The sequence below is a fragment of the Leiobunum rupestre genome, chromosome 1 (genome assembly GCF_980474605.1).
Source record: "Leiobunum rupestre chromosome 1, qqLeiRupe1.1.hap1, whole genome shotgun sequence".
Classification (NCBI taxonomy): Eukaryota; Metazoa; Arthropoda; class Arachnida; order Opiliones; family Sclerosomatidae; genus Leiobunum; species Leiobunum rupestre.
In genome coordinates, this window is record NC_143384.1 from 93,001,967 (window position 1) to 93,074,055 (window position 72,089).

A 72,089-nucleotide genomic window follows, 5' to 3' on the forward strand; every position below is an offset into this window, starting at 1 on the left:
ATTCCAAATTATTTACGCTTAGTCCCTTTTTGGATAAATTGGCTTAAGGCGTGTAGGAGGTAGATAAGAAGAAAGCGAACACCCAATTATCCTTTCAAAATCAAGCAGATTCGCAAGATTATTGACCATTAAAGCCCACGAAGAGATACATCATAGTGGAGTAAATGATACAATAACCCATTTAAGGGAACGTTATTAGATTTTGTCCGTTAGACAGTTAACAAAGAAAATTATTCAGAGTTGCTTAAAATGTAAAAGATTAGCGTCTAAGGCCGGAGAAATGATCACAACGCCCCTACCCCACGAAAGAATAGAAGAGTCAATGCCCTTTTTAATTGTTGGTATAGATTTCGCGGGACCAATTTACCTAAAAACCAAAGAAAAAAACCTGCTGATCAAGGCATACATTTGTTTGTATACTTGCGCAACCACACGCGCCATCCATCTAGAACTAGTCTCGTCCCTGTCCACGGATGAATTTATTTTGGCTATCCGTAGAATAATCGTTAGACGAGGGAAAACTTTTAAAAGAGCGGATTTAGATTTACAGTCCATATACAAATGTATAAACAATGAAAGAGTAGAGGAACTTTTTGGAAGTAAAGGTATTAAGTGGAAATACATTGTTGAACGCGCGGCATGGGTTGGGGGGTTCTGGGAAAGACTAGTGAGATTGACCAAAACTATCCTGAAGAAAATATTAGGAAAATCAAACTTAAATTATTCTGAAATGACAACCGCGTTAGCAGAAACTGAAGCGATTATCAATTCCCGCCCGATAACGTACGTCTACAACGAGGCCAAAGAAACAATACCGCTTTCACCCGCGCATTTCCTCATTGGAAAAAGAATAAACGCCTTGCCGCCCTCTAATTTCAAATGCGAGCCAAATGCAATCAAAACGCGCCAAGAAGCCACCAAAAGATGGAAATACAGACAATCACTCATGGACAAATTTTGGAAACGGTGGCAAACGGAGTATTTGTTCTGCGCACCATAGTCAATGCGTGAACAAAGAAATCGAATTTAAAATAGGAGACGTTTTCCTCATACGTGAAGACAAACTGCCCAAACACACTTCGAAAATCGGATTAATAATAGATCCGATTTTTGGTCGCGATAAAAGGATTCCGGCATATAAAGTAACAAGTTCCCTTTTCCCATGGGATAATTTCCGTGCCACCCTTTTTCCCATAGTTGAACCACCGCAGTATGGCACCCTACCCCTTTCCCCATGCGATAATTTCCATGGTATCATTTTCCTCAAAGTAGAACCACCCCAGTAAGGCCCTTCCTCCCAATTTTCCCCATGTGATAATTACCGGGGTACCCCCTCCGCCTTTCCCCATGCGATAATTTCCATGGTATCATTTTCCCCAAAGTAGAACCACCCCAGTAAGGCCCTAACCTCCTTTTTTTCCATGTGATAATTACCGGGGTACTTCCAGTAAGGCCCTTCCTCTCAATTTTCCCCATGTGATAATTACCGGGATACCCCCTTCCCCTTTCCCCATGCGATAATTTCCATGGTATCATTTCCCCCAAAGTAGAACCACCCCAGTAAGGCCCTTCCTCCCAATTTGCCCCATTTGATAAAAACCGGGATACCCCCTTCCCCTTTCCCCATGCGATAATTTCCATGGCATAATTTTCCCCAAAGTAGAATCACCCCAGTAAGGCCCTAACCTCCTTTTTTCCATGTGATAATTAAAGGGGTACTTCCAGTAAGGCCCTTCCTCCCAATTTTCCCCATGTTATAATTACCGGGATACCCCTTCCCCTTTCCCCATGAGATAATTTCCATGGTATCATTTTCCCCAAAGTAGAACCACCCCAGTAAGGCCCTAACCTCCTTTTTTTCATGTGATAATTACCGGGGTACTTCCAGTAAGGCCCTTCCTCCCAATTTTCCCCATGTGATAATTACCGGATACCCCCTTACCCTTTCCCCATGCGATAATTTCCATGGTATCATTTCCCCCAAAGTAGAACCACCCCAGTAAGGCCCTTCCTCCCAATTTTCCCCATTTGATAATAACCGGGATACCCCCTTCCCCTTTCCCCATGCGATAATTTCCATGGTATCATTTTCCCCAAAGTAGAACCACCCCAGTAAGGCCCTAACCTCCTTTTTTTCATGTGATAATTACCGGGGACTTCCAGTAAGGCCCTTCATCCCAATTTTCCCCATGTTATAATTACCGGGATACCCCCTTCCCCTTTCCCCATGCGATAATTTCCATGGTATCATTTTCCCCAAAGTAGAACCACCCCAGTAAGGACCTTCCTCCTTTTTTCCATGTGATAATTACCGGGGTACTTCCAGTAAGGCCCTTCCTCCTTTTTTCCATGTGATAATTACCGGGGTACTTCCAGTAAGGCCCTTCCTCCCAATTTCCCCCATGTGATAATTACCCTGGTACCCACCTTCCCCTTTTTCCCATGTGTTTAATACCGTGGTACCCCTTCTCCGCTTTTCCCATGTGATAATTACCGGGGTAAACCTTCTCCACTTTTCCCATGTGATAATTACCATGGTACCCCCTCTCCGCTTTTTCCATGTGATAATTACCGTGGTACCACCTCTCCGCTTTTCCCATGTGATAACTACCGTGGCACCCTCTCCCCCTTTTCTCTATGCGAAAATTTCCGTGGTACCCATTTCCCAAAAAAATAACTCAACTCTGTACCCCTTTAAACCACCTGTATCCAATGGCTGATGCATAAAGGCCACGAGACTAACGTACGCCGAGAGCGCCACGGGACTTTCGAATTGGAACGACACCGAAACCCCCCCTCCCACCTCTCCGTTTCCGAAACTACCCCATACGATCCCCCCCTCCGAAATTCGCGGCGGAAACAAAGATAAAATTTCGGGTGTATTGCGTGTTGGGACAAACACGGCCCAACTCTCAGGGGTGACAGATTTTGAGAAAATAGATAGTCGAACCACCTCAGTAACGAAGCGTAGGCAGTCTCGGTTTCCCTCTGTGCCGCGGGTCAATTTTCCTCGCCGCCCCGCCTTTGGCTTCGTAACAGACTAAGCCATCATTCCTGAAAGCTCGGACGACGACGACGACCAACGTACCAAGCGCTCCTTATAATAGAGATATTAATAAATTATTTTTCGCAGCTCCACCTACCGTGCCGTCGCTTTTCCACAACAAACACACAAACAAACAACAACACTTAACGACAATCCGTCCATAGCAATAGTCCCACTTCGATATATATATATCTCGATGTGGAACTAAAAACGTCAAACGGGACGATAGTGCATAGACCAGTGAAACTACTGTTTAATCTAGAAATTCATTTTCGCGGGAATCGGAAAGACAAGATTTGACATCACATTTTCTGGACAAAGATTCCACCTTGAAAGGGCTTATTTGTCTACTTAGACGTATCATTAACTTATGGTATTGTATATATTTCTTGTTATTTTTGTGTAAAAACCCCACTCCTCGAGATTCGAGGAAACTGTATTGTGTAGAAAAGAAGAGTCGGAAAACACAGCGGGAGTAAAGAGTCGTGGTACCACTTCGACGTTGCTACCTTTCAAGATACTTCGAAACGACGGTTGGGATTATGGGTCACCTTACCACGAATTCCCTCCCGTTCAATTTTTTTGTGTATAAAGTCTAGATTTCTAGCGAAATACGTCAGATAGCGTTTAGAACTTGTAGGGGACACACTAAAAGTCCCAACCTTAAAATAGTGTGTATTCTTGTGACGTATTTGTCTAAGCCACTCCTTATACGAATGACGTTTGATGACGATGAACGACCGAATTTTTTATCGCGAATTGTGCCGGTGGCCATTTTGTCTAACACAATTTTGGAAGTTTAGCTGTGTTTCTAAGCCTTGGCAGATAACTGGTGAAAATGTCTAAATGTGAAATACAAGGTTGTGGTAATAGAAATATTGTTCGCATTTACCTAATTTTATCACTCCCAGAAATGCCTTCGGCATATCCAGCACAAAATTTATCCTTCTCGTTATTTAAATTCATTTTAACATTAATAGCACCACGATTAGCGACTAGGAGATATCACAGACAATATGGCCGCCCGACGTTTTTTAAAACCGTTCCGATCCGAGATGGTGGTTTGGTCTTTACGCGGGAAATTCGAAATTGGGACTAGTGAATACACACTATAGGGCTGAAAGAAACCAGCCATCATTTTTTGCTTCAAATAAAATCATACCTTTTGTAAATATAGAAAGTCGTAATCATTTTAGTATAGTACGAAAGCGTAGTCATAGTATGGTGTGTGAGATCTTTAAAGTTCCCAATAAAACTTTAAAACTATATAGTCAGTCTATAGCGAGCTAGACATAAAAGCTCTCCGCGGTCTGGTAGGATCCCGCTAATTAAAATTCTACAAATATATAAACCCTTAGCCCCTAGTTGATATCAATCGAATAGCGCTCCTAACAATTTTCCCTTTTAAGAATGTATTAAATACTAATATTTATATTTATTTTATAGCATATTCGAAGACGAGAGAAGCTTATAAAAACACAAGAAAGATATGGTGGACGAGCTAAAGAAAAATACAATAGATTTTAGGATCATAAATTTCAAAATGAGCAAAACGCTTGAAGAACGAAAAAGCAAAATTCAAGATGGCGCCTCTGTAGAATCAATTATAAATGAATATCCCGCCCTTAAAAATATTCAGCAGGTTAATTTACTCATTTTAATCACGGCTTCGCACATTTTTATAACCATAAACATATAAGTATTTTGTGTACGCAATTTTGTAACCATGGTTAACTTAATATTTGTTCAAAAATCAAGAGACTGAAACTTCATGGTTTCCCATCTACTTTTATTAAAGCGCTCCTTTTCAACCGTACAAATAACACTGGCTTCGAAACGTACCGTCTGCTTAATTAAATTTGATTTCAAACCATGAAGTACAATCTCTTGAATTTAAAGTATAAATATTGTTACTTCACAAAATACGAGACGTTTCGAGGCGTTCATTCTTATAGTTAAGAATATTCCTAAAGTATTAATTCGTATATATTTATTTCTAAATGCAGTTCAATCTGGAATTTGAAAGACTTTACCACAAAAACCCGGAAATAGAGTTTCAAAATGGCCGGGGTCTTGCGACTACAATAACCAGGTCGAATGACCCCGCTAAAAGCGTCAATTAACTCCGCTAACTGGGTCGTTAAACACTGCAAAGGGAGTTTCCCCGCCTATAGAATCGTTTTAAACCGTTGACGTGCTCTTGTAACGCCGATAACGTGGTCGTTTGACTCCGATAAAGTGGTGGTTTGATTCCGATAAAGTGGTCGTTTGACTCCGATAAAGTGGTCGTTTGACTCCGATAATGGGGCCTTGTGTCTCCGATAATGGGGTCGTTAGACACCGGATTGGGATTTTTTTACCCCGCCTACAGAATGTATTGAAACCGATAAAGGTGTCATTAGACACTGTAAATGGAGTTTTTACTCAGCCTATAGAATTGTTTTAAACCGATCGGGGAATCTTTTTAAGCCGTTAAGGAAGTCTTTGGACACCGTATACGGAGTCTATCGATACCATAACCGCTATAACTGCTTCTATAATGAGGCCGTTTGACCCCGTAAATGGAGTCATTTGACACCATAAATAGACTTGTTTTAGACCGCTAACAGGTTTGTTTTAAGCCGATAACTTGGTAATTTGACTCCGATTATGTGGTCTTGTGATTCCGATTATGGCGTTGATTGACTCCGCTAACGGGGTCGTTTTATACTGATACCATAAACCCATGCCATAAACGGATCCATATTATACCGCTAAAGGGATTTTTTAAAACCACTAGAGAAGTAAAATATCGCAAACGAAGTAAACCCACTCCGTTAACGGAGTTATAAAAGTAGCTATAAGGGTGTAAAAACGGAATCAAATAAACATAAAATGCCTTGTCTAAAACACAAAATACACCTTTTTGATAGTATATCTACTCCTTTTGTCTACCTTTAAAGTGACGATATTTGGGACAAGAAAAAACCCCCTTAAAGAAGTACTTTAACTGCCTTTTTTTTAAGAGTGTGTAAAACCATAGATTTAGTTGGATTAAAACTCATGTAATTGGAAGACACCCAAAAGTCGAGTGCGTCAATATCACTTTGTAGCGCTTAATTTTACTCCGAGAGATATCACCATAGAATAACTCTTCATTGATAAGATATACAGGGTGTTACCCAAAAAACTATACAAGGCCAATAAAATTTGTTTAAGCTAGGAATTTGAAATTATCGGGACACATAAAACTTGCAGGAGGTCACTTGAAAACGGAAATTTCCTTGACCTTGAACCATGTCTTCAAGGTCATTTAAAATGCATCTCGAGAACCATTAGAGATATAAAATTGTCAAGTGACCTCCTGCACGTTCTATGTCTCCTAAAAGTTTGAATTTTTTTTATTTTATCCATAGACAAACAAACGCACCCAAAATAGCGGCTAGGGACCAAGCAAAGGAGTGCTAGTACTTTATAGTACTTTTAATTTTGACGGCAATTTATTTGAAGATTTACCAAAATTTATTAGCATTGATCTGGAATAATTGGAATTTACAACGATATACATTAATAATGGCAATGGCCAAGCTGATTAGTAGTAGAGAAACTAGCGTTGCGATTTATGATCCTCTAAAATTTATCATGTATTTTCGTTCAATAGTTGGACAACGTATTTGTACACGTATTTGTAAGCATCTACAGCCACTATGAAATCGATATGTGAATAATCTTCGGCTTCAACGATGAAATCCCGCACCAGAACTCCCGGTCTCAGCTGTTGACGCAAAAAGTCAATATCTCGTTCATTCGCCAAGGCGTCGCCCTTACTGCTGTAGAAGGCCAAAGGCGCCGTTATTTTCCCAATCTCGTACTCCGGAGGTTCAGACTGTAAAATAGACGACGTTAAAAGAAAAATTTCCAATAACGATTTCGTAACTAGTAGCCTGTTCCGTTTGACTTTATTTTGAATTTACTATTAAAAGAATACGCGCTTGTCCCAGCCGTAGCCGCTGCCACAAAAAAACCATTTAGACAATTAATTTAAGAAACCCCAATTTGATTCATCAGTGAAGTTGTTGGATAATGTAAAACTGTGTACATGAATTCACTTAACTCGAGACAAGGCCTAAAACTGGCTTTAGTCCCATTCGACCGAAGGCGGTTTTTGAGCTGTCCCATTCGACCGAATTCCGCCGAAACGTGCGGTTTTTATGTGTCCCATTCGACCGAACGCTACTATATAAATTGGCTTTTGCTATGTTTTCAATTTAGTTACTGAAGTCGTTTGCAATGGAGCGGATAGCTAATAAAGGAGGGTATTAATACATCAATAATAATTATCTTCACCTAGTCAAGAAAAGTAACTGAACCAAAACTGAAATAGTAAACTTAACCAACTCTAACCTAACCTAACCTAACCTAACCTAGGATGATAAAATACGCGAAAAAGTAGATTAGTCCATAATTAAAAGGGATAATATAGCTAAATCCTACACAAATTTGAAGAAAATTAAAAACTTACTAATAACTCGTACCGATAGGTCTTCGAGCAACGCGAAACTGGGATCAAATAGATCTTCGAGTAATAAACTAAAGTAAAAATAAATAAAATAGCCAGAAATTCCAACGGTAGACCGGTTTCGTTCGATAGGTGGTTTCTTCTAACTTAACTTATCGTATATACTATTCTCCACCACACTCCCCCCTTTTCGGCTTTCCGTTGCTATACGCAACGCGTTTTGAAATTTTTAATGTTTAGGCTTAGTTTTTCTTTTTGATTTGATAGTCGCCAGCCAGATTTCCCGCACGGTACTGATCAGTTCCAAATAGAACGAAACCGGTCTACCGTTGGAATTTCTGGCTATTTTATTTATTTTTACTTTAGTTTATTACTCGAAGATCTATTTGATCCCAGTTTCGCGTTGCTCGAAGACCTATCGGTACGAGTTATTAGTAAGTTTTTAATTTTCTTCAAATTTGTTTAGGATTTAGCTATATTTTCCCTTTTAATTATGGACTAATCTACTTTTTCGCGTATTTTCTCATCCTTCTCACAGTCCATAGGTGGTTTCTTCTAACCTAACCTAACCTAACCTAAACATGGATCTTCGATAGTAAATACCTTATAAACAAAATACCAAATCACCCCGCCAATTGGGCTAAATTTTAAAATTATTTCGGTCGAATGGGATTCGGTCGAATGGGATTTCGGTCGAATGGGAATAAACGTAAAACTGCCGTTCTCTGTTTTCTAACAAGGAGACGACCCGAGGTGGTTCTCACCGATTTTCTTCAAAGTTGGGGAATTGTTAGACCTAGATGTAACATGAAACCCGTTAAAGGGAAACGCTACGCTGGGCGCCCGTTTCGCCATGGCCACCAAAAATTTTTTTGACAACATAAAATAAAAAAATCTACGTAAAATAACATGCGAAAACGACAAATTCTAAGGGTCCACCCTGTTCAAAACTTCAATAAATAAAATAAAAATATTTAAAAAAAATAAAATAAACTAGTAAATTTTACAATTTTTGATTACTTTGGATAAATAAATACCATTTTGGGTGAACTCGAGCTAATTTGAATAAATACGTCGAAATTTTAGGTATAATACAAAATATTTGTAAAACTTATGCCGTGATAACTGCCATTTATTTTCTAAGATAAATCTTAAAATTTCTACATTACATTATCTCAACGATTTCGATAGAAAAATGACGCCATTTTATAATATACATCATGGTGCAATAAGTTAGGTAATTTTAATCCGATTAACCTGAGATTTTATACGTTACATTATCTGCCTGAATGAATTCGTACTATAGAGTTTCATAGAAATCGGACACCATTTTGCAAAATGGCGGATATCAAAAAAACTCATCGTGCGATAAGTTCCGTAAATATCCGTCGATTAATCAGAAAAGTTTCTACGTTGCATTATCTGCCCGAGTTAATTAGACCTTTGGGTTTTCCAATAATAATCCGACGCCATTTTGAAATATGGTGGGTATAAATGAAACTAATAATGCGATAACTGCCGAAATAATTTGTCGATTTACGTGAAATTTTCTACATTACATTATCTGACCGAATAAATAAGCCCCTTACACTGTGATAGAAATCCGACGCCATTTTCCAAAATGGCAGATATCATAATGTGATAACTGCCGAAATTATTTGTCCAATTACTTGAAATTTTCTACTTTACATTATCTGTTAAAGATAATAAATCCTAATAATTTTAATAAAATTCGAGGCCATGTTGCAAAATGGCGGATGTCAAAATATCTCACGGTCATATAAATTCCGTAATTATTCGACGATAAATCTGAAATTTTCTGTTTCATTAAATGATCGAAAAAATAAGTATTTTCTCTTTTGAAAGAATTCCGAAGCCATTTTGCAAAATGGCGCTTTTCCGAGAAGTTCCGTAATTATTCGTCAACTATTCTGAAATTTTCTACGTTTCTTTTTCTGACCGAGTAAATCAGTCCTATTTCTTTTGAAAGAAATACGCCGTTTTACAAAATAACGCACATCAATGTATCTCTTGGTGCGATAAATTCCGTATTGTTATTGTTATAAAAAAATTGAAGGAAATTTCATATAAAATGGATAAAATTTAATACATATCGGTAAAATCATATAATATTGGGTAAGTTCTTTTATATCATTAGATTAATTGAAATAATTATGGTTGAATTCATCATTTAGGCATAATTTGGGTAAATTTAAATATTATTAAATTAGTTCAATTGGCATTGTAGACATTGATATAGGCCTAAATTGGGAGAAATTCAAATGATATTTTGTGTATTTGAATAATATTGAGTAAATTCAAATACTTTTAGGCAAATTCAAACAATTTTGTTTACATTCGATGACTCGATCAATTTTGAGTAAATTCCAATAATATTTGGTTAATTGAAATTTTATATTATATAAAATGGGTAAATAGAAATAATATTTAACAAATCACAAAAGTTTGATCTCGGGACAGTAACTTTGAATGAGTATAGAAACAAAAATAAAAGTAAGTTGATAATTGGAGCTATAACATGTTTGCTATTAATCCGGATAATACTGGGTACCCCAGCTAGTATTACTAGAAAATATTAACAATATTATTTAAATTAGCCCACTTTTATTTCAATTAACCAAATATTATTGAACTTAACTCAAAAATGTTCCAATGTAAACAAAATTATTTGAATTTGCCTAATATTATTTAAAACACCAAATATAGTTTGAATTTCTCCCAATTTATATGAATGTCGTCAATTTAATTTGAACTAATTTAATGTTATTTCAATTTACCCAAATTATATGAATTTACCTAAATGTGTTCCTTTCCTAATTTAATGTGAAATTAACCTTAATTATTTCAGTTAACCCAATGATATAGGAACTTAACCAATATTATTTGAATTTGCCGATATGTACCCATTTTAAATATATTTTCCGATAATTGTCTAATAACAATACGAAATTTATCGCACCAAGAGATACATTGTTATACGCTATTTTGCAAACGACAGATTTCAAATTAATGGACAAATAATTTCGGCAATTATCACATTATGATATCTGCCATTTTGGAAAATGGCGTCAGATTTCTATCACAGTGTAAGGGGCTTATTTATTCGGTCAGATAATGTAATGTAGAAAATTTCACGTAAATTCTTTCAAAATAGAAAATACAAAATTTTTCGATCATTTAATGAAACAGAAAATTTCAGATTTATCGTCGAATAATTACGGAATTTATATGACCGTGAGATATTTTGACATCCGCCATTTTGCAACATGGCCTCGAATTTTATTAAAATTATTAGGATTTATTATCTTTAACAGATAATGTAAAGTAGAAAATTTCAAGTAATTGGACAAATAATTTCGGCAGTTATCACATTATGATATCTGCCATTTTGGAAAATGGCGTCAGATTTCTATCACAGTGTAAGGGGCTTATTTATTCGGTCAGATAATGTAATGTAGAAAATTTCACGTAAATCGACAAATTAATTCGGCAGTTATCGCATTATTAGTTTCATTTATACCCACCATATTTCAAAATGGCGTCGGATTATTATTGGAAAACCCAAAGGTCTAATTAACTCGGGCAGATAATGAAACGTAGAAAATTTTCTGATTAATCGACGAATATTTACGGAACTTATCGCACGATGAAATTTTTTGATATCCGCCATTTTGCAAAATGGTGTCGGATTTCTATGAAACTCTATAGTACGTATTCATTCGGGCAGATAATGTAACGTATAAAATCTCAGGTTAATCGGATTAAAATTACCTAACTTATTGCACCATGATGTATATTATAAAATGGCGTCATTTTTCTATCGAAATCGTTGAGATAATGTAATGTAGAAATTTTAAGATTTATCTTAGAAAATAAATGGCAGTTATCACGGCATAAGTTTTACAAATATTTTGTATTATACCTAAAATTTCGACGTAAATATTTATTCAAATTAGCTCGAGTTCACCCAAAATGGTTTTTATCCCCCCCCCCCCTATTTGTCCAAAGTAATCAAAAATTGTAAAATTTACTATTTTTTTTAGTTTTTTTTTAAATATTTTTATTTTATTTATTGAAGTTTTGAACAGGGTGGACCCTTAGAATTTGTCGTTTTCGCGTGTTATTTTACGTAGACCTTTTCTTATTTTATGTTGCCGTTATTTTACCAATCTCGTACTCCGGAGGTTCAGACTGTAAAATAGACGACGCCATAAGAAAAATTTCAAATGACGATTTCGTAACTAGTAGTCTGTTCCGTTTGACTTTATTTCGAATTGACTATTAAAAGAATACGCGCTTGTCCCAGCCGTAGCCACTGCTACAGGCAATAATGGCTGACATAGACTCAGCCAAAAAACCATTTAGACAATTAATTAAAGAAACTCCGATTGGTTTCATCGCTGAAGTTGTTGGATAATGTAAAACTGTGTACATGAATTTCGTGTAGTTGATCACTAATTCGGCTATCTGACCACTTAACTCGAGACAAGGCCTAAAACGGCCGTTCCCTGTCTTCTCATAGAACCGTTGGCGAGAGCCGCTAGGAACAGTCGTCTATTCCCGTCAGCTGACTAGCATTTAAATGACACATCACTCCACCCATCGCTTTTAAAAAAGGGCCCGTAGGGTAATGATACAGTTTCACTGTAACACACAATTTCATAGTGTGACCAAACGTACCAGCGGCTCTAAAATCATCTCAAGCAATCCAAAATAACTTTTTCCAGCAGAAGACAATCGATACATTAAACCTAACTTAGCCTTAACCTAACTCAACGTCACCCAAACCTATATCTTCACCCAAGCTAAACCTTAACCGAATCTTAGACCCGATAAAGCAATCGCTTTCAAAATGAACCTCGGAAGCGTTGCTACGTTCAGTCGGCTCTTTGATAATGATATTTATTTACCATTCCGTATTTCACTAAGTTGTCCTCTCTGCCAAAATCGTACCTTTGAAACCTATCTGCGGAAATAATCTAAAAAGCCAAAACGTTAGATATTAAATTAACAAACATAAATAGCATACTATACAATATCAAACGGGGCTCAATTAATCGCTTGGACAAGTTTTGATCCAATTCTGATGCAGTGTATATGCCATTTGAATACAGTATTAAATAAAAGTAAGATCTGAAATAGTGTAAACGAAGGGATAAATTCCGGTTTACTAACAACTAGGAATAGCGTGAAATACATTGTAAAAATAGTTAATGTAAAGGCGCAACCGGTTGAGCTATTAATAAAATTACAACTAAGTAGGCGTTGGCATTGATAAAGTAGAAGGGTGGATATATTAAAGAAAGCAAAGCGATGTCTTCGTTTTCCAATTTTTAAGTTTCGAACAATTTGTATCTGATTCGCACGTTAAGCTTTGTAACGCAAATGGTTTACAGAAACAAGCTATTAAAAAAGATTCTAGTGAAGTTAATTAGAATCTAAATTATTAAGATTAAGTGTAAGATTTACTATTGAAATTCCACTAATTTGATCAAATTTTGATCCAATTTCGATAATTTTGTTGAAATTATATGAAACAAGCCAAAGTAAAGCAATATTCTTAATTCCATAAAATCTTCATTTTTTTAAGTTACCTGCAAAATTTTGGGATTTGTAAATTAGTTCTGGTTTTTCAAGAGCCCCAAGAATTAACAAAAAAGGTTACAACAAAAATAAAGAAATAGTGGGAGGATTACGTGGTTTCTTTTAACCAATAGCAATAATTTTAATCATCACGAATTTTAAGCTTATTTTTTAATATATTTTAAGAGATTGTTTTAGGGTTTTAATGCGAATTGTTGTAGGTTAAAATGTCGGTAAAGTTTTGATTATATTTTGATGCTACAAGGACAAAAGATGAAAACTCTAATAAAAAGTTAAGAAGAACAAAAGTACGTTTATTGAAGCCTAGGATTATAATTGCTTTATTTTAATACTGAGCAACGTCAGGTTGGATTCAAAAATCATTAAAATTTGAGTGTTAATTAAGATTTAATTACATAAAGTTCGTAATTCAGTAATAATAATTAATAATAATAATTATAAATAACATTATTTATTATTATGAAATAAACGTAACCCACTATTGTACAATAATTTTTTTTATTTAAAAATACTACAGCCGTTTCGGCGCCAAAACTAGCGCCGTCGTCAGGCAATGTTACAATAATGACCTCGAGTCTGTTGAGGGCAACAGCACGATAAAATACAGTGTAAATGAAACTGTGTAAATTTACACTGTATTTTATCGTGCTGTTGCCCTCAACAGACTCGAGGTCATTATTGTAACATTGCCTGACGACGGCGCTAGTTTTGGCGCTGAAACGGCTGTAGTATTTTTAAATAAATAAAAACAATTATTGTACAATAGTGGGTTACGTTTATTTCATAGTATATTATGTACAAGAGGGTCCATTCTCACATATAACATTATTTATTATAATAATTTTTAATAATAAATAATAAATAAAAAAAGTATATTTATAATTAAAAATAATGTAAGAAAATTGGTATAGGTTTTCTTTGATGTGTACGTTTTATCCAATCTTGATTTATTGGATCGAAAACTTTTTTATCCTTTCTGGATATAACAAGATTATATGATCCAAAATTATATGATTACTTCTGGATATGACTGGATCGAGGGGTAAGTCACTCTCGGATGACCTGTACACTGAGTTCGCGTACTTAGTACTGTTAAAGGTAGGGATTTTAAAGAGTTCACGAACTTTTATTAGCACAGTCAGAGGTACGACAGTGTACACCGAGTTCGCCGAGTGACCAACCCCTCGGACTAGATCCAATGTTGATCACGGTTATTTGAACCAAAATTATTGATCCTTTCTGGATATGATTTAATCGAATTTTGATCCAGATTATTTGATCCAAAAACATTTTATCTTTTCTGGATATGGTTTGATCGAATCTTGATCCAATGTCCAAAATGTGATCATGTGTTTTTCGTAAGAGTCAAGGATTCGTTTTTCACAGTTGGCGACTGTTCATTTAGAAATCGAAACAATCACCATCGATTACAAGCGTATACGTTCCAGAAATGCTACATATGTTCTCTCAAACGTTCGCAGCCTGCCTAACAAAATCCACAATTTTTTAACTCACAATTTCAGAGCAGTATGATGTTTCTGGTCCCACTGAGACGTGACTGGACATATCTGTACTGGACTCGGAAATAATACCCTCAAGACGACGTTACCTTTCGTAAAGATCGTATTACACGTGGAGGAGGAGTCCTTCACGCTACTCCGTATAGCCCTTTCCGGTTGAGGATAGTGTTGCCATAGAGGCGATTTTTTTAACTGAGTGACCTTCTGGGATTGTTACGCGAGATGTGTTTTCATTAATGGAGACTTCAACTTAAATATTGACCGCTCAAACCTGTGTCCTGGTATCGCGATACTGTGTTTCGCCTAATTCTTGAGTAAACGTTGACTTATCCGACGAGCAGGAATACATTTCTTGACATGGGTTAAACTATAAATGGCCAGCGCTTCCTCACTGAAATTCACACTGGAGACCACTTAACTGGTTGTGATCAGCTTCCGTAGCAGGTACCCACAATTTGCCACGGCGTTTATAGCGAGGGGCGAACTCGGTGTGAAGAACATATCTGCCTCTGGACCGTACTGTATAAAACCGGATGCATAGTTCGCCAGTGAATTTTAAGCACGCACGAATGCATCGTTTCAAAAAGCAAGTTCGCTCACGAGCAACAAAGCGTATGTGAATTAAGGAATTTTTGTATTTTTGCGTCGCGTTGCTCGCTTCGCGTCTCATGGGTGCAGCTGGCTTAAGAAGTCATCTCTTCCATCGGGAAAGTTATTCTAGGTGATCACATGAGCCTTACGCACTCTACGTTCCATTCGAAATTAAATAGTTGCATGACATTGAAAAACGATTTTCTTCAGAAGTGCTCGCGCCTGGAAAAAATTTCCACACCGTACTTAATTCCGCAACTTCGCTTTTTGGTTTTGGAGTTTTGGTTTTCTAATTGACTTAATTCTAATTGTTAGTTTAATTTATTGAAATTGGTTTTTGGATTTTACTCGTTTAATTTTTTTTATTTATTTAATTATTTTAATGTTCTGTGTATATTTTATTGATATTCTTTAATAGCCTAATATTTTCACTTTAGAAATAAGCCTGAAGGGAATTTAACTTCTAAAGTTTACTTGTCTACTTGATACACATAGATGAAGAAATTTTTATTCGTAAAATGGCAAATACCTGTCCATAATGGACGATGCTGTAAGACGATGTGCCCTCGACTGCGTGACTCGCGTATACAGGAAGCCTAGTCTGAAACAATAAAGCTTTAGTACAATGTAGGTCTGCAATAAAACTTGTCTTTCCTTCTCTGTTTCTCAAAGGAACGCGAAAAAAGATGAGTTATTTCGTTTCACAGATAAGCGCGAAAATAGAGGAGTGCCGATGTCGTTTCTCAAATGAACGCGAAACAAGGGGAGTGCCAATTTAGTTTATCAAATGAACACGAACAGATAAGAGAGCCAATTTCGTTTCTTAAATGGGCGCGAAAAGACATAAGTGCTGACTTTGTTTCTTAAATAAACGTAAATGCCAAACGAAAGGGCCGATTTAGTTTTTCATTTCTTTAATAGGTACGAAAGGAAACTAGTACCGATTTTTTTCTCACATGGGCGCTATATGAGAGGAGTGCTGGATTCGTTTATCAAATGGGCGCGAAAAGAGACGGGCGCATATTAAGTTTTTCAAATGGCCGTGAAAAAAAGATAAGCGCTTATTTAGTTTTTCAAATAGGGGCGAAAAGAGACGAGAGCATATTCCGTTTCTCAAATGAACGCGAAAAGAGAGGAGCGAATATCTCGTTTTCCAAATCGGCTTGAAATGAGAGGAGCGCTTATTTCGTTTCTCAAAGTGGCTTAAATAGGCTTGAAAAGAGAGGAGCGGATACTTCGTTTCTCAAATGGGCTTGAAAAGAGAGGAGCGCCGATTTCGTTTATAAGATGGCTTGCGAAAAGGCAGGAGCATATATTTATTTCCTCTAGTACTGTTCTTACCCGATTCAAATGTTCGGATTCGAAACCATCAAGGATTCCGACGACGATTAGGCAAAGTACATCAGTCGCCCCATTACCGCATACTACGTCGGTAAGTAAATTAGTCAAAGCATTGGTGGACGGAAAATAGCCTTTGGTTCCAGTTAAGACGGTCAGAACCTGTCCGATATTTGAGATTTTCCAATTAATTTATTAAAACTAATGATGTCTGAGGTATAGAGGTGTGAAAAATCATTTTTAGGGGATCGAATTGAATATCAAATAGTCGTTGCCATGGCAAGGCGAGAACCAAACGAGGAGCAGATCAATTTGTTACAGGATGTCCTAAGAAACATGATTAAACAATTTATCATAATTTAACCATTTTTAATCTTTATACAGCCAAAGCTACCGATTGAATTTTAATCTAATCTAATCATGATTTATTCATATGAGGGTGTCTTATTTATCATTAGATTGAGCTGCCCCTGGCAAACAAATCGAGTATTTAAAATGTTGAATAGTTTCGTCAAATATTTTTAAGGTAAAATTAGGGCCAGTTAACTGATCAAATTCAAAAATTATATTTTGAATAATAAATTAGTTGATTGTGCAGGCTCAATAATCTAGCCCATAAGAGGCCTGACTGAGCAGAATTGCGCGTCATTATTCATATTTCTGATGGTCTTGAAACTCAACAAGAAAAAACTTGAAATTACCGTAATGAGGTCCGCAAATTGGTACAGCTGAACGATCGGAGCTGTGGCGTGTGTTAATTTAGCAACTGGAGACATACACGCCGCCATTTTGATCTAAAACGTCAAATAATTAGTACGTCGCAAATGTCATTTCTGACACCAACTGGAGAGCGCTTAATAAAGAAATGAACTAAAATGTGAACTCATAGAACAGAGACGTTCAGCAAAGCGTTGTAGAAGCTTGAATGTCAACGTTCTATTCGCTTTACAATGGTCATGTTGTCATAACTCTAAGACAACGTCATATTCAGGACATGCTAGTGAACGTTAAACGAGATCACTGGAGTTTCATTTCTAGTTTTTTTTAATTTAATAATATTGGTTTTTATAAATTAATAATAATACTAATAACACCAATTTTTATAGATAAAATACACTTTTCGCTAGTACTGAAAATAGTTTTGAGAACTTAACATTCAAAATAAAATGAGCTATAACGTATTAAAGCAAATATCAAAAAGGTAAAACTATCCTTGAGCTAGGACCTAAATTAAAATATGGAATATATAATAATCTATAAATATGAATATGATTTAATCAAATAATATACAATATTATATTTCCCTGCTGCTTGGTTTGCGCTTGTTGCAGCCTACTTCCACGGGCTAGTAGGCCACCATTTGAAGCTCTCTGACGATCTTTTGACTCATCGTAGAAAAATGGGAAGAAACACGCATACTTCTCAACTCACCCCCTTCAACTCCTTAAAATTTTTGCATAACCTATTGAAACTCCCTGTATACTTAGGTTTCATAGACAAAAATGTGAACTTACTTTGTCATTGTAATTGATCGGTGTGGTAGTCGACAGAAGGGCAAACAAGCTGGTTGTTCCCATGGAATGACCGACGTAGTACAATTGCTGTTGACCAGTAGTGGACAAGACAAAATCGATCATGGCGGGTAAATCCATCAGACCCATTTCGTCCCAGCTTATGGATTTATATAATTAAAATTAGGAATGAGCTAATAATTAAGTTACTACGTGTATTAAAAACCGTTTTGAGGAATACCTGAATTCCCAAAATTTTGGGTCATTGGTTTTCAGCGAGACGTGCCCGAGAGAGTAAATTGTCCCTCTGAAATTGCCCAAAAAGACATCGTATCCTTCATCTGATAGATCAAGAGCTGCGAAGATTAAAATAATGGTATTGCTAGAAATATTGGGAATATTCCCCTTCTTATATTAAGCCAATTACGGTGGGGGCCTATAAATATGGTGGACCCCAATACACTGTATTGGCTGAGGGGAAAATGTGATAAATTATCATCGGTAATTTAAGAGCATCAGAACGAATGGTTAGCAGAGTTCCGAGAGTAAGACAACCAATTTAACAATAGCAATGCATTAAAATGGTCCTGTTACAAAGAATTTATACAAGTTTATAGAGAATAGTAAAAAGGCGTTTTACATTAATTAATATTTTGTCCAAATAAATTATTGAAGGAGTAATTTTTTAGGAAAATGATTTTACCATAACCGACACTGTTTTCTCCTTTTTACTTTTGAGACTTTTACGCGCTTAGAAAGTCGCGCACTCAGAGAACAGATGGCTGGATGCCTCTTAACATCGAAACCAAATCAGTATCCGTATTACTCTATTACCGTCAGTATAAAGATACCTAAATTCTGGAAGGCGAAGTAGTTCAAAACAAAGTTTGAGGAGGACTGGAACAATCCGGGGAGCAGGAGCACCGGTGGTTTATTTCGTTTCGGGATTCGAAACAGTCCCAGAATGTAGCCGTCGCTCGTGTTCACTTTATGCTCTTCCACGGGGTAGCCGAGATCCGTAATCAGTTGACTCTAGCGTGGAAAAGCGTTCAATGGATTAAAAGGAACATCTTAGCCGTGAAATGCTCGCCTATTTGTCCAAGATAAGGGACAGTTTTAATTCGCAGTTACAGGAACGATTACTCTCACCGTGTTTTTGGTTAAATCCGGGTCAAAGAAATTGGTCTTCAAATTGGGATTGAGGGTTAACACATTCTTTACAACGACGTCGGTTGAGCCAACAACAAATTTTAAAATATTCGGAACAGTATCAACGTTACTCGAGACGGGACCATATATCTCTTTTTGAAGAAGGAAAAGCGACAGCAGACAACCATTGGACACTTTTGTATTAGCCATTTCGGAAAAACTAGGACCCACTTCACACTAAATCAATGACTAAATTACAGTGAATCAGCTAACGGCCCATTTTTTTTGTTTTTGGGACAAGCGTATTTAGGCGCTCAATGTAGAAGACCTTTTCACAATTGGCGGTTGATGGACGTATACCATAAATTACGAAACCTGTGCATTTCAACCTCAGCCTACTTCGATGAATCGTAAATACATGCCACATGACAGAATTAGATTAGGAGAAGTTACTACAGAGCCTGAAATTCTGGAAACGCAAATGATTTACAAAAGCGTGGGGGGTAAGTTACTTTCTCGTTGATAATTCCACCCCCCTCAAAAGGAGAGAATATTCTCGATACCGCCATCTAACGTGAGCTAACGAAATGAGAATATCGTCTACTATATCGTACGTTTTACAAGGCTTAGATATTAAGTGTTTTTAGGCATGGAAGGGTAGCACTGGGATGGCACCTATTTACCTACGCTACTAATATATTTAAAAAAGATGTAAGTTTTTTGTTCAGTCAAGAACTGCGTTATTTTAAATGTATGCTTCATTATTATCTACATTTTTGATTTCTCTTTAATGCCAAAGTTGGTAATTTTCAAAATTGGAAATTTTCAAAATTGGAAATTTTCAAAATTGGAAATTTGAAAATTGGAAATTTTTGATAAACATTAAAAGTTGTGGGCTCGATTCCTGCTCGAGGCAATATGTTAAATTTTAGTCACAGAAGTATTCCTTGGTTGAAAAAAGAATCTTCTATAAATGGGTAAATGTATATTTATTTTCATTGTGTCGGAAAAACCGTTTTTCCGACGCAATGAAAATAAATATACATTTATCTCATAAATATTGTCAGGACTAACGAAAGGGACAGACAGCCAGGTCCATCACAATAAGGAGAAGAAAACAAGAAGCTCGGCTTCCCGCGGCCACAACGAAGCGGTCCCGCGTTCCCCCTATCATTTCCGGTCAATGGGTATAAAAGATCGCGCTCGCGTCAGAAGGGGAGAGTTTTTCTTCGGAGTTCTTAAAATTGTTAGTGGGAACATTAAAGCTGAAAAGCTAAGCCTACTAAGGACAAAACGACCTGGGAAGCATTTAGCTGAAAAGCTAGCCCTGGGGAGTTGTCACTTACATAGTTTAAAAAACAACAACTCTTTTCGTATCATATCACTGGTATTTCTTACGCTGACAACTGGTGGAGGCGCCGGGCAACTGATCGTACCGCCACGTTACTAGCCTATGAGCTACGTTCCTCGACCGTCCTCATACTCGCCCGCTTCATCGTCGGCCACCGAAGTCTACAGCGTCGCGAATTCACCGACATTATCCATCATACCAGATCTTTATACTAACGAACCCCGTCAATCCCGCCGAACGCTCAACTTAGCGCCAGAATTCGACGGGTTAGTTCCGCCAACTCGAAAACCAAAAATCAAGACGCCAACCGCTGCTGTCCCAACCATGGCCCCTGCTAACGAAATTGCCAACGCGGTTGCGGCCGCACTCCGTGCCGTAAACTTCTCGCATGACACGCCGAAATTTGATCCGGATACACAGGACGTAAACGACTACATCACCCTCTTCGAGCAGAGAACCGCGGGAAAAATGGATGTCGACCGCATTTACTTACTCTCGTCAGCTTTTCACGGTAAAGCACTTTTATACTACTCAGGTTCGAATTACTACAGCCAAATCACATACTACTTGGGACCAATGGAAAAGAGAACTGAATTCGAACGCTCCTCACAGGTTATCTTCAACGAGCTGCTGGCTCATCAACAACTCCCTGGAACTGATCCCGTCAAATATTATAGAGACACTATGACCCTGTGTTCTCTAGCCAACCCGGCCATGACGGATTCTGAAAAAATTAATTTTCTAATCCGAGGCCTCCTGCCCGAAATTCGAGAAAAACTGATTCTGATGTGCCCCACAACGCCCTAGGACTTTTTGAACAAATTACGGCTCATCACTCCGTCTGCTCCGACTTACTCACCACCTACCTCTAGTACCACCGAGGGAAAAATCTTGGAGCTACTGACCGTGCTCGCAGCAAGAAACCCTGTTTCCCCACCACAGACGGTTGCCCCGCCATTATATCAGAACACTGCCGATGGCGGAGTCGACTCACTCCGCCGGGATATCAAGGACCATCGCTTTGAGATGGAGAATTTCCGGACGGCATCCCGCCGTCTGGACCCCAGTCTCATCGCAGTATCCTGTTACAAATGTGGTCGTAAGGATCACTACGCTTCTTATTGCCGCGAGACTGCTCAATCACAGGATGACCGCTACAGCTCCAGCGACCGTACGAATTCACCGTACAGAGGAAGACCGTCGTACAGCCAACCAACGGCCTATAACTCTCGCAATAGAAGTCCATCACCATTCGCCCAGAATCGTTCCTCATTCAACTGGCGCCGCGGGCGAAGTCCGTCTCCTCACCCGAACGCCCACACCCAATCCAGGTCGGGAAACGACAATCGACGGTGGTAGACAGAGGAACTCCTCCGTCCCAACCTTCTTATCCCCTCCTCCTAAGTCCATCTCATAAATTGGTCTCATTGCCTGCCATCATCCTCAACCAATCAGTCAACCTCATCCTTGACTCGGGCAGCACGAAAAATATCATCAACCACGAGCTCGTTAAATCTCTTCACCTGCCAATTCATTCCGCCGGTACGATTCACTTACGGGTCACCGACGGGTGTCTCATTTCACCTACCGGAGCTATTACCATGGTGCTACAGATCGGCCAGGACAGTTACAGCATCGACGCTCTTATCATTGATAACTTCGAGTACGAGCTTCTGCTCGGTCTGGAGTTTTGCAACGATCACGAGGTTGAGCTCTGTTTCAAAACCCGTTCAATCTCCATTGGAGATAATTGCTTTCCACTTCCGGTTTCGCTCTTTGACCACTCGCATCTCGTGCGGAACACCTCTGACGTCACGATCCCAGCATCATCAGAAATCGCCTTAGATGTATCTCCCTCTCAAATTTCCGGTTCCCTTATGGTTGAACCGTTGTCCACAACAACACAACGTTTTGGCATACTGGTATGCAAAACAGTCACCACATTTCATAACGGCCACGCATTCATCAGAGTAGCTAATCCACACGATTGACCAGTTATCCTACCAAGAGGCGCCACACTTGCACGTGCCCACGACGTCACAGACATCAACTTCCTCGACACACAAGCCCATCACCCAACCCCACATCTTCCCACCGACCTGGACATTAGAGGGCAGCTCTCGACCGCCCAACGAGGACAATTACAAAGCCTGTTGTCCCGCCATGCAGACGTTTTTTTCCCGATATGAAGGTGATCTTGGGCGAACCTCGCTAATCAAACATCAAATTGATACCAGCGACTCGGCCCCGGTACGCTCACATCCATACCGGAAGTCACTCAGGGAACGGGGAGCTCCCAAGGCCAAAGTCGACAAGCTATTGGCGCAGGGGACCATTCAAGAATCATGCAGTCCTTGGGCTGCACCCGTTATCCTCATTAAAAAACGTGACGGCACCTGGCGGTTTTGTGTTGATTGGGGCAAACTGAACGCCGTGACTAAAAAAGATGTTCATCCCCTACCCCGAATCGATGACACCTTGGATCGCCTAGCAGGATCCACACTTTTCACAACGTTGGATTTAGCCTCTTGCTACTTCCAGGTGGAGTTGGAAGAATCCGCTAGGGAGAAGACCGCATTTGTGACCCCCGATGGTCATTACGAATTCACCGTAATGGGCATGGGCCTCTGCAACGCACCAGCTACTTTTCAACGGCTAATGTATCGTACTCTGATGGGCCATTTGATGTGGAAGATCACCATGGCATACCTAGATGACATTGTCATATTTTCCCACTCGTTCAATTCGCACCTCCACCACATTGACCAAGTCTTAACTTGTCTCCGCACGCCCAAACTAAAAATCAAGCCGAGCAAATGTTAATTTGCCAAACCACGCATTCGTTATCTGGGACACGTCGTTGACGGCCAAGGCATTTCACCAGATCCTCGTAACCTGGAAGCCGTAGCTAAATTCACCCCTCCGAAGACGGTCAAACAGGTGCAACGGTTCCTGGGTTTGGCCGGTTACTACCGCCGGTTTATCCACAACTTCGCTGGTGTCGCCAAACCGTTGACTACATTTATCTCATAAATATAACCGTGAACTTTGTTTATTTTTGGACAGTGGTAATGCAGCGCTCACCCGATAAGAAATCAATGTACATTTGACCTGTTTTTACGTTTCATCGAAGTAGGCATATGTTGAAATGCCCAGATTTCAAATTTTATGGTAAACGTCCATCAACTACCAGTTGTGAATGCCAAAATACGCTATTCCCAAAAACAAAACAATTGTGCCTTAAGCTGATTCACGGCAATTTAGTCAGTTATTTAATGTGTAGTAATTTTCTAAATTATCAATTTTCTAAATGGTCAATTTTCTAAATGGTCAATTTTTTAAAATTTCAATTTTCTAAAATGTCAATTTTCTAAATTGTCAATTTTATAAATTGTCAATTTTATAAATTGTCAATTTTCTAAATTGTCAATTTTCTAAATTGTCAATTTTCTAAATTGTCAATTTTCTAAATTGTCAATTTTCTAAATTGTCAATTTTATAAATTGTCAATTTTATAAATGATATCATCAAGAAATAAATTAAGCAATAAGGGAGAGAGGATCGATCCCTGGGGCACGCCCGAGGTTAGCAAGCTAGGGAGTGAGTCAATTCCATGGACCCTAGTTACGCACGAACGACCAGAGAGGTAACATGACAACCAATCGTGATTCTTACCTCTAATTGCAATTCTATATAATTCCCCAAGAAGTATTCTATGAGACACTGAGTCAAAAGCTTTCCTCAAGTCGAGTCACTGTTATCTAAGAAAGTAATGATTTTATGGTAGACCGAGCGCAAGGCATTGGTAGTACCCATAGATCTACGGAAGACAAACTGGAAATCCGATTTGTGAAATTACTTTTATGAGGACGGTATATAACGGAAATATAGTAATCAAGATCGGTTAATTTTATGGAACAGGATTCGATGTCTTCATTGAAGAGATTTAGCTTATGGTCTATTCTTAAAGAATGTTTATAATAAAAACCGACTCCACCGCCCTTTCGTTCTCCAATTCCGCAGAATACGTAGTTGGGTAAATGATAGTATAGATTACTTCTAAACCATGTTTCGGTTAGAGCAAAAGTAGAGTAACACCCAAAAGTGTGTCAGCTGTATCTTCGCGCCTATTATAATTTCTAGTGAGACCTAGTCACACTATAGACTACATAACCTACTTGTTGGAATAGTACTAGCAACATTATATTTAGTCTATATTCTGGCGCGATTTTCTCTCTTCGATTTACTCACCCATAGACATACGTTCTAAAACGCCTCACTCGGCGGCGCTGGAGTACCTCGATTTTGATGACGTATTTTCCGACCCCCCTTCGTTTCCCTTTTTATTTCATTGCCTCACATATGTGGCAAAGAAGGTCACGGGCTCTAATTTAAAAACACTCTATAGTAAAAACGTTTGTACTAGAGAGTGTTGTTAAATTAAATTTTAAAGAAACCACTTTAACACTGTTAAACTTGATATCATAGGTCGGGGGGCTCTGGGCTTCAAAGATCGCCAATGCCCTAGGTTAGGCTGGGGCTCTCTTTTGTATATTAGATTGCCGATCTCTGCTTGATATATAACAGTTCGATTGAGAGCCGGGCAATGAAATAATATTATCGCCTTCTCGGCGAACTTGTTTACTTTGTGACAAACTCTCATTGACAACTATACCGTTCTGACACACTTTTAGGTCTTATGTTACTTTTGGTTAGAGCTAAAATATCGGGGAATATGTCGGTAGAAGCTAATTCAGCTTATATTACAATATATGAGGTTCACAAAAAAACAATTTAGGGAATATTTACAAATTTCAATTATAGTTTAATAACTTTATCCAAATTTTCATCGTACACAAACTTTTCTAAGCCTATTTGAACAACAAAATTAGAAACAAAGTTCGCGTTACCGCTCGCTTCTGATTTAATAAAGTTTCTGAAGTGAAAGCGAGCTTTTTCCTGCTTAGGAGTGAAGTCGTGAGGAATAAAAATACGACTTCCTTTTAATTTATAGGCTAGTTTGAGAATTTCAAATTTAGTCATAAAAGTTTCAAATTTCAACACGATTCGGCGAGGATTAAGGGAATCGTAAATATTATATCCACCCAAAAACCATTCGGTTAAATATTGCAAGGTCCTTTTAAACAAAAACGTCACGTCCTATATTACTTTAGGCCATAAAAGTAGTGAAATCAAATAACGGGCAAATCTGTAATTATATTCCCATAAACGTCATAAACTGGACTTATTTATCGACAAGTGATGTGCTCTGAAGTAATATGCTAGACCTTGCGCGTCCTAAGTGTTTTACTGAGTTAAAATCCTTTGTACAACCATAAAACATTTCAAAGAGAATGGCTAATATTAGAAGAGACAAGTTTTCTAAGCTTAGCTGTAACGATTCTAATGATACAATATCAGTTAAATAATTTACCAAGTTAATTAAAGAAAAAGGTCAATATAAGATAAAGCGTTTTCTTAAGAATGTATAAAGAGTGAACAAATCATAAAATTTACAACGTAGCGTACGAAAGGCAAGCATAAATATCAAGAATTAGTTTCTAAAAACGATGTAGATGGCAGCATTACCTAATCACGGGACCATTTCAACCTCCCGACTTTAAAGTTTTCTTTCGTTCTCGAAGAGCGTGGCCTGGCTTGTTTATTTTATTTATAGGAGCATATATTGTTTAGATCGAAATATATTATCTACTCTGTTTAGATTTACTCTTTTACCTTAAAAGCATAGTAAACGAGTTTCAATAATCAGAGTCAACATAACTTGGCAGTGAAATAAACGTTCGCACGGTTTAATTCTTGTCTCGCTCAAAGTAGCACCTTGGCCAACCGAGACCAAATAAAAACACTCGATAAAATTACTGAACCTGTCCTTACTAGTGGTACTCGAACATTTCTGAACATTATCGATAGGTGGCGGTGCGACTATTGAAACTGGCCAATTACTGAAAGCAGACAAGTTGTTGACTGCAGTGACGTAATTACTGCAGTCAACAACTTGTCTGCTTTATTTAATTATGGTTTTAAGGTAAAAGAGAAAATTTAAACAAAGTAGATAATGTATCTCGATCTAAACAATATATTTGATACACTGCGATTCTAATATTAGCCATTCTCTTTGAAATGTTTTATGGTTGTACAAAGGATTTTAACTCAGTAAAACACTTAGGACGCGCAAGGTCTAGCATATTACTACAGAGCACATCACTTGTCGATAAATAAGTCCAGTTTATGACGTTTATGGGAATATAATTACAGATCTTGCCCGTTATTTGATTTCACTACTTTTATGGCCTAAAGTAATATAGGACGTGACGTTTTTGTTTAAAAGGACCTTGCAATTTTTAGCCGAATGGTTTTTGGTTGGATTTTACGCCTTTTTGTTTATAACAATAGCAGTGAAGTTATTATAATACCTTCAAACGTAACAAAGCGGAAATAATATTTATAAACAAAATTGGAAAGTGAACTTTCACCTATTTGGAATATTGAGAACTGCCTAGCTCTTTCGCCAACATTGTGAGTAGGATGTACCACCATCTTTGCCAGTTTTCAATGTACAGGTAGAAAGGGGGTCGGCACCGGAAGTCCCCGCTTCCTTTCCCCTTCCGGCAGGTGGCGCGGGGGTGTCATTGACCTCCGCAGAGTGGCGCGCGCTGATTGGCTGGCGCGAAATTATTCAAAATGGCGCTGATAGGTTGGTGTTTTGGCGCGAAAAGGGGTCAGTACTCCTTTAAAGGAATTCCCAGGTTGGCTATACTCGGTCCCCGTTTTCCATTGTTAAAGTGGTGACAGGTTTGATTGATTGAGCAGGTGTTTATCGAGGAATGCGCCGTTGCTAGGTTACCCAGTACGCTGTTACCGGAAACTCTAGATTTTTATTCGGGACGATTTCGTTATATACGTAAATTTCGAAGAAAAAATGGCTACGGTAAATAGCCACGATATTCCTTTAAAATTTCTTTCGAAAAAAAAACGATTAATGAGTTTCGTTAATTGGAAGGTACCAGGTGTACATAAATCAGACTTGGCCGCGCAAGGGTTTTATTCGTTACCAGACAGTGTATCGGTCAAGTGCGCCTTCTGTCCGCTAGTCATAACCGATTGGAAAAGCGTAGCCCTCATTCGACACTTGGAAAAGATACCGCTTTGCCCTTTCATGAAAGGAGAATCTGTAGGAAACGAAATGAAAGTCGAGTAAGGATGACGGTAGCTTACTTGGTAGGACGAACAACTTTGAAAATAGCAAATTAAAATAGTCACGAGTTCGAATCCCCTACAAATAAGAGACCGTCATTCTTTTTATAAAAATGGACGACTTTTACGTAAGTCTACCGAGTAACGCCTCTAGCGACCTCTATCCGGCGAATACTCGGTCAAACTTTAAAGTAAACTTGGGTCGTTCTATAACACTACCGGACAAATTTGTTGTTGGCGTGTCGGAAGTAATTTTGCCTCCCAACTGGGAAAATATCACGGATAAAATTAATAATTTTCAATTAAAAACGGTGGCGGCTGACTATTATAAAAAACGACCTTACATTTATAAAATCTCATTAAAAGTTGCTAAATTGAAAGCCGAAAAAGACACTGCCGGATTTGTCATCAAATATAGTCTGGTTAAAAAAGTTGTACGCGCTATTAACGAAGGAATAAGGGAAATGGACTGAACGCCTACATTTCGTTCAAAATCTAGGAAAAACCCGATGGACTTTATTGGATTTATGATCCGACAATACATAATCCGGCTGACCCAACCAAGAAAAAGACCAATTTCGAGTTATTTATTCCTGACGGACATTTGAAAGAACTTTTATGTTTCGAGGGGAAGGATGACACGGGATATCAATCGGGGGTATATCAGCCGTCAAAACCGGTAACCCCCTATACGAGGAGCATAATTTTAAATCATCTAAATTATATTGAAATCAAAGAAAATCATCTACGCGATATGTCTTTTACACGCAACGTAGAAGTTGACTGTAATATTCCGATTGGAACTTATTTAAGTATTCAAGCAATATTAGACGCCATGTCAAACACTATCCCTGATCACGTGAGAAACCTTGTTCATTTCGGTATAAACCCCAATGGCACAATCCATGTAGGAGCTGATCACGGGGCTGTGACTACTTTCTTCAAATCGAGTAAGAAAGGCTTAGGCGAATTATTAGGATTTACGTATTTCGATTTTGACCTGGTTGGTCACGACAGTACTTATCCGGCCGATTTATCTAGAGGCGCGAGTACGCTTTATCTATATTCGAATTTAATATACCCCCAGTATACCGGAGATACTTTCGCTCCTCTCATGAAAATTATACCGTTAGCGAGCAATGATCAGCCTAGTAATAATTCTATTATATACGACAAAATAGACTATTACCCGGTTAAAGCAAGAGAGCTAGAGTTGATCAAGATAGACTTAAAAACTGATTTTGGAGAAAATTTGATATTTAAAGCGGGAAAGACGGTCGTTCGACTTCATTTCAAGAAAGATGTCAGAGAGTGACAGTTATTTCCGTTACTATAAGTCTCAATATGGGGGACGAGTGTTTGCCGGCCCCGTTTACCAGAGAGGGCGTGGTTTGGGTGGAATATTTAAGAAATTAATGAGATATATTACACCGATGATAATACCTTTACGCAGCGAAGCGCTAGGTCTCGGAAAGCGTATGTTCGGTGATTTGGAATCCGGTGTAGATCCGCAATTGGCTATCCGCAACAATTTACGATTAGCCGGAAGCAATTTGTTACATAAAGCCGCTGACAGAATGAGTAAGCCCCAGTCAGGCAGTGGAACTCGTAAGAGACGAGCGCCTCCTAGACAACGGGAAAAGAAAACGAAAAAATCAAGGACGAAAGACGATTTTTTGGGATAAGAAACAATGGCGCTTCGAGAAGACATGCTAGTTCGTTAGACTTGTTCGAACGACCCGTGTTAAATACCAACATATTAGCTTCAACCGAAATACGATATCTACCCACGAATAATTTGACCGACAATGGACCTCTCGAATCTTTTATTCCGGCATCTGATGACTTATACATTGATTTATCCAAAACTATGCTCAAACTAAAAATGAAACTCGTGCATTTCGATGGTACAGACGTACCAGCCACTGAAGTGAAAGTCGGGGTCACGAATAATCTTATTGGAACTCTTTTTTCGCAAATCGACGCTTATCTGGGCGACACGTCTGTACAATCTACAAATAATCTTTCGGCGTATAACGCGTACTTGGCGAAATTGCTGAATTTTGGTGAAGACGCTAAGAAAACGCAACTGGAGAATGGAATGTATTATATGAACTTGACCTGTAACCCGCAAGACATGTGGGAACCTGCTTTTAACAATGATCGTAACGGAATGCTGAAGAGATGCGCGCGAACGAAAGAATCGACCACGTTTGAGTTAATGGGCCATTTACCCCTCGATATTTGCCACATGAATAAGTTTATTCAACTACCCGTAAGATTCCGCTTAGTAAGAAGCCCTCGTTTAACTTGTATAATAGCTTTAGAGCAGGGAAAAGATTATAAGCTAATTTTCGAACAGGCGTATTTATACGTTACTAAAGTCAAGGTGGCTCCGCAGATAAGTTTAGCCCACGCTAGGATGCTAGAAAGCGGAATACCAGCGATTTATCCCATTACGCAAACAATTATGAAAAGTTTTTCTATCGCTCAGGGTCTGAAAAACATAAATCGCGATAACGTAATACTCGGGAGAATACCAAAAAGGGCAGTTGTAGTTTTTGTCAAAGAAGAAGCTTTCAACGGGTCATTGACCACAAATAGCTTGCAATTTGAACATTTAAATATCACCGACTTGTCTTTGTCAGTCGGACCGGATAGATACCCTCCTGACGGCTTTCAAATGGATTATGCAAATTCAAATTACTGTTTACCTTACCAGGCTTTATTCGAGTCAATGGGCATAGCTTCCGAAGATAGGGGTAATTATCTAAATTTTGCGAATTTTAAGGAGGGGTATACGGTCTTTACTTTCGATATGTCGGTGGACCAGAATGCCTCGGCTGATCATACGAGTATTCCTCGACAGGGGTCTCTACGTTTAGATGTTCAATTGAAAGACCCCCTACCGAATAATGTCGTGTGTATCATGTACTTTGAATTTGATAACGAGATTTTAATTACCCGGGACAGAAAGGTGATATATAGTATCGAATAAAATGAGCCACCCTGTTTTCTATTCGATTAGTTCGACGCGAGCTTTTGTTTGAGAATGACACGCCCCCATTTTCTCTCCAACCAACTCGACATTTTTTTATCGGCGAATCTCGCGAAGCCTGAAATTTCAATTAACCGTCAATTTTAGCGTAAAAGTGTGGAAGAATCTCTGGAACTATGAACAAGAAATTGAAAGATTTTTCAAAACCACTACAGAAGCTATACGTTTTCATAGCTGGTTGTCGGACAATGTCAAGTTGGAAGGATTCTTCTGTCAGCGTGGAAGAATTATTGATATTCGCGGCTATATTCGCGGGTCTAATTCAAATTACGACGTTGTGTATTCCTCCGCCAACGGAGTCGCCCTGGATAAAGAAGCCTGGGACCGTTTGAAGATTATCCGTACGAGTCTCGATAAAGAAATAACTGACCGAAAAGACGCTTTTGAAGGAATGAAAATGTCTATTTTAGACGAATTAAAAAGTGTATTATTTACATTAACCGAGGCGTGCCCAAACCTGCCCTGCCATAATCAATAGGCCCATCACATTAGTTGCAAACCGATCGCGTCACATTTCTGCGAAAGACTCGAAAAAAGTGTCAAGATGGCGATACCCCTTATGAACTATGACAAAGTAATTAAGGCGTTTTACGTCAACTTTCCCGACTATAAACTGGGGGTAGAAAATTTATATCATAATATCATGCAAAATGAATGTATTAAAAATTTCCATTAAAATGTATAAAAATGTAAACTTTGCTGGTCTCTCATTAAATAATGTAGCACACTTTGAACTGTTAAGACATGAATATAAAATCTATTTATTTTGACCCAGAAAATCCCGGAAGTCTGGGAGGACTAAAACGTTTATCCGAACAATTACCCTCTATTTCCAAGAAAAAAATTAAAGATTGGGCGCTGACCCAAGACGCCTATACGTTGCAAAAAGATAGAAAATTTAATTTTCCTAGAAATAGGACTTATGTCACGAGCTTGAACGAAGAACACCAGGCTGATTTAATCGAGTTAAACGAATTAAAAAAATAATAAATTTAATTATATTCTTACTAATATCGATATTCTGTCCCGATATTTATTCGCTATTCCCGTGAAAAACAAGAGAGCGAGCGATATCTTAGCGGTTTTCAAAAAAATCCACAAACAACGTAAGCCTTTGAAAATTAATACTTATCAAGGCTCTGAATTTTTAAATCGTACCGTGCAACGCTATTTCAAGGACCAGGGGATTAAGCATTTCGTTTGTTACGGCGATAAAAAAGCAGCGTATGCGAGAGAGTGAATAGGACGCTTAAAAATAAAATTTACAGATTTCTTACCAAAAGTCTGGAAAAAAATTTATAAATGAACTACCAAAAATTGTAAAGTCCTATAGCGACAGCGTACATCGCACGACCGGGTTTAGACTTTAATTTCTTTTTAAAAGAGAATAATTTCATTATGGCAATACAATTGTATTACCTTCCGAAGGTGGAGCTATTATGTCGTCTAATTTAATGAATCTATCCACATTTTGACCAAATTGTAAAACATCGGGATTAGAATTTCCACCACACGATGATCTGTGCTTGCCAAATTCTTGTTCCAAGCAATCTTGGTTCAGGTGACAGGTCAAAACAAACGAGGCATCTTTAGACAAGAGGAACCGAACAATTGCAGGAACAGATTGGGCTAAGGGGAAAATATTATATTTAATTACATCATAACTTTATTAGACACTTAACTCCTAGAAATACTAGTACCTGTCATTATTAGACCTTCCATTGTTTCTCTGGTGGGCATCATCATTTTACGTTTACTAGCTGTAGAGTCTGCAGCATTTACCGCTACTTCATTCTCCCACTCCTTGAAATACTGTGTAAAGGACGTTTCCAGCCACTAAACAAATTTATAAAAACTATTTAGAATAGAGCATGTTAAATTAACATATACAGCTTTTTATTACCTCCAGTCGTGAGTCTTGTGGATCATAGTATGGATTCAAATTAGGATTTCGCTTAATCTGGCCTTCTCTTAGATTTCTACTATTCATGAGGTCAAAAAACTTATCCATGATTCTTATAAATTTTACAGTCTCTGAATATTGATCGCCAAATTCTAATTCAAGGGCATTTGCCACAGTAGTACTGAAAACTTGGGCAGCGAGTCGTACTCTCATTTTCGAATAAGAGTCTAAATACAGATGATCACGAGTTAGTTTTGGTAAAAGTCGAAGGGGCCGTTGAGAATCGGATTCATATAGTTTTAGTAATTGGGTCCATAATATTTCATGACCATTCTTTAAAAGACGTTTTGTTTTACTATGAAAGTTACTATTATCAAATGCATTTCTTGTTGTTTTTATCAAGTGGGGAGGGTCGCATACAAAATATACCCATCGATCTTCGTCACAGGCGTAAACATTCTTCCATTTGAAACCGTCGCTTACAAAATTCCTAAATGTTTTCCTATTAGTGCTAGCCCCATCAGCTATTACCGCGATAACTTTAATGTCGTGATATTCTAATCTTCCAATAGCCTCTGATATGATTGAGTGTAAATTGTTGCTATCCAGGTTTTTGCAAGGAAAATAGGCAATTGGGAATTTGAAATTTCCCGTAACACTACGAATCATTAGTTGCAGAACATGTGTTGCGACTTCTGGAATATCTTCTTTACTAGACTGTTGTTTTATTTTTAATAATTCGTTGCCAGTGTCATCGAGGTTGCTAAAACCTATTAGTTCTCCGGTGTTGGCTTTATATAAAATGTTCTCTTTGATTTTGATTTCATCCAATATCAAACTTACATAACGTTGATGTTCCATTGGACAGGCGATATCCAACTTCTCTTTTGCCATTTGAAAAGATTCATTACGGAAGCCTGATTTCAAACCAATGTGTGATGAATGATTGTATAAAGTTCTTTTTGAAGGTAGTTCCAGAATACCACTAGATTCTATCGATTTATACGCAGATGGTGACTTTCTATAGAGGTAGATACACCACTGCAGGACTTTTGGGTGCCATCTTCGTAGGTTTTTTGTTCTCGCTTTTAAAGCAGCTAGTTGTTGCTCGAGGAACAATCTCTTGAAACTATTTTTAGGCAGTGAATTTTTCTGATTTTCCAGGATTGCAGAAAAAAACCCAGTGTATTGATCATTTAGTTGCTCTCCAGTTCTATTTAGTTGATCACAAATTCTTGCTTTCACTATTTTCAGTTTTGCTGTCAAATTCAAATTGCTTTTCTTTTGATCTTTAACTTTCTTTAGCAATTGAGCTCTTGACATAAAGCTATTTCTTGATTCACGGCTTTCTTTTTTCTTTTTAACTACACCCACCAGCAAAGACTTTCGATATTTGAAACAACTGTTGCACATATTAACAGTTTCTGGGTTTTTACCATTTGAATTTCTAAAAGATCGCAAAAAAATATCACAGTTTTGGGCATGCACAGCATTTGTAAAAATATTTTTTATCCCCTTAGGGTTAACCATATTATCGAAATAGTCAACTAAATAGGTATTGAAAGTTCCAGTACACAATTCTAAAGCATCAATTATTTGTAATAAAATCAGCAATGACTCAACATCTTTGATTTCAGGAAGGGCTTGTTTCACAAAATTATTTTCAGCCATACTCTTCCCATAAATCCGTAGAACTCCATTTTGTTGTCCATCTTTTATTTCAAATGACTTTAGAACATAGCCACCTTCTAAATTAATTTGCGAGAAAACTAAACAATTATCCGTGGCTGAAGCATTCCAACCACGTGGTAGAGCAGCTCCCGCTAATAGTGATTGTTCAAAATGATGAGTGTATTTAGTTTGGTTTAAAATGTTACGATTGGGTTGACTTTCATTTAAAGCGATATTATCTAGTTCACTATCACATTCCATTGACAAAGACTTGTCCACCACTAATGAAAACGATATTTTTGGAGGGCCACTGTGAGATCTTATAGGTGTGCTGGTGCTACAGTCTGGCTTGGGCTCTTCCAAATTTGCAATGGTAGCACAATCAGGTATTCCAGAAAGTGATACATTATCATTCTGATACTGTAATTATAATTTTTAATATTTTTAATCAATTTGCGTATTATAAAAACTGGTAAATTGACCTACCATTAACTGAAGAGAATCCAACGTTTCAGGGTGGTCTTTTGTTGGACCATGACCATTAACAAAATGTTCTGAACACACATAATGGGTATATTGTTCAACCTTTGCTATAGTTAGATCATCATATCGTCCACACGCGGAAATCCAGCGTTTGCATCTTTCTATATCTTTTTTAGGCCGAGGAAAGGGAATGAAAAATACGTTGTTTCCACAAGGCTTAACGGTTTTATCAGTATTACAACATAACGAGTATTTGCATTGCTTTCTAACCATTTTGGAACAATTTAAAGGAGATCTAAATAATAATAAATGAGGTTTTACGCTAATTACACTTTTAAAAGTTTAACTACATTCAATAAACATTATTAATCCACTACACCGGCCAACATGAAGCATCCATTTTATTCTAACGGAAACGCGATCTAGAAGGTTCTCCAAATTCCACCCCTCTCACCTCACCTCACTCTATGCTGAAGATAGCTCGGTTATACAGTGGAAGGTAGCCGTTGACCTGTCCTCTTATAAACCGTCCATGGTATAACCGTCATAGCGGGCATTTTAACTTTTAAGACTATTTTTTCGAACACAGCACCACTTTTTCACCTAGAATCAACCATCAAACCTTTTGCATTATTATTTTTAAATCGCTGGTCGCTCCGGTTTAGTACTTCTTATGTGTTTATTACTCCATGGTTTCGTTACTGACCCGCTGAACTGTACATTTGTCACCATAGTTCAAGAACTATACTAGATATGAACTTCTCGGATCAGTAGTTTTTGCTGTAGAGCGGTCTGCGAGAAGAAGATGGAAGAAGAAGAAGAAGAAGAAGAAAAATTAAGCCTTACTTTGCCCCATTACTACGAAACGTCGCCTCAACCCTGTTCGATGGAATTCGTATATGTTTGTCGCCTGCCTGTTCAAACGATACATCACTTGTTTTGATACGACCTATAGTTTTTGAGATACGAGGGGGTAAAATCGGCTTCATTCTGACTCGAGATAATATAGAAAGTGCCCGGGTAGGTGCTCTACTCTACCGGACCTTGCATAGGGACTACCGTCCCTTTTGATTATAGATCAGTTCATGTATTTCAGGCGTCAATTTCGGGGCACGGGGTCGATGGCTCATTATTTCCCACTCTGTAAAGGGGCTCACTATATTTTCCATTTGCTTGAGATTCAAACCCGAGGGGCTAACCACTCTTAGAAAGTCTGTACACCAGACTACGCTTAGATTAGTACTGCTAAAGGCAGGGACTTCAAAGATTACGCGTAATCCCATTAGTACAGTCAAAGGTACGGCTTTGTACACCGATTACGCGGAGTGATCAGCCCCTCGTTCAAACCTCACCTTCCAAGTTCCAAATTCAAACCGTCCAAATTGTAATCAATTGAGCTAATACGCTCGGTAATACGAATACGATTAACAATAGCCACGTTCACACATACGCGATACGTCTAAAAAGGTTTCAAAGCTCTTCAAATCGTTTTCGACCATAAGTATACCTAGATAAATCGCTTGAAACCGTTTCAAATCACTAAAAAATCGATTTCGGACCTTAAAGCGAATGTCGGCTCGACATCAAGTAGCTCTTTTTTCAACAGAGGTCGCTATCGTTGACACCAAAACAAGATAGTTAAGTTACAATTGGACCCAAAAGGCGATAATTATAGGTACCCCTCGCGTTAATTGGATCGTTTGTAAATTTGTGAATAACATAAATTACAGCAATTATAAACAATATTTTTACATGGGATATATAAGTCCACTAATTAGAGTATAAGTTGTTTAAATATAATAATCAACAATGGCTCTATGACGACGTTATCATTGAGCTATTTTAAATTTAACTTCATTTTTCATTAATAGATGGCACCGTGGTCTCCACTCAAGTCGGTTTTTTTCGAAGAATAAGATAGGTTCATGGCCATCTCTAATAACAGGGGCCTTTTCATAATACAGGTGGAAATGATAGAGCTGTCAGATGCTTTAAGTGTGAGTGAGGTTTATGACTGTGATTCCTTAAATCAATTTTAGATGACGTGATTCACACGAGATTCCGTGAAGGGGAAACCGAAGATCTCGGGGGAAAACCCCTTCAAACAGTGGGGAGAGAACTTGCAAACTCAACGCAGAAGGAGTAGTTCCGAGTTTCTACTGGTTGGGATAGCACCGGGATTAGGTTTTTTGGAGGACGCTGAGAATATGGCGAAATATCGTTGAGTAGTTTATACGCCCACCGGAAAATTCTTCCGAGGAGAGGTATATTTTGGCAAGCTGGCCAACTTGTTATGTTTGCTAAATATGAAAGTTCTTTAAACTAATGTTTTTATTTGTAATTAATTTTGAGAGGAAGTGTTGTAAGAAGTCAACAAAAATGTCTAATTTATGGCAACTTAATTTCCCAAATATTTTTTTTTGCATTTGCACTTCGTTTAAATTAATGTGTCCTTTTAGTTATTAAAGTATCAATGTATTTCAGTAATTAAGTATGCTTCGATATAGCCGTGAACAGTGGTCCAAGATGGTAGATTTATACTACGGTGATGGTCATATTCTATCCTGACAGTAGACCATATCATCACTCAGTGGCATAGCCAGAAATTTGTCAAGGGTGGGTCGAAGTATGTGAATGTTAAGGGTCGAGAAGGGGGTGGATATTTAGTACAGTCAAAGGTAGGTCCCAGGGGGGTCTGAACCCGGAAACCCCCCCTTGTCTACGCCACTGTCATCACACTATTCTCCGTGCCAGAGAATTATTGCAGCGTTTCGACTCGTAACTCCAGCTATGGTCCCTGGTTCATTTCAAAATATGCTGTATACGGATGCTGCAATTATTGAACCTCATTTAGAAAATTTTTTAACACTTTCGGAAAATGTTTTTCCTCTCAATATTAAGAACAATAAAAAATTAGTTTAAGAAACGTTAATTTTTAGCCGTCATACAAACATCACAATTTAGATAGGTTTCGTTTTAAATTAATTGTGAAAAGACTCAGCCACATACTACCAAATTGTTATTTTACATAACCTAATATCTCCGTGAAAATTTTACCTATTCCAACCAAACCAATTTCATTTACAACTTCTTAATTGACAGTTTTCGTCTACCACCTAGCGTTAAAAATTCCAAAAACGTAAAAAATGTCACGATTTGGCTTAAATTTACAAATAACAAATACAACCTTCCCCGATAGTGTACATCCTGAAAATTTCATATTTCTGTCTAGATTTAATCATTTCAATCTCGATTTAAACATTTCTATCTCGATTTAATCATTTCAATCTCGATTTAATTATTTCAATCTCGATTTCATCATTTTAATCTCGATTTCATCATTTCAATCTCGATTTCATCATTTCAAACTCGATTTCATCATTTTAATCTCGATTTCATCATTTCCAACTCGATTTCATCATTTTAATCTCGATTTCATCATTTCAATCTCGATTTCATCATTTTAATCTCGATTTCATCATTTTAATCTCGATTTCATCATTTTAATCTCGATTTAATCATTTCAATAGGTAGAGGTGATCTTCAAGTTATCATGATTTAATCAAATTTAATCTTGGAGGGTGTTCTAATAATCTTGATAGTGATCTGCCGATATTAGTGGCTGCTTCTACACAAATGGCGGCATAGACTATGATTAAAATATAATACATCTAATAAAATGTTTTATGAAATCGAAACACAGTTTAAAGAACGGTGGCTCTAATAGAGACGTTGAAAAAGTCCTAAAATATGTTCAATATAAAAATATGTAGTACTAATTTTCGAAATTGGTAATTTTCGAAATTGGTACCATGCGCAAAAGTATTCCTTGGTTTAAAATAGCAACTTCTATAATTGTATTATTCCGGCGCGATTAAAATAAATTTACATTTATCTCATGAATATAACCGTGAAGTAGGTATTTTTTGGACAGTGTGGTAATACTGCGCTCGAAAACAAATCAATGTACATGTGTCATGTAATTACGGTTCATCGAAGTAGGTTGAGGTTGAAATGTGCAGGGTTCGTCATTTACGGTATACCTCCATCAACCGCGAATTGTGAAAATGTCTTCTACATTGAGCGCCTAAATACGATAGTCCCAAAACATAAAAATGGGCCGTTAGCTGATTCACGGGTATTTAGTCATTGATTAAGTGTGAAGTGGGTCCGAAATGGCTAATACAAAAGTGTCCAATGGTTGTCTGCTGTCGCTTTTCCTTCTTCAACTAGAGATATTTGGTCCCGTCTCGAGTAACGTTGATACTGTTCCGAATGATTTAAAATTTGTTGGTGGCTCAACCGACGTCGTTGTAAAGAATGTGTTAACCCTCGATCCCAATTTGAAGACCAATTTCTTTGACCCGGATTTAACCAAGAACACGGTGAGAGTAATCGTACCTGTAACTGCGAATTAAAAATGTCCCTTATCTTGGATAAATAGGCGAGCATTTCACGACTAAGATGTTCCTTATAATACATTGAACGCTTTTCAACGCTAGAGTCAACTGATTACAGATCTCGGCTACCCCGTGGAAGAGCATAAAGTGACCACGAGCGACGGCTACATTCTGGGACTGTTTCGAATCCCGAAACGAAATAAACCACCGGTGCTCCTGCTCCCAGGATTGTTCCAGTCCTCCTCGAACTTCGTGTTGAACTACTTCGCCTTCCAGAATTTAGGTATCTTTATACTGACTGTATTCACGGACTGTAAATTTACAGTCCATGTGGTAATAAAGTAATAGGGCTATCGATTTGTTTTCGAAGTTAAAAGGCATCCAGTCATCCCTGTTCTCTGAGTGCGTGACTTTCTAAGCGCTTAAAAGTCTCAAAAGTAAAAAGGAGAAAACAGTGTCGGTTATATTCAAATTAATAGAACGTAAAAATTACTCCTTCAACAATTTCTTTGGATATTATATAAATTAATGTAAAACGCCTTTATACTATTCTATGTAAACTTGAATACATTCTTTGTAAAAGGACCATATTAATACATTTCTATTGTAAAATTGGTTGCAAGGTCTTACACTCAGAACTCTGCCAACAATCTGATGCTCTTTAAAATCCCGATGATAATTTATCACATTTTTCCCTCAGCCTGTGGCATAACTACGTCAATGCAGCCAATGCAGTGTATTGCGGTCCACCATATTTATAGTCCCCCACTGTAATTGGCTTAATATTAGAAGGGGAATATTCCCAATATTTCTAGCAATACCATTATTTTAATCTTCGCAGCTCTTGATCTATCAGATGAAGGATACGATGTCTTTTTGGGCAATTTCAGAGGGACAATTTACTCTCTCGGGCACGTCTCGCTAAAAACAAATGACCCAAAATTTTGGGAATTCAGGTATTCCTCAAAACGGTTTTTAATAGACGTAGTAACTTAATTATTACCTCATTCCCAATTTTAATGACATAAATCAATAAGCTGGGATGAAATGGGTCTGATGGATTTACCCGCCATGATCGATTTTGTCTTGTCCACTACTGGTCAACAGCAATAGTACTACGTCGGTCATTCCATGGGAACAACCAACTTATTTGCCCTTCTGTCGACAACCACACCGATCAAATACAATCACAAAGTAAGTTCACATTTTCGCCTATGAAACCTAATTATACAGGGAGTTTCAAAAGGTTATGCAAAAATTTTAAGGAGTTGTAGGGGGTGAGTTGAGAAGTATGCCTGTTTTTCCCATTTTCCTACGATGAGTTAAAAGACCGCCAGAGAGCTTCAAAGTGTGGCCTTTTTGCTCCTGGAAGTAGGCTGCAACAAGTGCCAAACCAAGCGCACCACCTACAACTCCTTAAAATGTTTGCATAACCTTTTGAAACACCCTGTATATCCTGATTATAATATAATTTGTATATTATTTGATTAAATTATATTCATAATTATAGATAATTATATATTCCGTATTTTAAGTTAGGTCCTAATTCAAGGATAGCTTGACCTTTTTGGCGCATTGAGATGTGCTTTAATACGTTATAACTAATTATATTTTGAATGTTAAGTTCTCAAAACTATTTTCAGTACTAGCCAAAAGTGTATTTTATCTATAAAAATTTCTGCTATTAGTATTATTATTAGTTTATTAAAACCAATATTATTTAATTAAAAAAACGTTTTACTGGAAATATAACTCCAGTGATCTCGTTAAACGTGCTCAAGCATGTCCTGAATATGACGTTGTCTTAGAGTTATGACAATATGCACATTTAAAAGCGAATAGAGAACGTGTTTAAAATGATATCGACGTTGACATTCAATCTTCTACAACGCTTTGCTGAACGTCTCTATTCTATGAGTTCACATTTTAGTTCATTTCTTTATTAAGCGCTCTCTAGTTTGTGTCAGAAATTACATTTGCGGTGTCCTAATTATTTGACGTTTTAGATCAAAATTGCGGCGTGTATGTCTCCAGTTGCTAAATTAACACACGCCAGAGCTCCGATTGTTCATCGGTACCAATTTGCGGACCTAAATACGGTAATTTCAAGTTTTTTCTTGTTGAGTTTCAAGACCATCAGAAATATGGATAATGACACGCAATTCTGCGAAGTCAGCCCTCTTAAGGGCTAGATTATTGAGCCTGCACAATCAACTAATTTATAATTCAAAATATTATTTTGAATTTGATCAGTTAACTGGCCCTAATTTTACCTTAGAAATATTTGACGAAACTATTCAACATTTTAAATAATCGATTTTGTTCCGAGGGGCAGCTCACTCTAATGATAATTAGAACACCCTCGTATGAATAAATCATGATTAGATTAGATTGAAATTAAATATGTAGCTTTGGCTGTACAAAGATTAAAAATGGTTAAATTATAATAATTTTTTTAATCATGATTATTAGGACACCCTGTAACAAATTGATCTGCTCCTCGTTTGGTTCTCGCCTTGCCATGGCAACGACTATATGACATTCAATTCGATCCCCTAAAAATAATTTTTTCTCACCTCTATACCTCAGACATCACTAGTTTTAATAAATTAATTGGAAAAAACACAAATATCGGACAGGTTCTGACAGTCTTAACTGGAACCAAAGGCTATTTTCCGTCCACCAATGCTTTGACTTATTTACTTACTGACGTAGTATGCGGTAATGGCTTCACTGATTCAAATCCGAACATTTGAATCGGGTAAGAACAGTAAATATTCTTACTAGAGGAAATAAATATATGCTCCTGCCTTTTCGCGCCCATTTGAGAAACGAAATATGTGCTCCTATCTTTTCAAGTCCAGTTGAAAAATGAAATATGCGCTCGTCTCTTTTCAAGCCCAATTGAATAACGAAATTTCCGCTCGCCTCTTTTCAAGCCTATTTAAGACACTTCGAGAAATGAAATAAGCGCTCCTCTCTTTTCAAGCCGATTTGAGAAACTAAATATAAAGTCCTCTTTTCGCACCATTTGAAAAACGAAATATCAGCTCCTCTCTTTTCGCGCCCATTTGAAAAACGAAATATCAGCTCCTCTCTTTTCGCGCCCATTTGAAAAACGAAATATGCGCTCGCCTCTTTTCGCGCTCATTTGTGAAACGAAATATGCGCTCCTCTCTTTTCACACCCATTTGAAAAACGAAATATGTGCTCCTCTCTTTTCGCGCACATTTGATAAACGAATCCAGAACTCCTCTCATTTCGCGCCCATGTGAGAAAAAATCTGTGCTAGTTTCCTTTCGTACCTATTAAAGAAATGAGAAACTTAATCGGCCCTTTCGTACATATTAAAGAAATGAGAAACTTAATCGGCCCTTTCGTACCTATTAAAGAAATGAGAAACTTAATCGGCCCTTTCGTTTGGCATTTACGTTTATTTAAGAAACAAAGTCAGCACTTCTGTCTTTTCGCGTCCATTTAAGAAACGAAATTGGCACTCCTCTATTTTTGCGCTTATCTGTGAAACGAAATAACTCGGAGAAGGAAAGTCAAGTTTTATTGCAGACCCACATTCTACTAAAGCTTGATTGTTTCAGACAAGGCTTCCTGTATACGCGAGTCACGCAGACGAGGGCACATCAACTTACAGCATCGTCCATTATCGTCAGGTATTTGCCATTTTACGAATAAAAAGTTCTTCATCTATGTGTACCAAGTAGACAAGTAAACTTTAGAAGTTAAATTCCCTTCAGGCTTATTTCCAAAGTGAAAATATTAGGCTACTAAAGAATATCAATAAAATATACACAAAACATTAAAATATTTAAATAAATAAAAATGATTAAACGAGTAAAATCCAAAAACCAATTTCAATAAATTAAACTAAGAATTAGAATTAAGTTAAGTAGAAAACAAAAACTCCATAACCAAAGTTGTGGAATTAAGTACGGTGTGGCAAATTTTTCCAGGCGCGAGCACTTCTGAAGAAAAGCGTTTTTCAATGTCATGCAACTATTTAATTTCACATAGAACGTAGAGTGCTTAAGGGTCATATGATCACCTAGAATAACTTGCCAACGACCGAGGTGAGCGATATAGGGTGGTAATTAGAAAGATCCTTACGCTTGCCCGACCGTTTACAGACTACAACGATATTAGTGAGCTTCCAACCAGATGGAAGAGATGACTTCTAAAGGCTAGCATTAAGCCAGCTGCACCCATGAGACGCAAAGCGAGCAACGCGACGCAAAATTACAAAAATTCCTTATTTCACATACGCTTTGTTGCTCCTGAGCGAACTTGCTTTTTGAAACGATGCATGCGTGCGTGCTTAAAATTCACTGGCGAACTATGCATCCGGTTTTATACAGTACGGTCCAGAGGCAGATATGTTCAAAGGTTTAAAAGCTAATGCTAGGTCCCCATAAGCAAAAGAGAAACGTTTCTGAGATTGTCCAAAGGAAGGTAGAAGAACTCACCAAAGGCCGTTGCTAGGACCAAAGTAAATGGAAACTCCTAATTCTGGACATTAAATGATGACAAAGATGGAAGCCGGGATTTTGAGTGGACCAAACTCCTAAACCGTTTCAGATACCTGACTTCTTTTTAATTAAAACGTTGTTAAAATCACGAAACTTTTGCAGTTTATTCTTCAGTAATTTTTTAACCTATTAAAAAAGCAAATTATTCACATGGCGGCCTTGAACTAGATCAATAGTTATCCATGGCGAGCAAAGTATATCCAGTCCAAGTTCCCAAGTCACACCAATATCACTCGAATCAAAAACACAACGTCGTAGACAGTTTCAGTTAAATATAGTACGATGAATACCCTGAACTATAAACCGAGGGGTAAGTCACTCTCGGATGACCTGTACACTGAGTTCGCGTACTTAGTACTGTTAAAGGTACGGATTTAAAAAAGTTCACGAACTCTTATTAGCACAGTCAGAGGTACGATAGTGCACACCGAGTTCGCCCCTCGCTATAAACGCCGTGGCAAATTGTGGGTACCTGCTACGGAAGCTTATCACAACCAGTTAAGTGGTCTCCAGTGTGAATTTCCGTGAGGAAGCGCTGGCCATTTATAATTAACCCATGTCAAGAAATGTATTCCTGCTAGTCGGATAAGCCAAAGATTACTCAAGAATGAGGCGAAACACAGTATCGCGATACCAGGACACAGGTTTGACCGGTCAATATTTAAGTTGAAGTCGCCATAAATGAAAACACATCTCGCGTTAGAATCCCAGAAGGTCACTCCGAGTCCAGTACAGAGATGTCCAGTCACGTCTCAGTGGGACCAGAAACTGCTCTGAAATTGTGAGTTAAAAAATTGTGGATTTTGTTAGGCAGGCTGCGAACGTTTGAGAGCACATATGTATCATTTCTGGAACGTATACGCTTGTAATCGATGGTGATTGTTTCGATTTCTAAATGAAGAGTCGCCAACTGTGAAAAACGAATCATTGACTCTTACGAAAAACACATGATCACATTTTGGACATTGGATCAAGATTCGATCAAACCATATCCAGAATGGATAAAATGTTTTTGGATCAAATAATCTGGATCAAAATTCGATTAAATCATATCCAGAAAGGATCAATAATTTTGGTTCAAATAACCGTGATCAACATTGGATCTAGTCCGAGGGGTTGGTCACTCGGCGAACTCGGTGTACACTGTCGTAACTCTGACTGTGCTAATAAAAGTTCGTGAACTCTTTAAAATCCCTACCTTTAACAGTACTAAGTACGCGAACTCAGTGTACAGGTCATCCGAGAGTGACTTACCCCTCGATCCAGTCATATCCAGAAGTAATCATATAATTTTGGATCATATAATCTTGTTATATCCAGAAAGGATAAAAAAGTTTTCGATCCAATAAATCTCGATCAAGATTGGATAAAACGTACACATCAAAGAAAACCTATGCCAATTTTCTTACATTATTTTTAATTATAAATACAGGGTGTCTCAATTTGCTCGATCAGGCCATTTTTCTCAAAATGTATTTATGTTAGGGTTCTGAAATTTTCAGGGTTTATCTGTTAGGTATGGAAGGCTTTGTTTACTAAATTTCAGAAAAATCGAACGATTTTGTGCCGTTTTGGAAAATTTATTTTTTCACCGGTAGGTGTCACGCAAAATGTTTCAATAGAAAAGTTGTAGGGCATAGTCGAAAGTGTAAAAATAATCTTGGTTCGGTTAAAAAGACCTATTTTTCTCTGAGTTTGGAGGCCGGGGTAAAAAACAAGTTGTACTAGCAGGCAATAGCCTTTAACGTAAACAATCGTACATAGTCACAACACACATGTACACTCTGTTTGAAAAGTCTTCGACAGCTGAAATTGTTGCCCTCTTTTTAATTCTGCTAGAAAACTATAATAGATGGCTCGATGAAACCAATTGCAACTTTTATTTATTTTCCAATATCTTTCGTTATTTATCGGTTTCGTCCGCCAAAAATTAATAGTTTGGCGGGAACCGTCAAAACTCATTTTTGACAACTGTTTAAATATTGGTTCTACGGCACTGACTCGCGCGTTTTTGAATTCACAATGGTCGATTCATATTTAGAAAGTGGAAAAATTATCTCTCTACAACCAACGGTTGAGAAGCTATCGCGTTTCCAAATTGTCGTCGAAGTTGCGTTATTTATAATCGCTTGATGCATTTTAGGTGTTTCCTAGTTTAGAGGTAAGTTTTGAAACGCTATAACTTCTCAACCGTTGGTTGTAGAGGGATAATTTTTCCACTTTCTAAATATGAATCGACCATTGTGAATTCAAAAACGCGCGAGTCAGTGCCGTAGAACCAATATTTAAACAGTTGTCAAAAATGAGTTTTGACGGTTCCCGCCAAACTATTAATTTTTGGCGGACGAAACCAATAAATAACGAAAGATATTGGAAAAAAAATAAAAGTTGCAATTGGTTTCATCGAACTATCTATTATAGTTTTCTAGCAGAATTAAAAAGAGGGCAAAAATTTCAGCTGTCGAAGACTTTCAAACAGAGTGTACATTTAAATTTAGGGAACTTATGCTTTCAGCTATGTAGGTTATAATCAGATCTGCAAAAAGTTATTGTTTAAGAAAATTATTACGTTCAACACCTAATTAGACAAAGTAGACAAAGACCGCGTCTTCCATTTCGACGTGGTTACGAGTAAGATCATCAAACAAAGATTTGTAGACTAAAAATTACGCTTATTTTTCTTTTGTTGTTTTTAACGTGAAATATCAATTGTCCGAGTAGTATTTAAAGCGTTTACATTTCAAAGTTAAAACATTATCTCAGCTTGGCCGATTGTTGTCCAGTATGCCTCTTCACACTCGAGATCAGCGCGCTCATATGCTGGAATTATTTTACGGAGAAGGTCGTCGTAATGCTACTCTAGTAAGTCAGTTATTTAGACGAAGATTTCCCAATTGCAGACCAAGTGGTCTGCGACTTCGACAACTAGGGTAATATCAATCCGAGGTTTCGTGGTCGTGGTCTCCAGGACATCGACATGGAAAACACCATACTTGCCTACTTCGTCGCCTATCCTCGAGCGAGCGTCAGGACTGCCAGCTTTGACTTAGGGTTGGATCGAAACTACGTTTGGAGAACACTCAAAAGACACCATTTTCATCCTTATCGAGCGACACTTCACCAAGGACTGCATGACGGTGATTGACAGCGCCGACTCGACTTCTGCAATTGGTTTTGCCTCATGGCTGACGCACGCCAGGATTTTCACGATCAACTACTGATGTCCGACGAATGTTCATTCGGAAGAGATGGGCCTTTCAACCGTCAAAACCAACATATGTGGGACTACGAGAATCCACACTGGGGATTTCCTCACCGCCACCAAGTGCAGTTTCGCTTAAATGTGTGGGCTGGTCTATTAGGTGACAGAATTATTGGCCCGTTCTTCCTGCCAAATCGTCTGAACGGTCAAAACTACTTGGAGTTCCTTCAAAATGAAATATCCAACGTGTTGGACGACATTCCTCTGGCCGAGTACAGACGCATCTGGTTCCAGCAAGATGGGGCGCCACCTCACCAATATCGTGACGTGGTTGCATATCTAAACGACGAGTTTCCTGGAAGATGGATCGGAAAAACTGGTCTTGTTCGTTGGCCTGCAAGATCCCCTGATCTAACACCACTCGACTTTTTTCTTTGGGGATTCGTAAAGGACTACGTATACCAAACACCTGTGACGAGCGTTGAAGATTTACGACAAAGAATCATCGAAGCATGTCGCCGGGTGACTCCAGAAATGGTTCGGGGAGCATTTCGCAATATGCAACATCGTGCATATTTGTGCATTGCATCAGAAGGTGGCATTTTTGAAAACATTTTGTAGAAGTCATTAAAAAACATTTGTCGCTTGGGCTTATTATTTTTTTTTTAAAGAATTTTAAAGAATTTTATATTTGTTATTATTATTTGTTTATTTTTTGAAATCTTATAACTGAAATGCATGTTACCTACAATTCGTTAAAGGCTATTGCCTGCTAGTACAACTTGTTTTTTACCCCGACCTTTAAACTCGGTGAAAAATAGGTCTTTTTCAACCGAACCAAAATTATTTTTACACTTTCGACTATGCCCTACAACTTTTCTATTGAAACATTTTGCGTGACACCTACCGGTGAAAAAATAAATTTTCCAAAACGGCACAAAATCGTTCGATTTTTCTGAAATTTAGTAACCAAAGCCTTCCATACCTAACAAATAAACCCTGAAAATTTCAGAACCCTAGCATTTATACATTTTGAGAAAAATGGCCTGATCGAGCAAATTGAGACACCCTGTATACTTTTATTATATATTATTAAAAATTATTATTTTAAATAATGTTATTTATAATTATTATTATTAAATATTATTACTGATGTATGATTTTTCGAAACAAAGTAATTTTATTCAATTAAATCTTAATTAACACTCAAAATTTTAATGATTTTCGAATCCAGCTTGACGTTGCTCAGTATTAAAATAAAGCAATTATAATCCTAGGCTTCAATAAACGTACTTTTGTTTTTCTTAACTTTCTATTAGAGTTTTCATCTTTTGTTCTTGTAGCATCTAAATATAATCAAAACTTTACCGACATTTTAACCTACTCCAATTCGCATTAAAACCTTAAAACAATCTCTTAAAATATATTAAAAAATAAACTCAAAATTCGTTATGATTAAGATTAAAAGAAACCACTAAATCCTCCCACTATTTCTTTAATATTCGTTGTAACTTTTTTTGTTAATTCTTGGAGCTCTTGAAAAACAAGAACTAATTTACAATTCCCAAAATTTTGCAGGTAACTTAAAAAAAATCAAGGTTTTATGGAATAGGCATTTCAATAAAGTACCCTGGCCACCTTGTTTTAATGTAGCTACTACGTCACACGAGTCACGTGTCTCCGTAAAGTTATAAATAACTTGCAGGAGCTTTCGTTCTAGACCATTTTCCGCTCGCGAATTTGCTTTTTCTCCGCACTTTTTTCTTAGGAAGAGAGATATCTTTTGTTTAGTTGGTTTTACCAGTTTGCTATTTCATATTTGGTAAGTGTATTCATTTTATAAACTTCATAAATCTTAGTTAAAAAACTACTTTTAGAGAAACTGAAAACATCTTATAAGCCTGAAAGCCATTTAAGCCTCGGTTTCATTTTCTAGATGATCTTAATATAAAGGTTATTAAACATGGTCGGTCGGCATTGCTGTGTGCCAGGATGCAAGACTACTAGTTTACGAAACCCAGGAGCCACATTTAGTCCATTTTCGAAAGATGAAATACAACGCAATGAATGGATTCGTATCATCACATCAAATACAACTGAAATTTCTATCTATTCTCAAAGACGACCATGGTCTACACCAACACCAAGAAAACCTTTAGGACAAAAATATCAAACTGTTTGTGGCTTCCACTTTAGGCAGGATGGCCAAAAAAAAACATTTTTTATCAGGTTTCCTGCATATTTTGGAGACCCAATGGATGGCGCAACCCTGCACATAGCTCACGAAGTAGAGATTTCTTCCAACTCTCCCAATGAAGAACTATTCCCTCTGTCAGAAGAAACATATATTACAGTTGAAGCTAAAAATGTTGAGTTAATAATTAGTACAGGTATATGTTGATGGTGTGTATTTAAAAAACTTTCTCTATTACAGATCACAATTATTGCCTTGAAAATGAAGATAGCAAAACGTTGGTGAATATTATCAGAACTCATAGGAATGAAATTTTATTCCTTCGTGAACAACTAGAGGTCATTTGTAAAACACAAAACTTGAATATTGAGCTTCGAAGAGAAAATCAAAAGCTGAAACAGGACGTGTTAAAAGCGCAAGACTCGGTTACTGAATTAAACAACTTGAAATTGAAAATTGCAACACTAACTAAAGAACTTGATTTTGTTAAGTTTGAAAATTTACGCAACAAAAGTAAAGTACAGGTTTTAGAGAAACAACTAAAAGAAGTTAATAGGTTTTCTTTAAAAAAAAGTCTCGGGATCACCTACTATGATAAAGTTTTACACCGGATGTGAAAACATTGACAATTTTAATGATTTATACCAATATATTGAACCTGATTTAAATAATTTAAAATTATATAATGGAGCGAAAGGCTAAAAAAGAAAATGGAGTAGAACTTCTAGTAGTAGTTTTGGACGTCCTATGCGGCTATCATTTAAGGATCAGCTGTTTATGGTACTGTGCCGCTTAAAAGTAGGCCTGTTAGAAGAAGATTTAGCTTACAGATTCCAAGTCTCGGTACAAAGTATTTGCAATTTTGTTTCACGTGGTTTGATTTGCTAGAGAAACGATTGACATGTCTTACAATATGGCCCTCTCGTGCTATTGTTGACAAATACATGCCGGAGGAGTTCCGAACCAAATTTCCAAATACTTGGATTGTGATCGACGCTTCAGAATTATTTATTCAAAAGCCAAATGATTTTAACACGCAAAGCGACACGTGGTCATCTTATAAGACACACAATACGGCAAAAGGGCTCATTGGCATAACGCCAAATGGGTTGATTAGTTTTGTTTCAGACCTAGTTCCGGGAAGAATGTCAGATAGGGAACTTACGGAGAAGTGTGGTATATTGGACTTGTTAGAACCATCTGATGGGATTTTAGCAGACCGTGGCTTCCTAATTGAAGAGTTAATAAAAGAAAGAGGCCCCACTCTCAACATGCCACCATTTTTAGGAAATAAAGCTCAGCTGTCATATGAAGACGAAAGGAGGACTTGAGAAATAGCTAGTGTTCGTATACATGTTGAAAGAGTAATTAGATCTCTTAAAACTTACCATCTATTGAGTAACATATTTCCAAACTCGATGCACACTCAGTTAAATAAAGTATGGAAAATATGTGCCTACTTAGTTAACTTTTGTAACGAACCTTTACTAGATGTAAAGAAAAACTGAAAATTATAACAAATATTTTTTATTAAAAACGAGAGTAAATGAGATCATTTTGATGCATTTTTGTACTGACTTTTGTTTTAAATTTTTTTAAATTTCATGTATTTTTTAAATCTCACTATCTTTTAGTAAATAAGGCAGACCATGGCCATCATAGAAAGACAATAGTTTAGGAACCATTTCCATATTAAAAAACCTTTATCAAAGTTTATCCTATCACAGTATGGATTAGGGTCCCCGCAATCCACCAAAAGATCACACCATGTAATGCCAGTTATCCCAAGTTGGCCTTGGATTTGGTAGAATAAATGGTGCTTCCGATCCAAATGTATTTCCCCATTCTCATCTTTTTTAAGGAATTTGCTGGTTGGTTCTTTCGTCCGAACAGCTTCCTCGATATTGATCCCCTTTTCTTTACATTTGGCTAATGTTTTAATTTCCAAAAGGCCGAAACCAACGTTCTCTTCAAACACCAATCGATCCGGAGAGGCACCCAACATTGGAAGAGACGGATTAATACATAGTCCAACTGAAAACGTAGTTTCATTTGGACGGATAACTTTGTACTTAGAGGTTGCGAGATTCTCATTTCTTAAACCTTCGGCGACATATTTATTTTTTGATAGATCTGGTCCTTTAAAAATGGAGTTTACAAAAGTCTCATTAACTTCTTTACGCCTTTTACATATTTTGCCAAAGTTTGATGCGGTCATCCTTGCATTCCTTTCTGTTTTCCACAATGAACAATTTGATTGTTGTCTCGTTTCCTCTTCAAGGTTAATGGCTGCTGTTAAACAAAGTTTAATATTGTCTGGCATCTTCGACAAAACCCTCGTTAAAAGTGGAATTAGATTTTCATCCAAATCTAGCAATCCAATAGGTAAAGGAATCTCAGTGACTAAATTTGTAACGGGTGTATTTAGACCCACAGTTGTAGTTGAAATGTCCTTCTCTTGACTAGATAAGTTTTTAAATGATGGGGCATAGTTATTTTCTTCTTGTATTTCACAAAGCATCAACCTCCGTTTACCAGCTTTCAATATTTCAACGGTGTTTTTAATTCGGCTCTCCATTGCCTTCAAATCGTTTGGGGTTCCATATTCGTCTAAAGAGTTGTAATTCCGTTGTTTTTGTTGCCTTAAGGAAGCATTTGTACTATTTTTATCAGGGGCATGTTTAATAAATTCTAATTCTGAAAAACTCGTCTTGTGCAAGTTGCCTTTAGCAGTGGGAGCACTACATCCTCTCGCTTTCTCCGTGCACGCCTGGTCATCGGGTATATCACTTTTCCCTTCACGCTTGCAATCTAGTATGTACCATAGTACAGCCCCAACGTGCTTACATGCACCACCCTCACCAGCTTTGCAACCACACCAGGCATTCTCGACCAATCCCGTTGAATTATTTAGTTTGATTGCAACATTGTATTTACTATGAAGAGTAAACGATCCTTCTACTTTGCATTTGATAAAAACAACTTGATTTGATCCACTACTTAATAAAACCTCAGACACCTTCGATGCCTTAAACATGCGGTATCCCATAGTGAAATGTTTTTTAGCACCAAAGTTCAGATGATGTTTCGTTATTGCACTTTCTTTGAAATTATTTGGTATCACATTTAACTGTTTAGTCCAGTTTCCTTTCGGCAGTAAAATCTTCTTGTTCGTAGCTAATTTTGGCTTCATAATAGGAACCTTAACGAAAATAATTTGGTTAGGTTTGTTTTACATATAGAAAATAGAAATACATACTTTGTTAAAACTGACTTACTGTCAGGTTTTCTTCACAATGTGTTGTTCATACTTTTTTAGCGTTAGTTACTATTTATAATTAATACATTTCGCACGTTTAAAATAGTGGTACATTTAAAAATTACGAACTAATACTGTACAGTTGTTCTAGGTCTATTTTTGCTTACATTCAACTGGGACCATCGAGCAGACGAATTTTCTTACCTGGTACATTGAGTGACGTCAAAATATCACGTGAACCGTGACGTAGTAGCTACATTTGAACAAGTCGCGCAGGCATAGCGATCTTTATTGAAAGGCCTATTAAGAATATTGCTTTACTTTGGCTTGTTTCACGTAATTTCATCAAAATTGGATGAAAATTTGATCCTAATTTTATTAAATTAGTGGAAGTTGAATTGTAAATCTTACACTTAATCTTAATAATTTATATTATAATTAACTTCACTAGAATCTTTTTAATAGCTTGTTTCTGTAAACCATTTGCGTGACAAAGCTTAACGTGCGAATCAGATACAAATTGTTCGAAACTTAAAAATTGGAAAACAAAGACATCGCTTGGCTTTCTTTAAAATATCCACCCTTCTTTATCAATGCCTACGCCTACTTAGTTGCAGTTTTTTAATAGCTCAACCTGTTGCGCCTTTATATTAACTATTTTGACAATGTATTTCACGCTATTCCTAGTTGTTAGCAAACCGAAATTTATCCCTTAGGCTACACTATTTCAGATCTTTCCTAAATTTAATACTGTATTCAAATGGAATATACACTGCATCAAAATTGGATCAAAACGTGTCCAAGCGATTAATTGAGCCCCGTTTGATATAGTATAGTATGTAAGTTATGTTGTTTTATTAAATATCTAACGCTTTTTAGATTATTTCCGCAGATAAGTTTCAAAGGTACGATTTCGGCCAAGAGGAGAATTTAGTGAAATACGGAACGGTAAATAAATATCATTATCAAAGAGCCGACTAAACGTAGCAACGATTCCGAGGTTCATTTTGATTGCGTTACCGGGTCTGTAGATTCGGTAAAGGTTTAGCTTGGGTGAAGGTATAGGTTTGGGTGAAGTTGAGTTAGGTTAAGTCTAAGTTAGGTTTAATGCATCGATTGTCTTCTGCTGGAAAAAGTTATTTTGGATTGTTTGAGATGATTTTAGAGCGAAGAAACTTGAGAGCCGCTGCTACGTTTGGTCACACCATGAAATTGTGTAACACAGTGAAACTGTATCATTACCCTATGGTCCCTTTTCTAAAAGCGATGGGTGGAGTTATGTGTCATTTAAATGCTAGTTAGCTGACGGGAATAGACGACTGTTCCTAGCGGCTCTCGGTAACGGCTCACTGAGAAAACAGAGAACGGCAGTTTTAGGCCTTGTCTCGAGTTAAGTGACCAGATAGCCGAATTAATGATCAACTACACGAAATTCATGTACACAGTTTTACATTATCCAACAACTTCAGCGATGAAACCAATCGGAGTTTCTTTAATTAATTGTCTAAATGGTTTTTTGGCTGAGTCTATGTCAGCCATTATTGCCTGTAGCAGTGGCTACGGCTGGGACAAGCGCGTTTTCTTTTAATAGTCAATTCGAAATAAAGTCAAACGGAACAGGCTACTAGTTACGAAATCGTTATTTTAATTTTTTCTTATGGCGTCGTCTCTTTTACAGTCTGAACCTCCGGAGTACGAGATTGGGAAAATAACGGCGCCTTTGACCTTCTACAGCAGTAAGGGTGACGCCTTGGCGACTGAACGAGATATTGACTTTTTGCGTCAACAGCTGAGACCGGGATTTCTGGTGCGGGATTTCATCGTTGAAGCCAAAGATTATTCACATATCGATTTCACCGTGGGTGTAGATGCTTACAAACACGTGTACAAATACATTGTCCAACTGTTCAACGAGAATACATGATATATTTTAGAGGATCATAAATCGCAACGCTAGTTTCTCTACTACTAATCAGCTTGGCCATTGCCATTATTAATATATATCGTTGTAAATTGCAATTATTCCAGATCAATGCTAATAAATTGTGGTAAATGTGTCCAAATTAAGATCTTCAAATAAATTGCCGTCAAAATTAAAAGTACTATAGAGTACTAGCTCTCCTTTGCTAGGTCCCTATAGCCGCTAATTTGGGTGCGTTTGTTTGTCTATGGATAAAATATGGGTCAAGTCTTGTGACGTCACCGGGCTATTTCTCTATACAGAGTGTTAACTAAAAAACCATACAAGGCCAATTACTCTAAATGTATTTAAGCTAAAAATTTGAAACTTTTAGGACGCATAGAACGTGCAGGAGGTCACTTGGATCGATCAGGGAAGACATAAATAAAAAATTGTTAAATTTAAAAAAAAGCTGCTACTTCATGACTTAGAAAAAAACTTTATTTTATTCGGAGCTTTAGGACCGTGGTCCTTCTTCAGCGAGTGACTGTTACTGGAGAAGGACCACAGTCCGAAAGCTCCGAATAAAATAAAGATTTTTTCTAAGTCATGAAGTAGCAGCTTTTTTTTAAATTTAACAATTTATAATAAACCATGGCTAAAAGTTTTAATATTTATAAATAAAGAACCCGGAGAATCGTTCAAATATTTTATTTCTATTTGAGTGAACCTTGTTAGCCTAGAATTTAATTATAATAATAAAGTTTATTAAACAGGAAAATAAAGTTTACACTTATTGCGCCCTGCTTTAGTAGGGAATGGAGATAATATAAAATACCATGAAAGTTACGCAAAAATATGAATGAAATAACAGCATTGACAAAGGAATGGCGATGGATATGGCAAACGGTACAGTTAGGAAAATTAAAATATAAATAATTTTTTTCGTTTTATACAACTATATACAAGAAAGATATTTTCCACCCGTAAAACTTGTCGAGCCGACTCTTAAAGGAAGAACTAGAGGACTTGATCTTAATTGGGGAAGGGAGGGCATTGCAAGTAATCGAATCACATAAAGGGCGTTATAACAAAATGCGTCTAGGGCCTCTAAGGAACATAATCCCGGATCCGCGACTGATCTGAGCAGGAGCAACATTTTTGGGCCCGTAGAGAACGAATCACTTTCGGCGAATGACCGAGGGGGGTTGAACCCGAGGGGCTGATCACTCCGCGTAATCGGTGTACAGACTTTCTAAGAGTGGTTAGCCCCTCGCTAATGACGTAAGACCAACTTTGATTCGCGCTAAAATGTGGGCCTACCATTTGAACCAGGGTTTGCAAAAAACAGGCTTTTTTAAATATTTAAAAATCCAGTATGGTTAAAACCGGTTGTAAACGGTGGTTTATTCCAGTTAAAATTATTAATAAAAAATGCTCAAATTGCTTATATCTAGCCCTCATTTCTTCGAAAATGCTCAAATTGCCCGATTTCAATAATACGTTTTTGCGAGTGACGGTACCTTTACATCGTGAGATATAGCAGACTTATTTACCCGCTTTTATACTCTATCATGGCAGATCCCCTAATTGCTTATATCTAGCTCTCATTACAAGTGAAGGTTAAGTTTTAGTTTTTTAAATATTTCTAAATCCTAAATCCATTTTTTTTAATAAAAAGTGGTTTTAACCATGGTGTTTTTCGGTGGTTAAATCATGCATAAACAATTGTGATTTAAACCAGTCTGGCTGGTTCTTGCCAATCTTGATTTGAACAAACCATTATCAGCAACACTGATTACATGGATTTTGGTTAGTAGGTAGTATATTATTTCTTTGTACCTAGTTAGAGCAAGAATAATAATATTTCCTTCATTAATTTGTTTTTTTTTTGGAAATTGACATCTTGAAGGTTGATTTTTGGTTCATATGGATAAGAGTTTTTTTAAATAGAACAATTGTATTACAGCATTCAACTAGATAAGTTATTTTCGTTGTATTCAATGATCCTTTAAAGATATAACTGATAAATAAGTGTATTAAAATGTGACAAACATTCGGCGCTTCGTACTAAATGTAGAATGATTGCAGGAACATGAGATAAATATTACCTAATTACCAGCTACAATCATTTCTTGGTGATGGATAATACTGGTACCTGGGCTTCGACGTGGAAGAAAGTCTATATAGATGTCTCAAAACCTATGCTATATTTCCGAAAGTGACATTGAATGCAGTATAATAGCTAAAACGAAGAACGACCTTTCAGCGAGCTAACTATTTGATTAAAAGGAAACCAGTTGTTTTACCGTTAAAGGAAAGTCAGTTAAACCATTTTAACCTCACCTTAACCAATTTAATCTTATCTAACACAGCAAACCTCTCCTAACCGAACTTTACCCTATAACCTCAAATAACCTAAACATATTAATGCATCTCTTAATATCTGGATGCCGTCTGGGCCTGGACCTTTTTGTGGTTTGACCTTTGTAAGCAGCTAGTGAATGCTTTTGACCGAGTAGTTTATGTCGAAAATTGGTGGGGCACGTGGTTTCAGGAGAGGAACGATGTCCCCATCGTACGATGGAAAAGAACTCCGGAAGGTGGAAGCCAGCAGATTGGCTTTGGCAGCTGCAGTGGTGTATGCCTGCCCTACGCAGGAGAGGTCAGGGACTCCAGTCAATTTCGCCTTCATAGATACGAGCTGGTAGAACTGCTTCCTGTGGGTAGTCAGGTCGGAAGCCATTGTCGACATGATGGGTACGCGCGGCACGGCGGGTGTATTTGTATTTGACGATGGCACGATGTCGAGTGAAGGCTGGCATGTTAGCAGCCGTAGGGTACATAAGTATATGTATTTGTACCCCGCTGCTCCGCCTTAAGCACTACAGCGGCCACCTTAAACAACCAGCCCCGGACAAAAGTGCGCTTTGCGAAACAACGTTCGGCCAGTGAGACAGCCATTTTAACCGCCTCACATATAGCAAACAAACGCCCTCATCACGGCCCAACAAAAGGCGACACCATGGGCTGCCCGAGACCCACCCTCGCACAGCTGAGGACTAGAGTGGCTTCCTCTTCCACTGCAAACTACCCTCCTTAGTAGGTCACAGAATGACGAGTGTGGAACACCCATGAGGTTCCAGTGACCCAGCGCCCCGATCACATGACCTTGAGAGCCGGGTATGGAGCCCCCCACAGGCTCCAGTGACCCCATCACACCACTAGATAGGGACAGTGGGAAAGCTAGGGACAGTGGGAAAGCCGTAGGGTACACCCGAGAACGATTATAGCGTCGCTTCGTGATACGCATCAAGCGGCGGAGAGAGGAGCCGACTCACGGGAGATTATGTCGAGGAGAGCCTCTTCATCGGAACATTAGCAGCGATCGCCTGGGTGAGGGCAGTAGTGAGTGCGCTCGCGCCCAGTCAATAGTGGGAAAGTTGAAGTCACCGATTATGATGAAGGAATGCACTCTAATTGTTAATGTAGTAAATCGTTTTTATCGAATATTTTGGGTATTAACGTCTTAATATGAAGATAATCATTAAAGACACCGTAATTAAAATGCCTTGTTATCCTTAACATTCTGAATTCGGTAGAAATAGAATGTATTTTCCAATTAAAAAGAAACGCGAGCGAGCTATTTTTAATATAAACTTGGATATTTTATAATTTGGTTGAATAGGAATTCGGTTGATGATACGATACCAAAACGAGTCACGAACGCGTTAAGTTCCGAATAAAACTATAAAACTATATTTTTTTGGGAAAGGACGCCCCCTACCTAAACTTGGTGGTGGCGTTGGATTCTTTATAAAGAATAACCTGTGCTATGAAACAATTGTTAAAGCATGTATAAATAATGAAGACATTGAATCTTGCGCGGTTAAAATAGGGGAAGTATACTTTTGCATTATTTATAGACCAGACGGTAACTACGAAAACTTTCTAAGCCACTACGAAAAAATTATCGATAATCTTGGCACTACTAAATGTAAGAAAATAGTTATGGGCGATTACAATGTTAAACTTCTAAAAAATACATCGGAATCTACGATACTCAACGATTTGCTGGATCAATTTGTTAAAGAACCCACTAGGTTAGTTAGTGAAACCCTAGTAGATCACTGTTACGCAAATGTTCATGTGAATGTATCTGTTCATAAAACTTGGGATATTATAATAATAATAATAATCAGCTAGGCTAATACCCAAGGCACCACCGTACCTCAATTTCCTTTATCTATAATATTAATAAACCAGCCACTTAATTAAAATCATATAGAAATACTTCTGGGAAGAAAATAGAATTTAGGTTTATATTAACTAACTGAAGTTAATATCGCTTTTGAACTTTTTTTGGAGATTTTTAAGAAAGCTTACGATGAATATTTTCTACCAATAGTAAAGAATTAATTAAAAAGAAAAACAAACTGAAAAAAATTAGTTTGAAATTCCCTACTGAAGAAAATATTAAAGTATATAAGGATATCCGTAAGAGATGCAATAATATAATTAGAAAAGAAATAATTTTTTTTTTTTTTCAGGAAACAGCTGAAAGACTCTAACATAAAAAATATCTGGAAATGTGTAAGCAGTTACTTAAGGAAAAACAACCATAAATGTCGCAATAACAAATGCACAATCAGTAAAAACACATTCAATAATTTTTTCACCGCGAGAGTTCCAAAAACTGGCTCAATTACAAATCAAAACACCTTTCAAAGTGTTAAACAAAATCCAAATTCTATTTTTCTATTAGACCTAACCGAAATCAAATTAGCAACTTGGTTTAAAAATATTAGAGCTAGTGCCGCTCCTGGTCCAGATGGTTTATCCCCAAAAATTATTAAGCTTGTACACCAGCCGTTAATTAAACCATTATTGTTTCTGATGGGGCTATCTTTTAATGAAGGAGTTTATCCAGATGTTCTTAAATTAAGTACAATTATTCCTATATATAAACAAGGAGACATAGAACTACCAGAGAATTATAGACCAATCTCCCTTTTGTCAATATTCGCTAAATTATTTGATCAATGTTTTTATAACCGTTTAAATTCCTTTTGCGCTAAACACAAAATAATTTCACCGAAACAATTCGGATTTCGAAATAATAGCAATGTTGAGGTAGATTTAAATCATGTAAACAAAAAATAATAGATAGTTTAGGTAAAGGTCTTCACGCGGTAGGCGTGTTCCTAGAGCTAAAAAAGGCGTTTGATTATGTAAACCGTGAAAGACTGCTTCACACACTTTTTTTTGATTGGAGTAAGAGGTAAAAACAACGATTGGATGAAATCATACTTAAACAAAAGATACTCCCAAACTAAGGTTAACGATCAATTATCTGATAAAAAACTAATTAAAAGCGGAGTTCCTCAGGGATCTATTTTATCCCCTATTCTATTCAACATATACATTAACGACCATGCAACAGGTGACGTGGAAGACACCTTAACCCTATATGCGGATGACTCGCTAGTGTTAGAATGGGGACCGAATATAGATTCAATATTTTTTTAAATTAATAGACACCTAAAATATATATATATGTGGCTACAAGCTAATGACCTTGAACTTAATTTTGATAAAACAGTCTTTATGGTTTTCAATAACGTCAACAAAATATACGTCCCAAATAGTAAAATTTATATAAACAATAGAGAAATTAAGGAAGTTAACGAAATTAAATATTTCGGCTTAGTTATTGATAAAAGATTGAGCTGGACCTCGTATATAAATAAACTTGCTAAATCAATTTCGTACAACATCTATATAATTTAGAAAAATAACGCTAACTTGACTAAAAATATTTGTAAACAATTGTATTATGCTCTGATCTATTCTCGTATATCATTCTGTTTTACCATATGGGGAAATTCTTCATTAAAAATATTAATAGAATTTTTCGGCTACAAAAGAGAATCGTAAGACTAATTGACAATAAACCTTTCTATGCTACAACAAAACATTTATTTACCTCGTTAAATCTTCTAAATGTTTTTCAAACATCTAAGCTGTGTTCTCTAATTTTTATTTTCAAATCCCTAACTATATACCAATGTAATGTTTTTGAAAACCAAGTACCGAAAAAAAACCAAGCATATAACATAAGAAAACAAGTTGGCAAGCCAAAATATACCTCTCCTCGGAAGAATTGTCCCTAGTAGAATTACGTTCTGGAGACGTCCCTTAAAGATATCTCCGCAATTAAGAGTTATTTACTAAAAACGTAATCCCGGTTCCATCCCGCCCGGTATAAAATTTTAATTGTAAAATAATTGAGACGAAACAACAGAATTAAATTTATTCAGAATAATAAAAATTAAGTAGTTACAACAGCGAGTTAGACGTACTAAAACAATGCACAATTGAATTTAAACCTATTTACAAAACAAGATAACCAGTTAGATATAATACGAAGCAAATTTTAATGAAAGAAATATATACAAAGGGTATATATACCGTCCAATTTCCAATATCGTATAATGACTCGCACACCTAGAAAATCAATGACTGCATTAGGAATCGTAGATGTCCAAATATCCACACCAATAAAAAATTAATTAACAAGAAGCGAAAAACTTACCATTCACAAAGCACAGAAAGCCCCTTGAATAAATAATAGATGACCGTAGACGGAATAGTTAGGGCTCTTTATAAATAAAACAAACTAACCCAATTGATGAACTGCATTAAACATCTAAATCATTCGAGAAAACGTTTAAAATAAATTACGAAGTAATAACGACCCAAATACACACCCAGACCACTATGTAAGCAGCTTGATATTTTCTTCATAAATGAACTATTACCCTTGAAAACTAATACGCTAGATAAAAAAAAGACTGAAAAAACGAAATAAATTACAAAAAATTAACCATTTTATCTTCTGACTGCGCTAAAACAAGATTTGACCTTTAAATTTTCATACGTAAAATACTTTGACAAGTTCATAAAAATTAAAAAACAAAGCCTAAGGTGGTGCCTTGGGTATTAGCCTAGCTGATTATTATTATTATTATTATTATTATATTTACAGATATTGTATTCATCCGTTTAGTAAAAAACCCCGCCTTATCATAATGATTCCTTTACTTATTTATTTTCGCTAAGGAAGTCAATGGCTCGGCGGTGAACTATCTGCATTGTAACAATGCAACCCGAGTTCAATTCCTGATCGCGATCAAATTTTACATTGATATACTAAAATATTTAATTAAATATAAAATTAATAAACTAAAATATTTAATTAAATATAAGATTAATATACTAAAATATTTAATTAAATATAAGATTAATATACTAAAATATTTAATTAAATATAAGATTAATATACTAAAATATTTAATTAAATATAAGATTAATATACTAAAATATTTAATTAAATATAAGATTAATATACTAAAATATTTAATTAAATATAAGATTAATATACTAAAATATTTAATTAAATATAAGATTAATATACTAAAATATTTAATTAAATATAAGATTAATATAATTTATAAATATTTTATTAAATAAAAGATTAATATAATTTATAAATATTTAATTAAATATAAGATTAATATAATTTATAAATATTTAATTAAATATAAGATTAATATAATTTATAAATATTTTATTAAATATAAGATTAATATAATTTATAAATATTTAATTAAATATAAGATTAATATAATTTATAAATATTTAATTAAATATAAGATTAATATAATTTATAAATATTTTATTAAATATAAGATTAATATAATTTATAAATATTTAATTAAATATAAGATTAATATAATTTATAAATATTTAATTAAATATAAGATTAATATAATTTATAAATATTTAATTAAATATAAGATTAATATAATTTATAAATATTTAATTAAATATAAGATTAATATAATTTATAAATATTTAATTAAATATAAGATTAATATAATTTATAAATATTTAATTAAATATAAGATTAATATAATTTATAAATATTTAAAATGATGTAGAATAAATTATAGTACCTAACGTTATAACTTTGTAAAGGACATTCGCCAAAGCTGTTTTTTAGAAAAACACCGTAAATTAACAAGCGTTGGTGGCTGAGTGGTTAGAGTACTTTGTCCCCTCGGAGAGGTAAAAATATTTATTAGTAGGCAAAAATTTTATTCTTATTCATAAGACGTATAAAGAATGTTTTTTATTCGTTAAATGAAATAATCGCTGATTTTTATTTTTCAAATATCTTTGTTACGAAAGAACATTTGTGGTATTTAAAAAAATATTCAGATTCCGTGTGGCTTTGCCTGCCTATAAGATCAACAACACCGATCTCCACGTCATACTTTTCCATAACTGTCTTCGCTTCCTGAACAATACGAGCGAAGAGGCTATGGGCATTAGCTCTCATATCGTTGTACACCTTGAGCGTCGAATCTAATTTTACTTTTACCATCGCGATATATAGAGTGTTTTAATTCGAAACTCAATAATAATAATAATAATAATAATCAGCTAGGCTAATACCCAAGGCACCACCTTAGGCCTAAGTCATCAAGCGACTTTTGAAGCGATTAATTCAGGTGGACTGGTTACAATGCGTAGGAGGGTGGTGGCAAGCCCTTCATGCCACGCGAGCCAACAGCTCCCAACACGAACTATTACCGTTAACCTCGACACGTTTTATGGAAGGGGAAACCCTTAAACCAGTGGGGAGAGAACTTGCAAACTCAACGCGGAAGGAGTTGTTCCGAGTTTACACCCAGTGCCACAAGCTGGGATCGAACCCGGCTCTACCAATGTATTTTGCATATTGATAAAAAAACGGTAACTGTCATGGCGGTCACTATTAACACTACAGCTGTGATGTTACAAGTTTTCAAAATCGTATCATACGAAAGCACTCTATAAGGTAGGGTCTTGTAAGATTTTGCTGACTGGATATGTGATACTCATAATCTCACTCAGTGAAAACAACGTGATAATAAACTCGCAATTAGAAGGAGCTCGAAGGAGAATATCGGCTTCGGCAGCCGTTGTTCTGTCCCTCCAATGATGTATTTCTTTAAGAACTTTACATAGTGTTCCGAGATCAGCTGCGAATTGAATAACAGCATCATGTTGCCCAACCCATCTCGTTTGACAATGTGACTGCAGCGAGTGTTTAAATGCTGGTTTTCATTAAGGCAAAAACGCCACGACGGTGAATTTCGACGCAAAAAATTCCCGTTAGGCCTATTGAAATATTTTTGCGTCGACTATCACCGTTGAGGCGTGAAAACCAGCCTTTAGGTGACTCTTCAATGTTGCGAACCGCTTGCTAGACGTTGTGAAGAACGCTACTACTTTTTCAATAGTACCGCTTGTAAAATTCTATTTTAAGCTTAAATTAGAATTGCTTTATGAAGAATAATGTTTAAATTTCTTAACATTGCAGAGCAGCTAACGCGGAATGTTTGTCTTACTTTGAAGCGTCATTTAAAAGAAGAGTGCCTTAAGTGCACAATCGATTCCAAATAAATGTCGATCGGCGAATTCGAGGCACAACACGATGACTGAGAGCGTCGTTCCGCAGAGCCACACGCGGAAAATGGGCATCAAGAAAAACATGGCGATCGGTTTTAAAGTATTTTTTGAGTCCGTCTGATTAGCTGATGAATATTTAATTTCAAAGAATATGTCAAATGGGCGTTTCTGTCGGGTGTCCACGTATCTGGAAACGCTGGAAAACATTGAGAATTGAAATAAAAAACCTCCATTTATTCAGACCTTTTCAGGTTTTTGCTTTTTTGTACCCTTTCATTAATCAATATGGACTATTCTACTTATTCGCGTATTTGATCACTCTTTGCAATGCAGTCCACAGCCGTGGTATTTTCCAACTTAGGTTATTTTACTTGAGATAGGTCGAGGTAGGGTAGGTGATTTTAATTTTAGAATAGACTCGGTTTGGTTAGTTTTGTTTAGGATTGCGTTGGTTCAATTTATTTACTACCTTTATTATTCTGATAATATATTAATTATATATCTGACGACTATTTGCAAAAAAAAATAACAAGGAATGCAATAAAAATAGTGGATATAGAAAACAAATACGATATTTAAAACCACACACGTATGATCATTCGGACGTTTAAAATTTTAACAAACGTAGCCAAATCTTCATAACCGCTTACAAGGTAATAACTGCGCAACCTGAAAACAATAGTAACAGCTACTAGCGCCCAAAGTCAGTAACTTTGGACAGTGGCGTAGCTGGGATGGGTGACACCCGGGGCGGATATCACGGTGTGCTATTTACTAGTCTCTACTTTGTGTAAGTTTTTATATTTTTTCCACGGTCGGGTGTCACCCCCAAATCACGACCAAACGGGTGAAACCCGGGGCGGGCCGCCCCACCGCAACCCCCTAGCTACGCCACTGACTGTAGAAAATTATTTAGAACGATTTATTAAAACGAGCCAAGCTTCTAATGAGCCATTTTTTCATTACAATAACAGAAGTGTGAACCACCTAATAGGTATCTGCTAACTTCAAATATCGGTAAATCCGGTTGAATATCAGTCCAACGATGCCGGCAATTCGTCAACGGGTAATTAAAAATCTTACCGATATTGTATTGTTTCCTGAATGAATCGCGGCAGCTTGTTTGATAAAAAGAGGTTCGTCGTCCGAGGAAAATATCCTTTCTTTCCTCGGTAAACATTGGCGCAATACCGGCTTTGCTGGCGGAGATATGGCAAAAAACGGAAATCTGAGAGGTAGGCTGACTTTCGATTGATGGCCACGGCCAAGTTTGATATTTTCCTTGATTTGTCCAGAAATCTTATGGCTTCTGGGGTCCTCTATGGAAAATGTTTCAATTAGCAGCAAACGTGGTACCAGAGACATGTCATATATCTCATAGAGATAAAAATACATTTCCTTATTTAAATATCAACACCGTTAATTAACAATTAACTCGAACACAATGCCTTTGAAGTGGATAGGTCGACGCGACTCGATACTCAGATTAAAAAACAAAGCGATTTATTATTGCGGCTATCTAAAGGACTACGTGCGCAAAGCAGAAGTCTATGACGTTGAGGACTTGCGACAACGCGTGATTAGATGGTTTATTTTTCGCCTGTTCTCGGAGTAAAAGTGTACTCTTTTTAAACTAAAACGTTTCATTCGCCCGATCCGGGGATGATAATAACTTCGCCCCACAAACTATTCGCTTGTTCCGGAGTATCAAGGCTACTCTTTTTACTCCTTCTGAAAAGGAGGTGTATGGAGTAAATCGGATTTGCTAGCCAGAATTTATCTGCTCAGAAGGCTACAGGCAGCTATTTTGTAAAAATGTTTTTACACCGACTTGAACTACTCGCCACCACAGAATCGGAGTAAAATGACGTCATAGCGTTACTCTTCCTACTCCGAAATCCCGGAACAAGCGAAAATATACCACCTATTGAAGGTTGGGAAATTTATAACGAGTACGTGAATCATTTCTACGACGGGCTCACGCTTGTATTAGAGCCAGAGGTGGTCATTTTGAACAAATCTTGTAAAAGTGTGAACTACGAAATGTATTTGTTATCTGACAAAAATCTTATTTTAATTTCGTTTGGAACATTAATAATAATTGAAATAGTTTGTATTCATTGTCAGACTTATCTACTTCAAAAAGTTTAGTAATTAACTTTTGTCGCTTGCTTTTAATTTTCTCGCTTCACCGATAAAAACTGATGATTTTATACAAACAACTTGAATCAAGGAAGAATATCGTTTATCAATTTTAAGGCTGTGTGCCGGTTCTTATAGGGTAGTAATTTGGGAGGTTTTCTTTGAAACGAAGCACTTAGGGACTCATGTCCTTTAGATATTATGACTGATTAGGACCACCAAGTTTATTACACACTTATCGGAAACAACCTGTATTTTATTTATTTCATAAAGTGTATTAATTTAAATTTTATTCCTCCCTTTTACAAATATGATTCAAAGCGCTTAAAATACAATTTAAAATAATCAGTACGTTTTGAAAATAAATAAATAAAGGGTAACATAACATTCCTCGCGAATACGGAAAATAGCCTCGAAAATAGCGAATCTTGGATGTTAATAATCAATAATTTTCTCTGTGTTCATAAAAACTGTTGGATATGAGAGATCATTTATTATCACTACTCTTTATGAAATTAGAAATCAAATGTACAAGTTACATTACATGCTTATGAACAGCCACCAGTGCACCAGCGAAGAAGCGTGGATATCTGCTAATACCGTTTAAAATTGTTGAGGATGGTAAAATTAGCGAATAAGTAGATTAGTCCATTAAGAAAAAGGATAGGATTAGTTTCTCTATTCGGTGTTATAGTCGCGAGCCAGATTTCCCGCACGGTACTGACGAGTCCCAAATAGGACGAAACCGGTCTACCGTTGGAAATTCTGCGAGCTATTAGTAAGTTTTTAAATTTCTTCAAATTTGTTTAGGGTTTATCTTTATTATCCCTTTTCTTAATGGACTAATCTACTTATTAGCTAATTTTATCATCCTTTACAATGCAGTCCATAGGTGGTTCCTTTTAACTTAAAATTGTTGATCTTGACTTATAACCTTTAACACATTAATACGCTAAATTTTTAAATGAAATTATGGAATGGAATTTTATCATATCAGTAAAATTTAAATATCTTTAAATAAAAAAATATTGTGCACTAATCTTCTTACCATCTAATGCAAGCGGTATATTTTGAGTGTTGAATGCTTTCACGGTTTCCAGCTAAGAATGAAACATTTTTTCGCTATTGTAACATTGATATAAACTTATCATATAAAACACTTTAAGAAGTAATTAAATATTACGATGGTCAAAATGCGTCAAAATAAAGAAAAAGTAAGTTAATCTTCGTCTTTAACTTATAACAGTTTAAAGATTGAAGAAAGAAAAAGAAGATATGGAAATTTGAGGCTCGTAAAACGATTGTGGTTGAAGGTTAAAGGTTATCCCAAAAGCATCCTTTATACACGGGACTTTCGGTCCGCCAACTTGAAGGTCATAGCGGATTTTTTAAACGGTGACCTTTAATCTTTATTGACGGAAAGCCACTGTGACTGAATGGTCAAAGTATTTGATACAGTTTAGATTTATTTCGACTTCGTTCTTCATTATCATCTTTCAAATAGCTCGGGTGTCTCGCAACGTTTTTGCATTTGGTTGATTACCTGATTTTTTGTATGAAATAATGTTTCCACTTTATAGTATTCTTCAATATAGGGTATGCTGAAGACATCTTCTAGGGTGTCGATGTACTTCAATTTATTTCCTGTAGCCAACTCGCCCTTCATGTTACAGAGGTAACATTTCTGCAAAATGAGCGTGGCGCCCAAGAGCCAGCCCGACAGAAGCAGTCTCCAGGAGGTGCTGCGAGATTGCAGCGCTCCGACGATATCTGAATCAATAACACCGTGAAAAGACACCAAACCATTTTTCATTCATAATAAGCCAACTGCATTTGTTTAAGTGTACACGCACCGGCTCCTATTTTCGAAGTAGCCAATTTCCCTTTTGTAATCTAAATACTTTTGAAACAACGCTTAGACATGATAAAAAATTTATAATAATGACCTAAATAACGACAAGGACTAGTAAATACTGGACATAAATAGATTAATGATAACTAAAACAATGAACATAAGTAAATTGATGATAACTGAAATAATTAACATAACTAAATGAATGATAACTAAAATAATAAACATAACTAAATTAATGATAACTTAAATAATGAACATAACTAAATTGATGATAATGGAAATAAATAACATAACTAAATTAATGATAATTGAAATAATTAACAAAACTAAATTAATGATAACTAAAATAATTAACATAACTAAATGAATGATATCTAAAATAATAAACATAACCAAATAAATGATAACGACTATATCTAAAATAATGAACATCACTAGATTAATGATAATGAATAAAAATAATGATGATATCTATAATAATGAGTAAAAATAATGATGATATCTATAATAATGAGTAAAAATAAGGACGATATTTATAATAATGAGTAAAAATAATGATGATATCTATAATAATGAGTAAAAATAATGATGATATCTATAATAATGATTAAAAATAATGATGATATCTATAATAATGAGTAAAAATAAGGACGATATCTATAATAATGAGTAAAAATAATGATGATATCTATAATAATGAGTAAAAATAATGATGATATCTATAATAATGAGTAAAAATAATGATGATATCTATAATAATGAGTAAAAATAAGGACGATATCTAAAATAATGAATAGAAAAAGATAATGAAATTTTTTCCAAATTACAACATAAACACCGAATCAAACCATACAAAATATTACTTCAAAAGCGGTGATTGACGGTAAAGAAATATTAATAATAATAATAATTTTAGAAGATTGAAGGCATTTTAGAAATAGACATTGAGTAGGCTCTCCTTTTTCAAATTGATAGTGAATATTTCTCAGTCAGAAATGCTAAATTTTAAAAACCGTTGGTGGATTTTTGAGAATATGTCGCTAATAATCGAATTTTGTTTATTGTGTGGCGAAAACCTATGAACCATGAATGTATTCCTTTCAATCATGAATATCCAACCCTTTCTACCATCTGGGGCTCAGATGGGTGGTGCCTTTCTGCGCTTTACGTAATCACTTCAGCCAATTAGGAGGTAGGCGTTTGTCGTTGACTCGATCCACAAAACGTTTCAGGAATTGCACGATTTAACGCGCGAAGAAAATGACTGGCGATTCTAAGAAAATACCTGTACTTTAACCAAATTATTAAATAATCATAAATAAAGGAATTTATTAATAACATTCAAACCCATTTTCGTTCAATGAAAAATATGGATTGAAATTTTAGAAATTAAATTTCGTGCTAAGCCTTGGTACTGAAGCTATAGTCAAGTTTTGAAACGATTCCCTTCAATGCAATTTTTGAGTGGCAGCGCGTGTGCAACGTCATAATAATTAAACCCCTCTCATCCTAGCTACTGAGGCCAGACTGCCTATTGCAGTTCGATATTCATGGTTGAAATGAATACATTCATGTATGAACTTAATATTTCTTGGAGCGGAAAACGTTTCCCTAATTTTTGTAAGCGAGCATTGACCAGAACTAGATTCTAGCTTCACGTCCAGGTATAAACTAAACATGTGACTAACAAATTGAAGATCCATATAGCCTTAAAGGGGAATGGCCAAGCTTTAACCAGTTAGACAGCCCTAAAGCCCATTAAAAACTAAAATTTATGGCGAAAACTGCATCAAAAAATATTGAGTGGTTAATTTTTAATAAAATAAAGATATTTCGGGAAATCGAAAAGCGCGCGTCCGCCGCGACACCTGGTGAGAAGTCGGTGAGACAGAAAAACAACGTAAAAGCGCGCGCTGCTGAAGACGCGAAAAATGCGTTCCAGTTATAAGAGACTTAAGCCTAAATTGCGCGATTTTAAAAGTTAGGATAGTTCGAAAATCGCTCATACGGGGTAGCGGGCGCTGGCGGCAGCCCTTGAGATGGCGGCGAAAATTCAAACCCAAACACCTGGCTTTATTTTGCGTTTCAACTTTTTGGGCCAAACGCAATTTTTTCAAGACAAAAAAGGTACGTGTTAGTATATTGATCGTCTTGTTAATCTTTTGATACGGAAATAAGGCCATATTTGGAAAAGCTTGGCCGTTCCCCTTTAATAATATGCAATTGGTGGGCTCTACCAGGTTATTCGCGGTAATTTCGCGTACTGTAAAAATAGCGGATTAAGGATTAACGACTATGATATCATTCCTTATGAGCTCACAACTTTGGATTTTAAACTCATTTAATTTAATCAATTATCACCGATTTATTATGCTATTGCAATTTAGAAGGATAACATATAACTGTTTGAAACGTATTGTATTTGTGTGAATAAAGACTTGTTGAGGTTAACGGTAATAGTAAGGGTAGGGAGCTGTTGGCTCGCGTGGCATGAAGGGCTTGCCACCACCCTCCTACGCATTGTAACCCGTCCACATGAATTAATGGCTTTAAAAGTCGCTTGATTACTTAGGCCTAAGGTGGTGCCTTGGGTATTAGACTAGCTGATTATTAGATTATCAGTGCCAATGGTTTGAAAGTGAAAGCGTTTTGCATCTCGTGTCTCCAGAGCTTAAAGAGTAAGTTGCAAATAGATTTTCGGAATAGAAATTTAACTACACTATGTTTTCCTTGTTCATTTGATCATGGGCTTCCCATTGATAAAATACCGTCGTTAAGTGTATTTAATATTAAAATGAAATTTACGTGCAGCGCCCTGCTGTGGCTTTTATTTTTTAACGATCTGAATTTTTCCCACTGCATCTGGTAGATTATATAGTTCCCACTATCCTACCAAGATTCTTGGTAGATAAGTATGGCGATGCCAATTTAGCGCTCGCTCTAAAGAATAAGCGTGAGCGCGTGTTTTTAAAACCACGTAAGCACCCGCGTAAAAATTTAGTAGTAGAATCCCTCTTTTCTATAGGGGCTTTTTCGTTTTCGGCCACTGAATCAGTAGCATCTACATTTATATGCAAGCCTAAGGTCTATGTCGGGGATAGCGGCCAATATGAAATAACGTGTAGTCAAAGACGTCAATCACCACGCTAAAATTCCAATTGTTTTGGCGTTCTATTAATTATTTCTAATGATCTACGAAACGGAAAGCAATGAAACTTTATAATTCGGTATTTTAAACGTAGCCGCTTCGTTTCAAAACCAAATTAAGACGGTAACGAATAATTGGCAACTTACTCTTTAATAAGACGAGAAACAACTTTCTACAGGGAATTTTTGAGTGCCATGCTAAAAGCGGCAGATTTTGATTACTTGTGGCTGGATTGGAGAGTAGGTGAGAGTAGAAGAAGTAGAGGCTCTCGAAGATGGACCGTGTCCAGTTGGTTTTGCGACTCGTTCCGGCCCTTCCGAAGAGGAAGGACGTGATGATCGAAATTGAAACGAAACAGAGCTGCAGTAAATTCCAATTGGCCTGATCCAAGGCATGATGAGGCAGATGAACCTGTTCGTTTCCTTCTAATTGTCTGTCCAAACAGCTGTATATATTATAGGTAGGTGAATAAAAAGATTGAGTGATCGTAGTCCCGTGATCTTTAATTGCTTCCTGTAGTATGGTGATATCTGGCGTCGCAATTTGAACGTCTATTACCTAAAGATCGATATTTAAAACGTTACACCTTTGTGACGACTGCTGGGTGAACTATTTATTGATACTGTACGTACACCGCGGGTGACTTTTTTTACAAGAATCAATGGTTGTTTTCTGTAAACTAAGCTGAAATACGTTTGTAGTTAGAACCAGCGTGATAAATCATTGAGAAAACGTTTTTATGTCATTGGCGAGAAAAACACTAATACTAAGAAGTTTTCAATTATGTGATATTGAAGATCTTACGTCACATTGGCCAAGTTCAGGAACACAAAAGCCATTATTGAAAAAACTGGGCTGCATTTCATAAAGACTTCGAATTGAACTTCATTCTTTAGCTTCGAGAAATATGCAAAAAGGAAATCGTAGTTAAGTCCGGAAAAGTGATGATGTTAAATTTAAAAAAATATTA

The 72,089-nt window shown here is 36.6% G+C and overlaps 2 protein-coding genes across 2 annotated transcripts; one reads left to right on the forward strand and one right to left on the reverse strand.

Moving 5' to 3' along the window:
* Positions 1 to 6,665: 6,665 nt before the first annotated feature.
* LOC149968954 (lipase member J-like) lies at positions 6,666 to 19,488 on the reverse strand. Its single transcript, XM_090169629.1, has 9 exons — positions 19,279 to 19,488; positions 18,981 to 19,161; positions 18,371 to 18,485; positions 18,133 to 18,289; positions 17,320 to 17,412; positions 16,622 to 16,780; positions 15,810 to 15,881; positions 12,476 to 12,544; positions 6,666 to 6,911 (listed from the first exon to the last, which is right to left on the reverse strand). The coding sequence occupies exons 1-9, from the start codon at positions 19,486 to 19,488 to the stop codon at positions 6,666 to 6,668; spliced, it is 1,302 nt and encodes a 433-aa protein (XP_090025755.1).
* A 19,646-nt stretch (positions 19,489 to 39,134) lies between these two features.
* On the forward strand, positions 39,135 to 40,472 carry LOC149968955 (lipase member K-like). The gene is made up of 4 exons (XM_090169635.1): positions 39,135 to 39,344; positions 39,462 to 39,672; positions 40,201 to 40,315; positions 40,397 to 40,472. The coding sequence occupies exons 1-4, from the start codon at positions 39,135 to 39,137 to the stop codon at positions 40,470 to 40,472; spliced, it is 612 nt and encodes a 203-aa protein (XP_090025761.1).
* The last annotated feature ends 31,617 nt before the right edge of the window (positions 40,473 to 72,089 follow it).

Excerpts from the sequence above, each read along its gene's own strand:
- LOC149968955 (XM_090169635.1), top strand. The coding sequence starts at position 39,135 with ATGGCTAATACAAAAGTGTCCAATGGTTGTCTGCTGTCGCTTTTCCTT. Across the intron at positions 39,673-40,200 it reads ACTGACTGTATTCACGGACT|CTCTTGATCTATCAGATGAA; the intron begins GTAAATTTACAG and ends TAATCTTCGCAG. Across the intron at positions 40,316-40,396 it reads CCAAAATTTTGGGAATTCAG|CTGGGATGAAATGGGTCTGA; the intron begins GTATTCCTCAAA and ends TAAATCAATAAG.
- LOC149968954 (XM_090169629.1), bottom strand. The coding sequence starts at position 19,488 with ATGGCTAATACAAAAGTGTCCAATGGTTGTCTGCTGTCGCTTTTCCTT. Across the intron at positions 18,290-18,370 it reads CCAAAATTTTGGGAATTCAG|CTGGGACGAAATGGGTCTGA; the intron begins GTATTCCTCAAA and ends TAAATCCATAAG. Across the intron at positions 15,882-16,621 it reads AATCCGAACATTTGAATCGG|ACTAGGCTTCCTGTATACGC; the intron begins GTAAGAACAGTA and ends TTATTGTTTCAG.